At 34.9% G+C, this 71,067-nt stretch overlaps 9 protein-coding genes across 9 annotated transcripts in view; 4 read left to right on the plus strand and 5 right to left on the minus strand.

The window, feature by feature from the left end:
- The first annotated feature begins 11,358 nt into the window (after nt 1-11,358).
- LOC143178754 (28 kDa heat- and acid-stable phosphoprotein) lies at nt 11,359-14,096 on the plus strand. Its single transcript, XM_076377571.1, has 5 exons — nt 11,359-11,520; nt 11,671-11,768; nt 13,165-13,272; nt 13,339-13,469; nt 13,678-14,096. The coding sequence occupies exons 1-5, from the start codon at nt 11,511-11,513 to the stop codon at nt 13,892-13,894; spliced, it is 564 nt and encodes a 187-aa protein (XP_076233686.1). The 5' UTR covers nt 11,359-11,510; the 3' UTR covers nt 13,895-14,096.
- Nucleotides 14,097-14,387: 291 nt separating this feature from the next.
- Frj (membrane bound O-acyltransferase domain containing farjavit) lies at nt 14,388-18,009 on the plus strand. The gene is made up of 6 exons (XM_076377570.1): nt 14,388-14,618; nt 15,594-15,865; nt 15,957-16,108; nt 16,182-16,390; nt 17,008-17,332; nt 17,400-18,009. Exons 1-6 carry the CDS (start codon nt 14,410-14,412, stop codon nt 17,619-17,621), a joined length of 1,389 nt encoding a protein of 462 aa, XP_076233685.1. The 5' UTR covers nt 14,388-14,409; the 3' UTR covers nt 17,622-18,009.
- Nucleotides 18,007-22,472, minus strand: Sc35 (SR family splicing factor SC35). The gene is made up of 5 exons (XM_076377572.1): nt 22,185-22,472; nt 21,842-21,985; nt 21,005-21,202; nt 20,836-20,925; nt 18,007-19,022 (listed from the first exon to the last, which is right to left on the minus strand). Exons 1-4 carry the CDS (start codon nt 22,364-22,366, stop codon nt 20,919-20,921), a joined length of 531 nt encoding a protein of 176 aa, XP_076233687.1. The 5' UTR covers nt 22,367-22,472; the 3' UTR covers nt 18,007-19,022; nt 20,836-20,918.
- A 407-nt stretch (nt 22,473-22,879) lies between these two features.
- Nucleotides 22,880-36,156, minus strand: LOC143179766 (uncharacterized). Its single transcript, XM_076379115.1, has 8 exons — nt 35,637-36,156; nt 34,465-34,620; nt 32,787-33,238; nt 32,156-32,402; nt 31,071-31,256; nt 30,730-30,979; nt 30,454-30,653; nt 22,880-30,325 (listed from the first exon to the last, which is right to left on the minus strand). Exons 1-8 carry the CDS (start codon nt 35,772-35,774, stop codon nt 30,185-30,187), a joined length of 1,770 nt encoding a protein of 589 aa, XP_076235230.1. The 5' UTR covers nt 35,775-36,156; the 3' UTR covers nt 22,880-30,184.
- A 1,459-nt stretch (nt 36,157-37,615) lies between these two features.
- Nucleotides 37,616-43,139, minus strand: LOC143179765 (thioredoxin domain-containing protein 11). Its single transcript, XM_076379114.1, has 11 exons — nt 43,110-43,139; nt 42,738-42,966; nt 42,286-42,496; nt 41,930-42,160; nt 41,423-41,629; nt 41,110-41,307; nt 40,600-41,045; nt 40,213-40,522; nt 39,915-40,145; nt 39,630-39,823; nt 37,616-39,565 (listed from the first exon to the last, which is right to left on the minus strand). The coding sequence occupies exons 2-11, from the start codon at nt 42,950-42,952 to the stop codon at nt 39,067-39,069; spliced, it is 2,742 nt and encodes a 913-aa protein (XP_076235229.1). The 5' UTR covers nt 42,953-42,966; nt 43,110-43,139; the 3' UTR covers nt 37,616-39,066.
- On the plus strand, nt 42,954-48,072 carry LOC143179612 (uncharacterized). The gene is made up of 9 exons (XM_076378926.1): nt 42,954-44,416; nt 44,493-44,773; nt 44,834-45,026; nt 45,093-45,207; nt 45,456-45,643; nt 46,674-46,767; nt 46,938-47,199; nt 47,267-47,444; nt 47,534-48,072. Exons 1-9 carry the CDS (start codon nt 43,625-43,627, stop codon nt 47,807-47,809), a joined length of 2,379 nt encoding a protein of 792 aa, XP_076235041.1. The 5' UTR covers nt 42,954-43,624; the 3' UTR covers nt 47,810-48,072.
- LOC143179768 (uncharacterized) lies at nt 45,625-46,643 on the minus strand. Its single transcript, XM_076379116.1, has 2 exons — nt 46,214-46,643; nt 45,625-46,069 (listed from the first exon to the last, which is right to left on the minus strand). Exons 1-2 carry the CDS (start codon nt 46,276-46,278, stop codon nt 45,718-45,720), a joined length of 417 nt encoding a protein of 138 aa, XP_076235231.1. The 5' UTR covers nt 46,279-46,643; the 3' UTR covers nt 45,625-45,717.
- A 12-nt stretch (nt 48,073-48,084) lies between the features above and the next one.
- LOC143179769 (thioredoxin, mitochondrial) lies at nt 48,085-49,011 on the minus strand. Its single transcript, XM_076379117.1, has 3 exons — nt 48,693-49,011; nt 48,501-48,624; nt 48,085-48,419 (listed from the first exon to the last, which is right to left on the minus strand). The coding sequence occupies exons 1-3, from the start codon at nt 48,863-48,865 to the stop codon at nt 48,306-48,308; spliced, it is 411 nt and encodes a 136-aa protein (XP_076235232.1). The 5' UTR covers nt 48,866-49,011; the 3' UTR covers nt 48,085-48,305.
- Nucleotides 49,012-70,493: 21,482 nt separating this feature from the next.
- LOC143178769 (dopaminechrome tautomerase) overlaps nt 70,494-71,067 on the plus strand; it is a 4,577-nt gene continuing 4,003 nt past the window's right edge. Inside the window, exon 1 of the mRNA XM_076377597.1 lies at nt 70,494-71,067. This exon is cut by the window's right edge and continues 4,003 nt beyond it. Within this exon, the coding sequence (XP_076233712.1) occupies nt 70,833-71,067 (235 nt within the window). The 5' untranslated portion in view covers nt 70,494-70,832.

Below are 71,067 nucleotides of genomic sequence, written 5' to 3' on the forward strand. Positions count from 1 at the left end.
CAGCGAATCCAATTCCCATCTGCGCCTCTATAGACCCAGTAAGGTCTGTTTCCTCAATGAAACAGTTCGACAAACACGCTGACCAAGGAACGCTCGGAATCGTCATCAAATTTCCGGGCGGATCGATGGTCGGCTGGTGGAGTTGTTTACAGAGCAAAAGCTATCTGGCGGACCCTTTACTCGGTCACAAGGCGCTTCGCGATCGAGAAGCGCAACACACGAAATGGGTTCTGTCGACCGCGAGAGCATCGCTCGAGATGCAGAGCCAGCGGATAATCTTCCCGCCCTTCCTGCCCTTCCTGCATATCTCTCCCCCTCCTCGTCGGTAATGCACCCGCCGAGGTGGGGACAAAAAAGGGTCAGGCTGTCGCTGCAACTCGCGAAACTGCAGAGCTACGATTTTTGGCAATAGGAAACTCTCACAGAGAAGATTGAGGGAACTTGTACCGCATCGAGCTGTGTCGTTCACCGTGATCGTTCCTCGCTCTTCGCCCTATTGCACCGCCTTTTTTACGACCAAACGTTTCGTTCTCTTTTGCTTCCTTTTTTAACACGTTCTCTGACACGTGTACCGTTTACTGTGCACGCTGAAATTCATTTTGATGCCAAGTGGTATTTTTGCCGTGGATAGATACAGAAATATTTGCGCAGATATTTGCGGGAATTGTTTCGTAAAATCAGTTTGGGAAGTAATTCTAGCTGTGGGATATTTAAACAAGAATAAAATCTTTCTGAACAGGAAGATTACTTCAAAGTTAAAGCTTTGCGCATTTTCTTATATCTTTTCACGAAATTGTTACTAATGTATGTAGTGAAAATAGTTATGGTTATTATTTTACTAAAAATATCTATTTTTCACGTATTATTCTTCGTTCGATTAATTTCGTACTTATTTCACTGGTTTCCTCTCTTTCCTCTCTTTTCACTTGATCAACAAAATGAACAGAAAATTCTGTCACTTACTCAAACTTTTTCACACCACTCAAATTTTCGAATATAACATTTTCAATAGTCTCAAATATTTTCGAATTCATTAAACTACTTGATATCTTTTCCACTTGAACTCTTTTAAGTTACTCGCTCGTATTGCACAGTCTACGATCTTCACAGCTGATCGATTCTTTTTTTCCAAGTTATAAATTCATCCACATCATTTCCCTGTCAACTGAGGGATTCCTTTGACCGTCCTATTTGTTTAACGAAACGAGCCCGCGCCCCTTCAAATTCGTTCGCAAAAAGAGTTCACAGAGGGCTTTAATTGGTCGTTCGATTATGCTCCAACGCTCTCTCGAAGCCATGTTCGAGTAAAAAGTAATTAGCGAAAAACTGTTCGAACACTTCGCGAGCCTCCGTCTAAAGTCGATCGTTTATTGTTAATTGTAACATGACCATGTTTGTATGCGTTCGCTTATTTGAATGAGCAAATGAAATATTAAACGAAATGTAAATAAAATATTCTTTTATTTTATTTGATATTTTATGTTTGATATTTTCCTAAACCTAATTTCTCAAATAATTTTTCATTCTATTATTATGTACTGTTAACTTTATCAGAAATACAGATTTTTTCCTAGTATTTCACGTGCAGAAGTTCAATCACATACATATTATCTAATAGTAAAGATAACATTACGTAAATAGATCAACCATGGAGATTATTTTAGATGTTTTGATAAAGCTCGATAAAAGATCTGTGAAACGATTGTATTTGTTTGTTACAATGCCAGATTTAGATACCCTGTTAATTACAATTATAATCTCAATAATGAGACTACTACCTACTGTTTTATTTTTGAATGAATTAACTCAAATAGAAAAGCTAAGTATTAAAAAATTATTTAGTTGATATAACACAAAATACAGATATTTTATCAAAATACTATTAAAATGATTCATTAATTGAAAATGTTATTTTTCGTTATTAATCCCTAAACAAAATGAATCATTTCATCAAGGAAAATAACTGGCACAAGTTCACACGAGCTGCAGCTCTAAATACAACTCGTCTCCAGCTGTATTTTAAAAATGGGTTTATTTCCTCAAGGTGGGGCAACTTTCTCACGAGTCACGCCACGTATTTTGGGCTGACAAGTAAATACACAGAGATATATAAAATAAAATATACTTTGGACACCACGATGTTACTAACACTGTTTAATCCCTTGGAAAACGTGATATTCCTTTTCAAAACAGTTGAAGACAGTGCTCCTACCATGCAGGAAGTCCAACTGCAAGAACTAATGTTTCAAGTCCATTTTCTAATTGTCATAATATGTTTACCATTCAGGCTACTTTCTATACAAATTTATAAAAAAAAATTTACAGTATATCTTATTATTACCATGCTACATATTCAAAATTTAACCCAAAATTTTCCACTTAGTTTAGCACAACACTGTCAAGTTAAATAATTCCATCACATTTAACGCAATCAGGATCGCGGGACGGTGTCTACAAGCAATAATTAAATTAACGCGAAGAAGAAACCAATGCGTTGAGAAACGTACCTCAAACATGTGTCGAGATATCGGTTTGCCCCGCGAGTTTCAAGAAAGCTATCTCGAGCGAAATAAACAACCCGAGGCGCAGGGCCTTTATCGTGCCTAATCTAATCGCGATATCGCTATCGCGTTCTACGCGAGATATCGCCTTACTCTGGAACCTTCGCGATAATTACGTCCAAACGATTTCTCAATTAATCTACATTCACGTTTCTGCGATCTGTATTATCGATTCCCGAGCCTCGCCAAATTGCTTTTCTGCAATTTACAGCATTGTAAATTTTCATCAAATAATAACGTCATATTATACTATCCTGCTCTCTCCTGTCATTTAAAAATAAATTATCATTTTTGTCGATGTACATGTCATACATTGAGTGTGTACCAATTATTGGTGAATTAGTACATGTAATTATACATCTCAAGTAAAAACTTTAGAAGTATTAAGATTATTTGTGATACTTGCTTAATCGTAATTAAATATCAGAAGAAAGTTATGAACCCATTAGGAAACTTTACTAAATTTATTTCACTATAATATTCTATTTTAAAGTATATTTCAATAAATATACTGTGAACTTATGAAAGAAGGGATTTAATATTGATAATTGATATTGTAATGCGGAAGTTCATTGGAAATGGCTCAGCCAAATTTCCAGAATTATGTTCAAAAATCCACTGTGCTATAAACAAGAAATGCAGTTGCATTTTTCAAATGCATCAATCCCCTAAATACATGACTAGCTGACTAAAACGTCATACAGTATTTTCTCAGTGAAAACACGATTATCGTGTCGCGATGAGTGATCAGGATTATGTGCTCATCTTTATGTAACGTGAATGTTAATTATTCACCATTGATTAAAAATAAACACGAGTTGCAAACCAGATTAAACACATGAATAAAAAACCACCAACGAATAACTGGATCACAAAAATGGTATCCATATCACGATTTGGTATCATCGTTGATACCAAATTGCAAGTATTCTGAAAGAAAATATACTCTCAGTCTAATGCAAACCCTCTTAAGTCAAATTTTCGTATATTAAACCTTCCTTACTCGAAAACTTCGATAACTTGAAGCCTCTATAACTTGAAGATTTTAGCTCTTCCCTTGAGAATCGAGTTATCAAGATTCGACTGTATATACACAGTATTGAGCAGTCTTTATTCACTCCATTCATCCCATGAACAATCTTTACTCTCTACTATAGTACTATGTTACTACTATGTTACTATTATGTTACTATTATGTTACTACTATGTTACTACTATGTTACTACTATGTTACTACTATGTTACTATTATGTTACTACTATGTTACTACTATGTTACTACTATGTTACTACTATGTTACTACTATGTTACTACTATGTTACTACTATGTTACCATTATAGTACTATGTTACTACTATGTTACTATAACGTAACATTACCATCCGAAAACTGGGTGTGCAAATACTTTTTCAGCTCCCTGGAAGTGTGTCGCAACGCTTGCAACCGACAGTATCGCGGAAGGGTCGCCGAATGGTATTTTCATCGCTACGATAGAACGGTAAAACTCAGTCTTCGACGTCTGTTACCCGGATTCCAGCAATTTCTACCGCGAGAGATCACTTTCGTCTGGAAACGGGCGAGCTGTTGGGTATCGAGGCTCGATTATAATCGCCACGTGCGCCCGTGGTAACGGCATTCTTGAGTGCCGTTCTCCCGCGAAAGCAGCTCGTTACGATGCCCGCCGAGGAGGCTAGACGATCGAATACGACGCTTCCAGCACGACGCCCGCGAGATTTCGGCGTAGGAGCACGAGCAGCGAACGATTCTGTTTCCACAGCTGCCAGATGCTATGCAGAGCCGCGATTGAGACGACATTCGGTATTTTCATTTGATGAATTTTTAGGAATCTTAGAAGCTGATTTCTTTTAAGTAAAAGGGACATTTTTGCGAAAGCTATACTTTTCTTGTTTGTTGAAAACTGAGGTACTGTGAGCAACAACGGACTAATCACACTATTAAAATATGTATAGGGTTTGTTTGTTACAAATTAATGCTACTAACACAATTTCAGAAAAAATATGGCTTTAGGTAAATTTGGACTTTTCACTTTGGATGGTCATTGCGGATGGATCATCTACATTAAAAAGGGACACTATTTTTCACTGGGGATAAATTATCCACAATGGCCACCTAAAGTGAAAAATTAAATTCATTCAGTTTTGCATTTAATGTTTCAATTGTAAGCTGCATTGGAAATGATTTGTTTTGATTTTTTGTGTTTCAAAAGATAGTTCAGAACCACATATTACTACATTTAATTTTGTGGTATTAAGTGGCACTTTTTGGTACTTTTCTTTTTAAATGGTACCTTCTAAAGAACAAAAGTACAAACTAATATATTTTTTTATCTCTGCTCGGAAAATTACAGATACACTGCACCTTATATTTGTAAAACCCACATTGAAGTATTAAAATATTTCAATATTATTTACTCTAATTTTATTTCAATCTCAAGAATTCAAATTTCTAGAGTGGTTGTATAGTTGAGCCATTCACAGGCCAAAGTGATTAACTCCACTTTTCGAATTTTTTAAAATTTGAGTGCCAAAGCACTTGATGCTCTACTTTTTATATTCAAAATAAATGTAAATATTTTTGTTCTATAGAATTAATCAATTTGGCAAATGAGTGGTTCAGTTACGAAACACAGTGTACCTATATGTAGGTATCTGTACAGTTCCAAAGTTTTTGCATATTTGATTGCCTCCCCTCTGAAGTTTGAAAACTGTGGCTTGCGCTCTAGCTATGAGAGTCCAAAAATATTAATAATACGAATTTATGCTTCTCTAATATGCGCTACACATATTCCACACGCTTACATCCTTTTAACACGACTTCATAGCCAAGGCCTCTGGAAATTATAAAACAACTAAAATCTAAAAGGTTCCCTGTCCCACGAATTATAAATTACTTCAGACGTTAATTCCCTCCTTATCTTCTTCAAGCTTCCCCGCGAAGAGTAATTTCGAACTAGCGATATTCGTAAAAGATAAAATGCAAAATGTGGTGCACGCGCTGCTAATGTTTAAAAGCGTGATTAAATTGGTCGTTCGTCAATGCTGCATAGGGGAAGGTGTGCTCGTTACATTTATGAGGACAATTAAGGGCGGATTGGAACGTCCAAGCAATTAACGCGACGCGACGCTATACGCGTATGCAAATGCATCGATACGGTGCCACCGATCAAAACAGCGAGGATTCGACGCAACGCTGCTGCCTAATGCCTTTGAAATAAACCAATCGCTACCATCGATCTTTCCACAAAGATGTGAAATTAATGTAACACAGAAATAATACAGGTCAGTCCACAACACAAAAACGTCCATATCCCCATATGTTTCAGCGTCCCATGACTTACGTGTACATCAGAAGCAGATTTGGTTTAAGTTTACGTCGAGCCAGGTTTAGACCCGAGGCAGATCTATGGTAAACATACCACTATAGATTTATGACTGACGCCAGAAAGACATTCACGCTTTTATTATAGATAAGCTCTCCAAACAAATCCTTCGTCTACGATAATGGAAAGCGTCCCAAGGAATACCTGAAACGTTTCATGTCGCCCAATATAACCTTCCTACGACCTTTTTAGCAGCGTCTCATCTCAGGGAGTGTCTCATCTGTTACTTTGCGAATTTTCGTTTTACGATACTTTTTGTATTTTCTCGCCTCTATTACCCAGTCAGGTTTATATTTACTTATATAGTTCTGAAACGCGTCCTCTATGAACACAAGAAACACTACGCTGTGTGTACACAAGGAGATGCGACAGACCGGCGCGTTTATAGAACAGTTGAATATTTATAAAGCGTGGCAATGACTCCAACCAGAATGCTAAATGCGCTCAGAGTGCATTTAGTGCATAGGTATGTACCTCTGAAGTGGCCCTATCGTAAACGAAGTTAAATATCACGTTTGAAAAACTTGACAATTTTTCCCTCCCTCCGTGGAAAAAATTCAAGCAAGAATTTTGGATTTAATCCTTACTCAGACACGTATTTATGCTAAATCAATTTTCAATATTTGATATGAAGAAAAAGTAGTATATTTTCTGCATAGTATTCATATTTTTTATCTTAAAATCCTAGGAATTTTAATGTCTTGTGGTATTATATTAATATCACATTAGCTGAACATTAAAAATGTCATAAATGTGATTGATAGGCTTGTATGAATAGGGGATTCATAAACTTTTGTACCACATTGCGTACAAATCTTCATTGGAATAAGATAAGACCTGCTATTCTCTTATCATACGTGGTATACCATTATCCTATTTAGAGCAGTGACGAGCAACCCGCATTCTACCAATTAAACACATATTTACTTGTGGTCTGCCGAAGTTGTTGTGTGACCCAATTCAATCAACTAAAGTGAAATATTTTAGCGCTACACAAACTGCAAAAACCAGTTACTCATCACTGATTTAGAGCATTAGGTCTGGGCTAAACCTATGCTTAGACCACTGCTACGTCGTCACAATTAAATATAGATTATGCCTAAAATGGACCTGGAGTCAAATTTAATTTAGAATTAACCTCTCGTTTCATAAAAAATCACAGTCGAATAATTCCACACTTTTCGAAGCAACATTTCAAATGTTGCTAACACTTGAATATGTCAGTCTTTAAGAAAGATTTTAGAAAAGATTTTTCAAAATTATATTTCGAATAATGAAGCAGACTTTGTCAAATTAGTGAACTTAAAAGAACGAAAGAAAAAATTGTAAAATCTTTCATGTGATAATTCACCTACCAATTAGTTAATGTATAAATTTTCCTTTTACATAAACTCCAATAAACCTCGTCAACCCTTCAAGAACAAAAAATTTCTAGAATTCTCTCAAATTTCTTCAAAAAAAGTTTCCAGATAAATATTAAGATAGGTAACAATTAATTTACTAATATATTGCAGCGAATTTTCAGGAATTAGGTTTTGATCAGCAACTAGATCCTCAGCAGTACGCGATTTAACCCTCTATGTGCCCGTGTAACTTCCAGGTCACATGTTAACGTATCAACATTTCATCAAATAATTTTAGTTTTTTTCTGTAATTCTATAATTTCTTCGAGACAACCAATACCAATATTCATGACAGTTGCTAGAACCAAAATAAAGAAAAACAAAAACAGAAGGCTATGCAAACTGCCTATATTGAAAACAAAAATTCGGTTCATAGAGGGTTAACGACAATACAAAAACAAATGCGAGTCCATAAAGCCAAACTACAAGTACAGTATGCAGACACTGTCCTCAGAGCCAACGTTTCCTCGAACCAAGAAACACGAAGTCCACTGTCCGATCGGAGCCGCGTCTATGTAAATACAAACTCGACAGAGCGTCCGAAGCGCACAGCGCAGAGTCTGTGCGCGTAATTTTCTATGGGGCGCAGCATCCGATGGTATTTCCACCGCTTCTGCGTCGATTAAAGGGCAAAGAGAACAGGTACCCATTCATAAGGCACGTAAGGCGAGGGGAACGTAATAACCTTGATTGCTCCACGAAGCTGTCACATCGGCGCGCAGCTCGGCCAGAGATTCATTCACACGCGATCTCAACCGTGCGACCCCGCCGACGAACAATGGACCGTGATACATCGACACGCGCATTTCGTTGGTCGCAGGGCCAACGAAAATATAATCTCAAACGTTCCCTCCACCCTCCTACCCCATCGACGCTTACTTTCCACGTATTACATAATTCTCGATTTTTTTTTTCTTTTTTTCCCACTCTCCCCAAACAGAAAAAGATCGATCCTTCGACTCACCATTTTTCGGGCCGATATCGTAATCCAATGCTCCAGGAGGCAGCCGCAGCGACGTTGACTATGGACGCACAGAAAACACGTTACATCGGCTTTGACACACTTCTCGCGACGCTCCGACGACCGATCGGAGAGTATCGTTTCCAGGACAGATGGTTCTGGCGGTGCTCAGCGTTCGATTGCCGCGCACAGTCGCGGAACGAGCACGCTCGATGATGGGGTGCGTTTAACTGAATGACACAACACAACAAAACAATCGTACGCCGGTTGACGTTCACGAGCACGACCTCGCCACGTCCGACCACCCCAAGCACCCGAGACAGACTGGCTGGCTGGCCCTCGGTGGCTCGGCTGCGCGAAGGTTTTCTGCGGCGTCGCTAGATGGCGGGGAGAGTCAATGGTCGAGCGCCAATGGGAAGAGCCCCCCTACGGCGCGTTCTCCAATCAGAGCGGGCGACCTACGTGCCGAAATTCGCTTTGAAATACTATGGGGTGTCCGAGAACTCTGACCGCGGGGATATCTTGGGGAATATTGATTGCGGGAGAAATCATCGTGTTGTCTGGAGCGAATCGTAAGCTTTGTTTCGGATTAGTCGAGTTACTGGGATTCGAGTAGCTTGAGTGGAAGTGATTCGAGGCAATTTTACTAGTCTGCACTTGTTGTTTTGCTTGATTTGAACATCCCTTCAAGTTTCTATTTCGTTTAGGCATGTTCAGATTAGTTCAGTTAGTTGAATTCAAGTGGATTGGGTACAAGTATTTGGGACGGTTTGACCAATGTGAATATGGTGTTTTATTTGACTTGGAATTGGAATTATGGGACTCTCAAGTCACATAAAAGTAGTAGAGTTTTAAATGTCTTTTTAAGATCTCGGATTGCATACGGTGTCTTGAAAATATTTATTTTATGTCCATATTATTCTTGAACGTTTTATGACATAACTTGGGTGTCTTAAAAACAACCGACAGCGTACGTCTGAAAGACTTCTGAATTTTATGTTCATAAGACGTCTGCAGGACACACTACATGGACGTCTTAAAGAATTGCACTTTTGGATGTCTTATCTGAACGTCTTATAGACGTAATTTACACATCTATAAGATGTTTTATGAACAAAGACGTCTCTTGACATCTTTAAAACATTTTTAAGACGTCTCTGTATTATATGGGATCGCGTTCGGCACAATTTGAAGCTTTATTCGTAAATTACGCAAACATTATAAGTCTGAAGAAAGAAAAGCTATATAAAGCGGCTCATTTCCAAAATCGATTAAAACGCATAGGACAAAAATATTCACATTTATTTTAAATATAAAAAGTTGAGTATCAATTAAGTGCTTTGGCACTAAAATAACAAAAAATTCCAATATTGAAGTTAATTGCTTTAGCCTGTAAACGGCTCATTTGACACATGCAGAGTGAAACGAATCACACTGTATAACGTCCCTGAGTTTATGGGCCGTCGGTGTCTCGAGATTGGCCCCCCTTAAGAAACAGCCGACCGTCCAAGTCAATTGTTCTTAAATAATATAAATTGGTGAGTAAGAACGTAGTTCAACGGAGAGTGGGCTCGAACAAACAATTCGTCTTTCGCTCATGCGATTGAGTGTAACACAATGGCACGAAGAAAGGAAGAAAGTGAACGCCCAGTCCGATCCAGCAAATAATTTATTATACGCCTTCGAGACTCTGCCCTTATTCATTGGATTGTGGGACCCCGTCGTCGGTTCAATCGCGAACTGGACTCCAGTTTCGATATCGTATCAATTGAAGCGCTGGAAAGTAGTGTAAATGCCAGAACTGAAAAATTTGGTTCTTTTGTTGAAAAGCTGTTGTATGTGCTACGTAAAAGAATTTTTCAATTTGGCACTTACTCTACTTTTCACAAGAACGCTTTAATTTATTAAGTTAATAATTTTGTATGTACATATTTCCTATATATGAAATATATATTGCAATAATGTAATAAATCGTTTTGACAATAATTCAATGATTTAACTTTGCACAGTTTGGCAATTTTAAAAAAAGAAAGAACAAAATGAATTCTAAGAGTAAAGATTCTTGCAAATTAATTGAATTGTAAATAAAGTTTCAGTATTAGGAAAAATACTGCATGAAAATATAGTTATTAGCATATTGTGTGTAAAAATTATGCAATGAACGTCGACTAATGTTTCTCAAGCATACATCTATATTTAGTTCTTATTCCGTCATCCATTAGTCAATTGATTTTTGAAAAGTATGCAAGTTTCATGGTAATCAAACTACTGCAAAACAAAAATGTACGTAACATACCTAGTAATAAAAACAGTAAACGAGTTTTCGAAATTGATTTATTTTCTTAACTTAAGTCTCGTAATTATAGAAATTTAATTCTTCAATCTGGACATACAAAGAATTTCTACTCAAAAGAACATCGCTTTTCAAATTGATCAAATCTTAAAGAGCGCCTTACCATAAGAAAATTTTCCTAATAAAAATTTAATTCTAATAATATAAATGAATATAAAATTACTATTTTCATAGTTACTTTTCATACGAGGTATCTCATTAAATACAAGTTTCTTATTAATTAATGTTAACAGAACATATGGTATCGAAAGTATCAATAAATTGTTCTAGAACATAAACTACAGTATACAAGATAGGAAAACGCATGACCAAGGATCTGAAATTTCAGATAAAATTTCTCTGAGATGGCAGAATCGAAGTTGAATCGAAATGTATGAGAATTGCTTGCTAAAGATTTTAATGAAAATCAAGTACTCTCAAACATATTAATATTTATTCACTCGTTAATATTAATACTAGCACCTATGTCAACACATCGCGGAAAAATATGGCAGTTTTAAACATTGTGAATAAAAGCTATGTACCTATTCATCAGAGCTCTTAAAAAAAACATACTGTTCGCAATTTTCAACAAAATCGTGTCAGAATCGATCATGCTTTATCCACGAAACATTATCTTAAAATGATGCAAGACTACTAACCACATTGGCGAATAATTCTATGAAATAGTCTTGTGCCGCTAGAGCTCGTGGTTGACGTCGAAATCAGCATCAGCGCAGTGTTGATCTGACATCGAACGAAATTACTGTTTGGTGGCGAGAAAGGGACCTTTCTCACGGCAAATTTCTGTAGAACAATTCTTTAGGTTGCCACAAGCTCCCTCGCCGAAAAAATGCCGCGCGGTAAGCGCATAAAATTATAATTTTTGCTAAAACAGATAAAATTGTTGTTCACTTGTCCCCACCATGTTTCACTGACTGAAAAAAACACGTAGTATTTGCACATTTTGACCTCGAGATTTGGAGCTCGGATTAAAGATGATTTTTCTTTAGGTAAATGCGTCAGTCACAAAGGGAGGAATCGTCACTTCACCAACCCCGAGGAGTTGGAGGAGCAGCGACGCCAGGAGGAAAAAAAACTCCAGTGGAGAGTCAGTATTTTTAGGTTAACGATAGCACAACGGCATAGATATTATTGTTAAGTACGTAAGGTCGAATTGTCCTTTCACGATTGAACATGATTGCGTGCGCCGCATGCCCCAATTACCTTGGAGCATGATATTCCACATTGGTGCAAGTCTCATTCTCAAGACAAAGAGTAAACTTTCAGAAATTCTTGAGAAACAAAAGCAATGGGTAGAGCATAAGATGATACATTTTGTGTGCCCTTTCCTTCTGTGCTTGCTCCTTTGAAAGTGTTGCATAAATACTGTTATTTAGATACTGGTAAATAGTAATATACAGAGTGGGTCGCCTGATATTATCATCTTGATTTACGTCAGTGTTATTATCCATGGCGAAAAATTTATCTTAATTTTTTTGTAAGTAGATGTCTAAAGGACACGTGAAGGTCAAGTTTATTTTGTTTTTAATGATATCATAGGTTTCTTACTGCATTAGTCAATAGAGCTTGATATTCCGTATGCAAAAGTATTAACTCATTTATGTTGCAAAATAATTAATTTAGAAGATATTTTATTTTCTATATAAGAAACCCATCCATTTCTTACTAATAGCGATGGAATCAAGTTCAATGCATACTTATTATTCTGAAACAAATCCAGCACCCAATTTCACATGGTTTAAGTGCTACTCATAAAATATAATGGTCTATTCATTGTACTTGCAAGTTTCACAGAATTATTTACAAATACTTTAATATTAAAATAAATCAACCTTCTTCTAAGTAGTAGTTGAATCACAATGATCAGGGAGTTATGTAACTTTATATGCTAAATCAAGTTAGTAGTGCGCTTATTATATTTCAATTTTTATTATGTACACTGCACTCCATTTAAAAATTTTCAGACCCATAATAATTTTGCCAAACCCATAAATATTTAGGCATATTTGCTATTTTTGATCATATATATTAGAATACTTGCTCCAAAGCCGATATGCAAATAGAAATAGAAATTATATTTTAGCGCATAGTTAAAAATAAACTTAATTATGACAGATATACTACTATTTTCTTTAAATACATGAAAATATTCAATGTTTCTAGGAAAACTAAAAACTATTACTAGTACTATAAATAACACTGGGAGATACTATTCCACAATTAATAAATTTGTCAATTATTAATATACAATTAAATAATACATCAAGGTTACAGTAGTTGATTTGTAAGATAGCCAAGAAAAATGATTTTAACCAACTGAGGAATTTGTGGTAACTTTTATCAGAACTTTTATTAAAAACATTTTCCACTATGAATAATGACATTGACATGAATCAAGATATTGACATCAGGTGACCCACCTTGTATTTACATAGATTGAATATTTTATACTTACAAATCCTAATGAAATTGTTCTTTTGCAGAAAAATAAAGGTATTGAAAGTTCCAGTGAAGAGGAAGATGAACCTAAAGCGGAGGGTACATCAGGAACAGATAGTGAAAGCGAGTCAGACTCTGAATCTGAAACAGAGGTATTGTAATAGATGTGAAGTCCTGATACTTGATTAGCATCAAACTTTATCCTCAAAAATTTACAGGGAAAGGCGAAAGGTGTAGAAAACTTAATTGAAGTCGAAAATCCAAATAGAGTACAAAAGAAGTCAAAGAAATTATCACAATTGAACCAGTCATTGGAATCTGCCAAACCAGAATTGTCTAGAAAAGAACGGTAAAATTACTAATTTGAATAAGTCTATGGTTCTATGGTAAAACGACGTATGTTATATATCCAAAGAAATTAAGTTTATATTTTAATGAAAATCTACAAAAAATCATCTGTATCTTACCTTGTTTTGCCTTACAACCACAGAATTCTAAACTTGAATAAATTTACATATTTTGAATTCTAATTCATTACGAATTAACTTATTTTTCAGAGAACAACTAGAAAAGCAAAGAGCTTACGCGAATTACCAAAAGCTACACGCAGCAGGTAAAACTGAAGAAGCTCGCGCAGATCTAGCACGATTAGCCATAATTAAACAACAACGGGAAGCAGCAGCAAAAAAACGAGAAGCTGAGAAACAAGAGAAGGCACTTTCTGAGTTAAGGAAAGTGGAACTTACACGGAAAGCACTCAATAAAAAATGCTAGAATGTTTGAACTTAAGTCAATTACAATTATGTCATTGATACTATTATATTATAATTATATTAAAATTCTGAACAGTTCAAACCCTTCTTTGATATCAATACTATTTGACTAAATCCACGCATTTACAATCGTGCGTTTGATGAGAATGTCCTTGTTTGTATAAATACAATTATTATAGTAATTAAATCGACTGTTTATTCAATCCTTATACTTAACTATTCATTTCCTGCTTCGTCAGCCGTAGAAAACACGTTTCTATCATTTATAATTTCATCAGAAAAAAAATCCTATAAAAAATTATTTCCACTAGTTGAATTGAAATTTTAACGAATATATGAAATTATTTGACACGAACTATGTGATTAACATTAATATGATTTAATCAATTCACTCGAGACAATGAGCGTTAATCGGTCGAGTTCAAAGGTTTTATATTAGCTATAGCTTTGCTGCATCGCGAATGAAAGCAAATGGGATAGCAGACACAGTAGAGCTTCTGCATTCAAACCGACAAGATGTGGACGGATGTTGTTTACGTTATAATACTATTCTTATGTGTGATTATCGGGTTTTCTTATCGAAAAATCGACGACCCATACGTAAAACAATGGGCATGTACAATTATCGGCTTAATTATAACTGTACTCGTCTCTGGGAGGCATATGGTTCATCCTTTTGTTATGACTCTGATCAACGCGATTATCATAACCAAGCTCTCGCCAAGGTATGACAAAATGATAAGTCATCATTTTTTATCAGTCCAAACATGCAGACGTCTGTAACATTTTCATTAATGCAACTTTTATCTTATCATTGGAGTGCTGCATCGCATTACTTAAGATAATGTTCGATTCATACATAGAATCTCTGCAGCGATTGATCATTAAAAGTGCAATATATTGAACGATACATGTTTTATATCTAACATTAATCTCGCCTAGGGCATAAAAGGCGTTATTAATTTAAACAAGAATTATGCAACGCCAGTTAAAGATCGTTTTACGAAAAATTAGTCTTTCAACTATCAAATTACCGACGGTATCACTTTCAAACGTCAAATACCAATATACAAGAAAGTACTCTAGTGTCCCAATTTAAAGATTTGAAATATTATTAATAGACTGCAGATGTTTATGAAAATTCAAATTTCTATAAGTACTACTAGAAATAAATATTACAGTAGAAATTAACAAAAAATTTGTTTTAGTCTCCAAATATAATGTATTATACTTTTGATGTCTTTTATATTGTATATTGTGTACTTTGCATTTCTTTGTACACTTGAATTTTTCATAAATGCATAAAGATTATAGTAGACAAATCCATTTGCTAGTCTTTTCTTAACAAACTGATTAAAATATGAACTACATATTGACTATTAAAATCTGTAGACTGATAATAATCAAGATTTTCTATGCTAAAACAGAAATGTTTACAATAAAAACATATAAATGAATGTACATAAATTTTTTGTATTTGTTTCTAAAAAGTATTTATGAAAAAGTAAAATTCACTTTCAATATACAACTTAAAAAAATGATGCATTTAATTATGTAATAGATGAACAAAAACATTTTAAAAAAATATCCCTGGAATGTCTTTTGAGGAATACATTTTATACATAAATCCATTTCTTGACTGATTTTCCAAAGAAATATTTAATCATTAATGCCATATTTAAATTATATTTAATTTACAGAAAATGTCACCTGGCTAGTTTTTTCTTCTCATTCTTCTATCTGCTTGTTATATTGCGGATTGAAGAATATCTTGGTTTATCACAATCGCCAGCTTACACAAACCTCATTATCATGATATTGACCTTGAAATTGTCCGGATTAGCTTTTGAAGTAAATGCAGCTTCAAGTTCACCACCCAATGATCCAGAAGGAGTGAATACCGAAGCTATAAGAAATGTTGGAATTGTGGATGTATTTCATTATGCCTTTAGTTATATGGGATTATTGACTGGTAAGCTAATAGAACAATCATGAGTAATTTCTCTGATCATTATATTACTGTATCAAACTAGATACTATTTGTAATATATTTTCATTTACAGGTCCATATTATCGTTACAGAACGTACTGGGATCACTTGCATAAACCATTCTCTAAATATGTAGATCCCACACCACTTACAATCTACAAACTTAAACAAACTGCATGCTACATCGTCTTATTTCTCGTTATGAGTCATTTGTACCCCCTGAAAGTAATATCAACCCTTTTTAGTGGCAAATATGGATAAAGTCGTTAATTTTCAAGTATATGTTTCTATATTTCAGTACATCCTGACAGAGGAATATGCACAACGGTCTTTTCTTTACAGACACATTTACATGTACCCTGCATTCGTTGTTTTCAAACTACGAATGTATGTTGGTATGACTCTTGCTGAATGTGCTTGCCAAATGGCCGGACTTGGAGTATACCCTGCAAGATGTAATCCCATACAAGGACTAGGACCAAAGGATTACAAAACTACTGAGGCTTTGTGAGAACATCTTTTTTTTTCATATCACGAGACTGAAGATATTTTTGTGGCTAGAAGACAAAGCGACATAAATCATATTTTAGAGATAAGCATATCAAAGTAAAGGAATTTATTTCTTTCAAAAAGTAAATATGGTAAAATGTAAGGTCAGAATACAAATTCAAAACTTCAAGCATACCTCGGAAATAGGCTTATCGATTTCTGTCGTTTTGTCTTATAACTACGAATTTATCTAGGTCAAATATACTTCAATATATAAGGCATATGCAAATATGCTAAAACTATATAGGGTGTGTACTCTGTCTCTCTAACACTTTTGTAAATGTATCATTCAAAACTTTTGTAATTTTTTATAGCGAATCGTAATTAGGATTTTTTTTGTACGATATTTTAATTTCTCTTTAATTTTCTCTCCAAAAATACTAAATTTTTCATTTTCAGTAATTATTAAAAGGTAGTTAAAGTTTTCTCATACTGATAAGGATAGTATATCTGTTCATTCGTAATTTGTGCAAAATGTGCAAGTCATGTTATATAAAAAATATGTATCCACAAAAATATTCGCATTCTACTTATCATTTCTAAACGTGAAACATTTATGTGATTATGTTTTATAGAACTTCTGCTGAACCAGAAAAATTAAAGGAAGAAGAATTCAATTACACTACTATACATAATATGAATATTTGGAAGCTAGAAACATCAATTTCAACAAGAGCAGCTATGAAAGCATGGAATGGTTGTATTCAATATTGGATGGGTGTTTACATTTATAAAAGATTTCCGTACAAAAGTTTGCGAACTATTGCGACCTTGGCATTATCAGCTATTTGGCATGGTTGGGCCCCTGGTTACTTCTTTTGCATTTGCCAGATTCCTCTGTTCTTGATGAGCGAGGATATATTTTTGAAAGTTTACAATCAGATGAAAGAAGATAGCCTTGTAAGTAATGATGTTTTATCTTCAATTGAAATCATTTGATAATTATAATTAAATTTTCTCTTTTCAGATTAAGAAAGCATTATGGCTGCTTCTGTGGTATGAAAGATCTACCTCAATGGCATATTTAGGAATGCCATTTTTATTATTAGATTTTCATGATATAGTGACTTATTATAAGCTCGTATATTGCTCTGGACACATTATAGCATTTGCACTGTATGCAATTGCTCGTTGTGTACAACCTCATGCTTCAAAAGAACGCACAGAAATTAAAGATAAGGATAAGTAGTCTGAATATTTATGCAAATTATCTAAAATTGTATGCAAATTACGAGTTTCATCATTCAAAGCAATTAACGCATTTTCAAAAAAACGAATCAGTCTTCTGAAGTAGTTTTAAGTAGTTTTTTCTAAAATATCAAATTTTTACAAGTTGCAATAGCACGAATAGACCTTATGTCAATAATACAATTAAAGTAGTTGTAAAGAAAAAAGTATAACGTACTTTACATTATGGACTAGTCAATATAATAAAAAAAAATAATCTGTTTCAATCACTTTCATAGAGGTTACCTAAGAAATGAAATGAAAAGAAAATTGCTCTCACATGATTTAGGGGATTTTCACTCTTCCATTTGTAAGTAAGAAATAATAAAAATTTTATTTATTGAAGATAATCTTTATTGATCATATCCCCCAAGTGTCTACAATGATTCATTCCTTTCCTTTATAAAAAAAGAAATTAACCATCTCTTATATATTCCATCACCATTTTATTTCTAAAAAGAATACTTACTCTACTGATGTTCGATGATACCTGAAAAAGAAACACAGGAAAAGCGAAAGGTTCCCCAATTCCCACCCACAAGTCTTCCCAAATGATTCCAATGTGGCGGCAAGTGTTTCAAGCGATGATAATAGGAATTAGATCTTAACAAACTCTATCCGGGAACGATACACGGTGGAAAATTTTTCGCGGAAATTTCAAATAGTTAATATGAAAAAATTATTTATCTCGAAGTTATTAAAACAAACAAACAAACAAAAAGTTAAATAAAACTTTGAAAATAGAAATAATTTCTTTAGACTTATCAACCATTACTGCATCCTAGAGGCAAATTCAAGAAAAAAAAAAAATTGAAACAGATATTAAATTGAAATGATAATTATATCAAAAGAGTATCCGTTAAAAAGATCGACTTTAAATTCGTGCAACTTACGAATTGAACCTACACGGCTGGAAACAAAATACGTGCTTGTCTAACGAACCCACACTGCTGGAACTGATCTCTTTCTCGTCAAGAAACACGCGACGTAACTGGCAGACGTAACAGTTGAAATGTGAGTCGTTGCTCGCGAGGTCTGGTGATGCTCTCTCACGATGCTACCTGCAAACCGGACGGTGGCCGAGACCAGCAACCGCGATGACATTGGTTGTGCTCTCTGCTCATTTCTCTGCGCTCGACCGTACCCTCTGCGATTTTCGGCACGCCGACCCCCCAGAGAGACAGCTTTCGCTCACACACTTTCTCTCTTTTTCTCGCCCTGATCGACTCGCGAACCTGCTTTCACCAGACCACCAACCGCTCGCTACTGCAAACTGCTTACAGCCCTGCTACTCTCGGCTTACTGCTTACTCTCAGCTACCCCATCATCGGCTACACTCGCCACGCCACCGCCTTTCCACCGCCTGTGGCACCATAAAATTACAACTTAGTTATAACGAATAAACATGTCACATCCGTGTGTGAGGATATTGATATCTTTTTCTTTCTTTCTTTTTTTTTTTTTTTTTTTTTTTTTGTTGGAAGATATTAATCCTATTTTGATCTTACATGAAAATTTTACATGAGTAAAAGAAAGTTTACATGAATGGAAATATGTCAATATTAAACTATACTAATTACTTGAACTTGTTTAAATACAATGTAATGCTTAATTGTACTAGTGATCAGTTGCTGAAAATATTACATTACATACAATTTTGTAGAATTTAATGAAGTTGGTAGTTTTGAGTTACGGTATGTCTATAACTGAGATACCGAATGCTTCTAAATTGAAATAAATTCAATCTACCACCGGGTCTCGATTCAAACTTTTATCATACAGAATCACTCACGATCGTTTGTTCACATTATTTGCGAACTTTACAATCTTTTTATTTTCATTATGTGAAATATTCGAAATTAATCATTACACTACATATATGTTAAAAAACTTTGGATTATAAATATTAAGAACGTAAATATCTTCGAATGAGATACAGATAAGTTTGCGAACGTTAAAAGAGAGCAAATTTATATTTACGTATTTCACGCTATACTGAATCATGATTTGAATAGACAATTGTGCAGAATAAGTTTTAGACAAGAATTTCAAAATTAATACACACGATTTATCAATTTTCTGGCTGCATTATCTACAGCTATACACTTAGCATTTAATTCATTGTCTAAAACTATGCGAATAGTTCCGTCTTCTGCATTTTAATACACTTTATTATAAATGGCAAACTTACATAAATAAACCTGTATGCTATTACAGAAACGCAGAACTTATTTCTACAATTCGTACGTATCACAACTTCTCTCTTTCTCTATTTTGAACTAATTAAGACTGATCGAGATTTAGTCGTAAATACTAGAAAATTTAAGGGAACTATTGAGATTTAGAAATTTCGATTAAAATTTGTACAGAAGCCGGACTCTGTCCACCACATACGCTTTACATTACCTGCTGAATACCATTACACATCAACACCCTGACGTATTTTCCACGAATATCTAAATCTAAATTCATCTTCATTGGTTTAAATAATATCGTAATGATAAAAAGCAATCTCATAATGAACATTTTCAGCTAAATAGATGCTTTCCTATTGTTACATACGCCATATGGCTTAAAATAGTTGAACAGAATTCAAGAAATTGGAAGAAAAGGACAGGCTTCTGTTATTCATAATTCACTTATACCAACAAGTACTAGAAGTTGTGCACACTATATTTTAACATAAAATAAAAATGTTGTACGATCAAACAACAATTTCTTATTTATTCATAGAGTGCAAACTCGAGTATTCCCTGCTTTATTTTCAAAATCTGTATTGTTCTTTAAGAGCAGAAAGAGTATCAGTTACATAGTGCTACTGCACATTTTAACACTTTATAGAGGACACGACTTGTATTTAATGATCAGGACAAGCTGTTTCATTTATGAGGATAGTTTCGTTATTTGTACAAAAAAAAAACTTTACTATTCTCTGATCAAAACAAACACTGCTCGTGACAATGTCACTCAAAGGGATAAAGAACAATCATGAAAACTTGAATCTTCGAAAAAATCTTCGCGAGTCCGTTAAACTCACAGTCTAGATGCATTACATTAAAATTAATTTGGGTTTTGTTTCAACCCAAACAAGTGCGTCATCATAATTAATATGTAAGTGATAGAAGAAATGTGAACGTGCGACAGTGTTGCTCTAGGTATAGAGGGTAATAGAATACCTTTTCATTCTCAAGAAATGATTATTCTGCACTCGTGTCACGTGCATCTGTTCACAGTCGTAGTCGCATGTGGTTCAATTACTTCAGTCCCTACGTAAAAAGAGAAAATATTGACAAAAGTAGAATTATATACCGCAGATTATTTGTAATTAGGATGCAGCAGACTTACCTTGACTTGGAACGGCTATCTTTTTGTCTGTCTGGAGACTTGCTGCGAGAACGGGACTTCCCACGCGAACTCTTACTGTCAGAACGGGAGCGGCTACGGCTTCGACTGTAAGACCTCCTACGATCCCTATCTCGGCTCCTAGATCTGCTACGAGACCTGGAGCGCGAGCGTCTTCTGTCCCTGCTTCTACTACGTGATCTACAAGAGAAGTAACGAAACAATTTACAGTTCTATAAGATCAGAACATTTTTCCAAGTGACATCAGTGACCGATCCAGATGAAACTGGGTAAGTTTCATAGGGATAAATGCTGAACCTGAAATGTGAAATCTCAACTTCAGCGAATCATGTGTTCAGATTAATTTCCTTCAAATTTCAGTTATCTTTTTTCTTAACAAAATCTGTTCTTTCTTTTCGAATGATTGTGCAAGTTTTGAATTTTTAGCAGTCTTTATTCTGTTACTAAGAAACCTGTGATCTGTGTGATCGGTTTTTCTTTTGTTTAACGGAAGAGATACTTACGAAAATGGAAAACAATCCAAATTGTATCACTGTGCATGCGTATGTATTTATTCATTGATTTATAGATCAGGATTAGATTTGAAATATAGCGCAAGAAATACAGAATGCAGCATTTAGTAAAATCAACGATCTGTAATATATGAGGACTTGCATCTATAAAACGCATAAATTGTGGAAGCTGAAATTTCATATTTCGTGTCCCTATATAATCCAAGTTATATTCCGATCGGCCATCGGTCCCATTTGGATGTATCGCCAAAGTAACCAATACATATAAAATTCTATAAAATATAATAAAAAATCCTTCAATAATTACCGCCCACGACGACGGCTGCCACGACTTCGATGTGGCGAAGTCGGTCGTCCATATCGTGCCATCTGAACTCTCAGCTCCCTACCGTCTAACAGTCTTCCATCCATTGCATCTAACGCATCTTCAGCATCTCGTTTATCGTAAAATCTACAAATTTAAGTAAATACATAAATGGAATTTATTTGATCATTGATAATTTATAATATAGCATAACAGAGAGGACAAAGAAAATTGCTTGCGTCGGTATGCGCAACACATACATACACAGATAGTAAAACGGAGTGATAATGCTGCTCTTATATTTTCGAATCTGTTAGATCTCGCATGAAAGTTACTTTCTGCTTACCTGACGAATGCAAATCCACGACTTTCTCGAGTAAAACGATCTCTGGGTATATAAATGTCGCCGACTTCGCCACATCTTTCGAACACGCGTCTTAGATCTTCCGGCGTCGTTCTGTAGGTGAGATTGTCCACTTTCAAGGACACCATTCCATCGATGCGAGGTGGCGGCCTGCCGTAACTCATTTTTCCGTATTTTTCGTACTCCTGCGAGGAGATGAAACCAACACTCGAGCCGGAAAAATCAGTCCTCGAGGAAGTAGCACACGTCCACGTACGTCAAAGACAAAATGGCGAGTAACGGAAGAGTGAGTTCAACGCGCAGCGTAATAGGAAATGACGTAAATCAAGCTTCAGACTGTTCGGACTGCTTGGGACTACGCGACTCAAATTTCTTCTCTTGCCAAACTCAGCTCCGTTTCGTGAAGCAAATTATATTATTTACATACCTTTATATTATTTAAATACTCTTTAAATGTTGCACCTATTGAGGTGAAAAATCGATGTTTAATTTTTTGCACGATTTCAGTTCAAATTAAATACTGGAAATTTCAACGAATTCGGCATTTATCTGTCAGAGCTGTATATAAATGCATAAACAATGTTTCGTCTTTTAAGTCTACTTAAAATATTAAATATTACGTGAATATAGAGCTTCTTGTTTTTTTTTTATTGTAAATAACTTGGTTCTGCGGAAAATAGAATGTATTTTTGATTCTATTTTTGTTTCATATGGGGCGTGAATTGACTCATGTTATCCACTTCCGGTTAAATTGAAATTTGAAGTTGTAGGAGACTTATGGCAATAACGAATTACACTATGCTCATTTTTCCATGGAACAAAGAGGAAAAAACATCCGATTATAATACTATTACTACTATTATTGCTATTATTACTACTACTAATAATAATAAAATACTACGGTGGATAACCTGATAAATGAAGAAATCGAATTTTTTCGGGCTTTCATATCCGAATTGATTTTATATATAAAATTAAATATATACAATATTCGACGCATCGTTAATGGTAGTAAACATTGATCGCACAACGAATCGTTAACGCATTATTTTTTCTTTTTTATTTAAGTTTCAATGAAGCTGCATCTGTGGTATCACAACAATGCCCTTACATAAGATGCCCCCCGAAAAAAATACTCTGTCAACATCGTTTAAAACTCCTCGGACTCTCAGATACATGTTTACAGCTTCGATCATTTTTATTACATGTTATATATAAAAAAAAAAGAAAAACGAATCGGTGTCAACCGTAGAAAGGGCAAATGTAATTGTTGTACATTTTGGTCCTTTGCCCGCCGATCGCCTGTGTCGATCATCTTTTTGCGAGAAAGAAAAAAACGATTTATTTCTCACGCATCGATATCGATCCGAATATCAAGAAAGGCAAACGCGCCAACAACAAACACAGTTCGCGCTGAATACTTTTTGACTTAGGTAGGCGGTAGGCGCAAATGAGAATAAGAGACGTCGAGTGATCACAAATTTCTCTTTCTCTCTCTCTCTCTTTCCTCTTACTTTTTTCAGTTGCCAACTGATTGCAGTTTATTTAACCACTGCACAAATGTTTGTAGAGATTCTTTCTGGCGCCATAAATTAATAAAAACTTGAATACGGTTCAAAATAAGAGACTATAAAAACAGAGACGTAGAGGACAGAGAGAGAAAAATGTGATTAAAAACGAAATTTGACGATTTCTTGTTAGACCCGCAAAGCTAATCAAATATAACTGTTACAAGAATTCATTTTCAGTAAAAATGTGCTTTAGTTATTTATAAATTAAACTGTTCTATCAATTCTGCACATGAGACTTGTTATAATACCATAGTAAAATATATATATAATTTATTTATAATATATATACGTGTATACAGGGTGTCCCGAAATTCGTGGTAAAATGTATAAAAAAGAAGATAAGTCCTTATTCAAAACAAGTAAAAAATGTGGAATAGAATTTTTCCATACAAGATTATATTCTTGTAAAAAATTCATTGTTCATTGGAGCACGTACGTACTTGACATAAGATACTTCAAATGAAAATTTGTTTATTGCTTACAGGAAAGTTTCATTCTACGTTGTAGACTTATATTTCAATAAGAAATTCCTTCTTCCTCATATAGAGTGTAAAAAAGTATTGCTTACGATTTTCACTTGTATAAGAGTCGCTGGAAATTTGCTAAAATAGTCCATACCATGTTCTGAAATTCAAGATCTATTTTTTCTTTGATTTCTACACAATCTATTCGAGAAATGAATGAAAAGTTTAAAAAGAATGAAACATTTCTTTTAGAGGGAGGGGTATTACTCCTTCTCTCTTCTTGCAACATGAAGTCACATATTGGCTAAGATTTCAACAATCTTTTGCAAGAAAACTGTCTCCAAAATACAATTTCCTGCAAACTTTTTATTCTTTTGTCGAGTGGAATATGTAAACAAAAAAGAATTCGATCTCTCGTTTCACAATTCAATCTAATATTTCAATATGGCTTTTTAACAAATCTCCATGAAAGCTGTGGCAGTTACTTTTTCGCACCTTATACCACGAATGTCGAGACACTCGGTAAAAAAAACAGAGACAAAGTAAGTCAGCAGGTCGATCGTACGGGGCAAACGTTTATCGTCATGACGGGATGAAGAAGTTTGATATTTCTGAATACTTGAGACCGAACTTGGACGACGCGACGTCTCTTGGTTGTCCATGGGCGGGGGACGTCGCCCCGTTCAAGCCACCGCTTACACACTATTTACTATTCAACAATTCAAAATACTTATAATGATACACACAACCTTGAATAATCTCAACAGCTGCTGGCCTTTAGCCCGAACTAACTTATCGCAGATCGTGGATACAAAAGTAATTTTCTCTCCGCTATTGCTACGACGCGTCTTCTTTTCCTCATATGTATATTGTGTTAAGTTAGTTTCCGGCCGATCAAAGCTCTTCGCGAAACACCCCACGAGATAACTCTCGCGTTACAATCCATTTATTTACGATAATTACTATCTCTCCTTTTGTCGCATCTCGTTTCTTCCTCTTCATTCTTTTTTTTTCCCCCGCTTTTCTCTGCCTTTTTCTGCCTTTTTCTTTCGCTCAAACTCCCTCAAACTCCTACTTGTTGTATACAAAATATGTGATCACCAGGGCACTCGCAATCATCAGTCGCGGCGAGTTCCTTCTCCCCTTTCTGTTAATGCCATACGAAGAGGGGAAGGAACGCGTCATCACCGCTGCTTCACAATAAATTCATATCGACGTCGCATACGATAACCGTCGTTCCGCCTTTAATTTATCCATTATTAAATATTACGCTCGATATAAAAATAATACTCAGTCGATTAGTACAGATTTAATACTCAGTGTAGAACTGGGGAAGGGGTCTTAGCGCTTTTCCGGTTGCACGTGTAGCCTGTAACGCTTCTACCTCTTTTATATATTATTGTTTCTCGTATGACTTAAGCGCGTAATTAAGTTACGATACGATTGTGACTTAGGATCTCCACCGAATGGACCCGATGGAATCGGAGAACGTCCACGGTCAAGCAGACGGACGGAACAGTGCTGCGAGTTTATTCACGAGCAGGGTGTCGACGATGACCCTCCTCCTTTTCGATCGTTTCGCAAAAACCCCTTCTCTCTGTCGTGTTACAATTATGCGTTGTTCTCTTTTCTTTTCTTTTTCTTTAGATTCTTGTCCTTGAGGCTTTCGTATACATTCGTTCGCTAAATGGACACCCTTCGGACAGTATCGTACGAGATGCTTCGTAGCCACGACTACTTTTATAAACAGGCTCTAGAATATTATTTTCTTACGAACTTCGTGGTGGCGAAGCACCTCGAGCCGATCTAATCCACTTTCAACCCTTCGTTTCGTCTTCCTGTTATCGACGAGCTTGCGGCAATTAATTTTGTACTCGAGAATCGACTGCCTATGTACATACGTCGTAAAATGAGAGTTAAATGTTAATGTGGTAGTGGGAGGCACGCTTTGGAAGGTGAATAAGAGGCGAATCGATGGGCTAAAAGTAGACATTTGGATCGAACAGCAATCGTGAACGTTTCAATAAAACTGTTCACGCGAATCGATTAACACGAAGCATTATTGTATTGAACATTTTTCTATTCAACGAAATCTCCAGGTGAAGGCACCTAAAGCATTGACCGTCCGCATCTCGTGCCGCACTAAGATTGAGTGTCTCGTGATAAAACAAAAAAAAAAAAAAAAACAAAAAAAAAGAAAGAAAGGAGGAAATGACCATACGCGCCGATGTCTGATCCTGCGTAAATTAATTTTTTTCACGAGAGAAGAAAAAAAATGAAAAGGAGAGAAAAAAGAAGAGAGTGAGATTCATATAAAGTACAATGTAGAAACAATAAATTAAGCCAGTCGCTGCCAAATGTCTTACGCAAACGTCGGTGCAAAAAACAGTGAATACAATAAATTATAGTTTAAATAATGTTTAGAGATAGGGTCGCTTATGTAAAAATAGACGTACAAAAACAAGGATGGGAAGGACGGGGTGAGGGGTTCTGGGGGGAGGGTAAAAGGATGGGGAAGATAACTAAATAATTTAATAATTAAGTAAGAGAAATCTCGCCGTTGGGGATCCTTTTAAGTAGTGTTGGTTAAAACTCTTAAAAGCTAAAGTCAAACGCGTAGAATACTGATACATAAAAAAAAATCTATAAGAAGCCTCAGCTTATTTCCATTTTTTTTATCATTTGTGTTAAAACAAACCGTTCGAGTGGCGGTCTTGCAACTATAATAAATCTTATTTAAAAAAAAAAAAGGATCATTACCGTTAACGTGTAATCCATCGGTATTCGATAATATAATTAGCAATACTCGATCCTTCGAACCTAATAATTATAAAAAATATCCTCTAACTTCAGAATTAGTAGAGAGCTCAAATCTATTCTACTTACGCGCCTATGTTGGTAATAATTAATAATAATAATAAAAATATAATAATAATAGTTATGTTTTCTGGTTGTTTAACAAACTACCGCGAGCCAAAATATAACTGAGAAGAAAAAATGCCTAACGAAATAACTGTCCATTTCATTTCCAGCTATCGGTGTTATTCATAAATAAGTTCGTTCTTTTCGCGTATGGTACACTTAAAATGGTATGTTACACAATGTTCTGTCAACGAAATTTAAAACTGGCGGTCAAGGGCTGATGAAAAGATCTGGCCCTACATACTTTGATAAATTACTGATTATCTTCGACTTCACTTTCTATCGAGGAGACGTTATAGCTATAACGGTACATATATTTTAAATAAGTGTCACACTTGATAAAATAATAAGATTCTTAAGGCGTTTTACAATAAAAAACTTTGAAAAATGAGTGTCATAATTTAAAAAACCATTACGTTCTTTTACAACAATAAAAATAGCACAATGATTAAAATTCCAGTATACAGGAAGTAAAATCAATTTTTATCCGTTTCAGAAGTCAATTTTAAAGAAACAGATTGATATAAAATTAATATAAAAAATGTGTCTTGAAGACTTATTTAAAAGATATGATACTCCTCAACTTATTTGTGAACCAGGAAAGATACTGTATATGTACTAAATGGAGGGATCATTTCGACATATGAGAGAAAATCATAGCAATCTGACGTTCTGATCGCGTTAGCACGAAATCTCATCATCATTTATGTCTTTTCCTCCAATACTCGTGTTATTAATGTCGAGATACCACGTTCTCAGTGCCATTTTTATGTAAAAAATATAAATTCCAATATACTTGAAATGCAATGTTATTTTTTATATATTAAAGCGCAAACTTCAGTAAATAGAAATGATAAAAAAACAATTATAAATTATTATATTGTACAATTCATCAGTAAAAAGAAAAGCTGCTCTATTAGCGAGAGAAAGAAAGGGCACTGGTTTATGGTATCTTTCATACTCGTGTAATAATATAGAATACTATATTTGTATATGCATATATATATATATAATATATATATCTATACGAGTGTGTTCATAAGGCTCCTTTGATAATGACTAACACTAAGTTGCTCCACGAGTTACTGTAAACAAATTTGAAGACTCTACAAAGCAACATTAAGAGATATCACTGACAAGAAGACTCGTAAGAGGGGAAAACGAAGGAGAAACATGTAAATGTTGTGCATGATGTTGTGACAGAGAAAGATAAAAAGATTAATTTTTATCATATGCCCTTAACTATACTCTATGTTACAATAGACTAAATCTATTTTTGGCAAAGTTGTTTAGGTATACAATGTTAGATATAACGATACATGAGTAGATGCACTGGCCATTGTATTATGTGCTATTTAGGATTGCTTAATACTTGTTCATTAACGCATGATCTGTACATTCTGGGAGAAAAATAGATCAGTGATAGCCCTTAGGGAAACAACGGGGCGATCTGTTAACTGTCACATGACAGTTTCACTCTATGTATTGTTCAATAATGAATAATTTTGTTTCTCTACTCTAAATAGAAGTGTTAAATAAAATTAAACGAACAGGGATGAAAAAAGAAAATCAAAAGAAGACTATGAAAAGTTTGCAAATACCTACAGCAACTGTGGAGCAATAAAATTTGTTACTTTTAACGTCCAGCATACAAATGAATGTTATCTAAATATTACTTCCTGAAACTCTTGTATGTTTGTTAACTGCCGTCGAGAGAGCACGCCAACGAGTATTGTATTATTGACGACAATCTATCCTATGTACCATCGCGTTTTTTATTGCTTTCGGAGTCTTAGCTTATATGGTGGTGCGCTGCTTTGCCTATTAAGTACAAATGATCGATGACTGCATCGTCAACAGTCAAGAAGCCTTCCACGAAACGTAGGGAGAAATGGAGAGAAGAGAATACGTAAAACGTAAACACAATAATTAAATATGTTTACATCGGCAGTCTCGTGCTCATACTGAAAAAAAAGAGCTCCTAACATCATCTAAATTAAGATCATATCTGTAAGTAAATAATCTGCACTTACTGCGCGAAATAAAAGCTAAAAAAGGAAGAGAGGAGATAAATCGCTGAAAGGCTACTAGATTATGATGATACTGGCATAGACGTAATTTGGTAAAGCTTAAATTACCAAGTACGTATCGGACATTTTCATAAATATTTGTCACATCGTGTAACCGTTTTCTGTTCCATCATAATTTTTCCTTCAATTCGAGGAACATCTTCCGTTCCTCACTAAAGCCGATTAAAAAATACATATTTCCGCTCACTAGTAAAATTCAGCCGGGTCGGTTTCAGCTTAATATTATTACGCAAGACAACGAGAGTATTATGATTGTTACGTCACTGACAGCTAAAAGCCCGTGGAACAAAACGGTGAAATTTTGTTCACTAATCATTTAGTGACAAATCATCATTTTTACAAGTCCTTCCTTTTTTTTTTATTCTTCTGAGCCTTTTCGAACAGTAAAATCTAGCACCGTTCTAGATACTTTCACTGGTGACTTCATTTTCTTACGTCACTAAGAAAAAACAGACAACGACCACCATTTCGTCGACGCGAGAAAAATACGTGAGACACCGAAAGAACAATTTGCGCGTGTATGTACAACGATCGCCCATCGCTCTCTAGCTGCAAGCGTAGAAAATTTTGTATAAAAATATTCTTCGTAATTCATGTATATATATGTACATATTTCGAATAACCACGTAATTAATACTGCGTATTTAATATCATCGTTCCTTCGTGCGCTCTGCACCACGGGCTTGGTAGCTCGAGGGAAAATATATCCCGATAGTCTACCACCTCAAATTCTCGAGACCATAGGGAAAGGGAGGAAAATAGAGAAAAAGAGAGCTTTAAAAAGGGAGGGAAATGTTGGACGAGAATAGGTGGCAGGAAAGAGGAGAATAATCTCGTCCTCTACACCCTGTGTATCACCGGACAGACTATTCTGTCTAGAGATTCTTTGTTTTACGTATACCTAGTGATGTCGTTCTGAAGCTGGCCAATGTGTTTCAGTGTGTTTCTTCGGATAACGACGTTGCAACTAGGTTCAACGGTACATCCGAAACATTCTCTCCATCTCCTTCTTCTGTTTCTTCTGCCTCCGTAGGTAAATGATATTGTTGTTGTTCTCGTCCTTCTGCCTTTACATGCTGTTAGAAAAGAAAACAATATTATAATACTGTCTTATAGTATCTATAGATCTGTCTAGTATAATATCTATAGATATTGTAGAAATTTTTCTGTATCTATAAATTACTTAATAATATTTGATACTTACGTGCATCATGTAACTGGGCAGGGGAAGGGAATAATTAAGTTGAGCGGCAGGAGGTGGTTGATAGGCACCAGGTATACGTGGTGGCGTTAACGCAGCCATCATTAAATGAGGCTGAATTTGTCGTCGTAATGCCGCTAACATATCCGCACTTTCGGCATCCATTTGTTCTAGCTTAGGTGTCAAACTTGGGTCCCCTTTTTCTGGAAGATATTTACGATAAAAATAAACACATTCGAATATATTAAAAAGTGGAAAAAAAAATAATGTAACTCCTACTTCTGTGCCTTGTTGGTTTTTCGCCTTTAGGTCTACGTCTACGCGTGTGTATCGTATCCCTTCGCATCGTAACTGGACGATTCACTCCATGAAGTTTGTAATAGAGCCCACAGGCATTACACACCATTTCTCCTTTCATATTTCTTCTCCAAATAGTTGTGGTCATGGTGCCGCAATTTGTGCAAGACATGTCAACCTTTTTCGTCATGTTACCAGTATGCTGATCAAATTGTGGTTTCTGATCCTCTACCTATAATAAAGAGAGATAAATACAATATACTATTGCACAAGTTGATGTAATTGTTTTGGAATCACTATTCTCACACAATCACTAGTCGCACCTTTACTTTAATTTTATTCGACCATGTTGTAAAATCTTGTGCCTGTTCCTCAGTAGATTCATGTTGATAATTAACAATGTCTGGACTTAGCGGAGCTTTACTAGGATAACTTTGTTTCCTTCGACCCTTAGTCTCTTTTCGGCCTACACTAGCGGGGCTAGACGGACTACTGTCCACGGAAGTACCCTGAATACAATAAAAAAAGCAAACTCTGTATTAGCTTTTACGGTAGTCAAGTATATATTGTTTCAAAATCCATCTTTGTTTTAACAAGGATTTTTGATCGAATAAAGTTGACTAGAAACACCGGACATTTGTAGGTAGAAAATTTGATTGGTACACAGATACTTTGTCCCGAGGGTTTGGAAAGGTTGCAGTAATTCCCTACAGGTACCTGTTATCAGGACAAAAAGCCAGTAGAATGGAAAGTGGCACAAAGGATACTGGCAGTCCTGTTTCTTATTATAGGAGAAATTGAAGAATTCCTCGCGCGGAACAAAGTACGTTTTAAAATCTATAGAAACCCAACTTATCTGAACATCTGTTAACAGCGGGTTGACATGGTGGGCTTAGCGCTTATGGCCTATCACAAAGAGCTTCTCAGTTATCTATTATCTACAAAGCCTACTTCGTTTCTTACCTGCAGCCAGATGGGACCTGAATAGTCCCAAAGGGATCCCTTGACACCCAAGGGTCACCTGACCTGTCCTTCTTTCTATACCTGCAGATCTCGTCTGGTATTTGCATTGAACAAACTGCAAGGACTTCCCATAGAAAACTTTTATTTGCACAGAGATCAGGGTCAAAAGAGTATGAACAGAAAGGAAAGCTAAGATTTTTCGGTTCTCAATAAATCTCGAAAGTTTGCTCGAATTTGTAACTTTGGAAAAAAGTTAAATTTTACTGCTGTTTATATATGGAATAATTGTGTACTTTAATAATGACTTTAATAATGCTTTACAACTATAAAATAGATTTTGGGAAGACCTAACGAAAGATACAGAAATTTTACGCTCTTTTATCAACATTAATGATGCCACCATGGGAACAAAGTTTAAGAATTGATATTGTCATATTTTACAAACCTTATTGTCTATACTCGAGACATTCGAACGACTGTTGAGTACAGAACAGTCTGGTACGGTACGTTCGATCGTTGTCCCTTGTGTGTCCCTGTAAAACCTAATTTGCGGTGATACTCCGTTAGAATCAACAGCAGTAATACCGATTTGTCTGTTGTTGATCAAAGAACGCAGGAGATTAGTTGCCTCGCCAGTAAACCCGTTATTCAATTTGTCACCATTTGTCCTTGTTATCTCTAAACTCCTGTTGCTATATGAAAAGCAAAAATAAAAGATATGTTTTCCAATTTCACCAGAATACACTAAAGAAAACAGTAAGCAAACATATAAATATGAATAATAACAAATAGGTATCTCTATAGGTAATGTTTTAGTCTAACATCAAATAAGGACAAAGTTATCTTATCTTGGAAGCACCAACACCTGTTATGGGTGTGCCCTTGTAATCTCAAATGCAAATATATGTTAGAAGTACAAAAACCTGTTTGAATATTTTTAATTGGTCACAATTTGAACTTAAATATAACACTCAAATAAATGTTGACACATTAATTTGTAAATGTAAACTTCTACCAATGCAATTAGAGGTAAAACTTCTTGTTATTAAACATAATAAATATATTTTCTTACTCACTTTGCTAATGCTTGCCACAGCTTTGTTGTTTCTTGATCAATATTTGTGTCTGAACAATTGCTTTCTGGTGTGTCCATTCTGTTCACTGGACTGCGATTAGGGGTACTTGATTTTGATTCCTCATAATTAGTATCAACTTTCATTCTCTTGTTAATGGTCATATCATAACCATTCTCTTCCCCCTCTGTATCCTGGTCATCCCGATCCTCTATTTCTAGTCTGTCTGGATCAGAACTGTTCGAACATGTGTCATCTTCTGGTTCGCACTTAATGTTATCATGGTCAGGCATATCATTGGTGCGCAGCTCCAAATGATGCGTTTGCGTCTGAGGTATAACGTTTTGATTAATGCTGGCCGGAGAGTTAGGCTCCTCATTGAACAATGTTTTATTCAATTGGAGAAATGACTGTAGAGGGCTTAAGCCTGCTACTTTGGCAGTGGAGAAAGACGTCTGAAACAGAACAAATCACTATTGTTTGTCTAATATGTACCTTTACTAAACTATAATTGGTATAAATTAATATAAGTAAAAAGAATGAAAGATGTTAGAATGTGTATGATAAACACAGTAATTAATATTAATGAGTCAACGCTGCATACAAAAATATGTGTACAATTAGTTATAAAATATACCTATAAACAATTTTACGGAAGTATTGATAAGCATATTCATGGTTTACAACATACATATTGTATGTACATTTTTTGTAAGATTTACTTATGTTTTTATACTGTGTAAATAGTTCTAGACTGTTTCTTTATGCTGTACAAATCCAGCAAGTTTATAAATTTGTTGAAAATAATATTTTTGTTTATTGTAAAAACCTGAATCCAGTACTTTCTGTGTACAAATATTGTATATCCATGTAGGACTTTTTTTTTCCTTTATAAAAATATATAAAAAATGTTTAAAAGTTCATTATTCTAACATATATTATTTATTATAGTATTTCCTTCTTTATATTGTGCATGCCCAACTTCTAAATATTGCTAATAAATTATTATAATTTTAGAGGTTCCAGGTCATATTACTAGCTATGTAAATATCTTAAATTATGCTTGTATTAGATATGTAAGATAATAAATACAAGGTCAAATTTATTTAATTATAAAGCATTATTTAGTAATAAATATATAATATGCCTACTGTAGACCATCAATATGTTTGTGATGAGCAATCAATGTTATGAAAATTTTCACCTCAATGCTTTTTGATTGAAAATTACATTCTGACATTTGTACTTTGCACTTGTTCAGGAGTAATTCATAAGAAAATAATTGACTATACATAGCCTCTTTTTATAACAACACACTCACTATCAAACTGATAAGGTTAAAGTTGACCGCATTAATGGAAACCTTGAAATGTCTTACATAATTATTGATATATCAGAGCACAAACGCAAACAAATAATACCTTGCATGTATTATAGACACAACTCAAACACACGGAATATGCTCGTGTCACACAACATTCTTATCTACAATCACATGTTGTACATTCATAGTTGCATCATTACTTGGAACAGAATGACTACTGCCACTATTTTCTTGCAAAGCTAGTTTTAATTTCTTGATCAATGAATGATTTTAATCCCTTAATGACTCATGTTAATACCATCACTAATGGCCATACGCATTTTATTTACTGATGAACAAAAACTATTCAACAAATACCTGTTCATCTTGTGAAGATAACTGCTTGGCATAATCCAGGTACTGTTTGAGTATGACATCAGATTTGTGTGATACTTCACGGAAGTTGTGTAGTACATCCAACTTGTAAACACACCGGTGACAGATTATTGGTGGCAAAGAATCCCCATCTTTCACCTGAATGAAAGTGTAACCATAAAATTGACTTTACAATTAAAGTAATATTTTCTGACATCTCAAGAATTCAGTGAATTACAATCTAAAGGACACCAAAATTTATCATACTGTCAAAACAAATAGGAACAATCTTTTTATAACAACTTTAACATAACGGAATTATCTTAAACATGCCTCACAGGAGAATTTACCTAAAACTACAACTGTACCTAAAACTGCAAAGCCAAAGCAGAACGAAATACGATACTAACATTCTCATGGATATTGTTTACGTTCAGAAACGACGATATTTCAACGATCTTTAAAACACAACTGACGTTACAGAAAGAAAGGGTAAAAAGAGGTTCGATGTAAATCAGTTTCTTACATTTCACGTAGACATACGGGAGCCGATCCGCGATATCCGTGATCCGAAGATTCACGATAGAAACCGCAGCGACGAATAGGCAAGATTTTTTGTTAAAGTAGGTTGGACGGAAGCGGAGCTTTCCTCCAGCGCAGGAAGAAGCCAGAACCGTGTGTATCGTCGGATCACGGATGGAAAAAGAGCAAGATACGTAGGGAGCGAACGTGAAATGTGACAGCGACTCGTGGAATCCGCGTGTGAAACCTGATAACAGGCCGTCTAAATAAGGAGCTGCCTCCCCTCTCCGCGAGGGATCTGCACGAGCGAGGAGCAGAGCTTATCACTGCCATTTTAAATGCTCCCGTGAGTAGTCGGCTTATCTCGCGGACACATCTCTTGCCAAACTTTCTCCCGTGGCACGCGCACACGTACACACGCAAGGCACACATAAACATTATACGCGCGCGCGCGCACCCTTGAGAGACAGTCGGTGAGAGAAAGAGGGCGAACGAGGATCGAGAGAGAGCGAGGAGGGAAGACGAAGCGAGAGGCATAGGAGCACGCACGGGAGAGAGGGAGACGCATCGTGATAATGCGAGCACAGATGGTCGCGTCTTGATTTATCGTCGCCTCCGCACGAGGACCCGGTGGAAACTGCGACGAGACTCACCGTGATCGAGAGGCACGTCAATATCTTGTCGGCGAAGTTCCGCTGGGCGCCCTCCTCCTCGAATATGGACAATTTAACACCGTCCGACGATAAACAAAGGCGACACAGCTCGTAGAACTTGGGCGGTACATCGAACATAATTGTGGGCTCCGGCTACGTTGCGCCTTGCGTAAAGCGCGAGTCATCAAGAGGTAGACTCTTTTCTTGGCCGACGTACTATCTTTCTCCACTGCCACTACGCGTTTAGCGACGAGGAAGGGTACGCGATCACTTATCACAGTCACCGCCGCGGCTCATTGTCAGCGGCACAGTACACATAATCATGCGTTTACGGCTTCCACATAGATGGCCAACTGACGAGTCGGGCATGCTCCCTTTCGTCACGTTTTACGAATCGTCTTGCCGTTCGATGGCGCTGCCGATCACGATTCGGCCGAAGAATAAATATGGCGAGAGGCAGCACCTGGGGCGGCATGTTTGAAGTCCTTCGTTGATCTTGGTCCTTTAAATTGTTTGGGAGGGAGCGGGTTGTTTGAAGCAATTTAATTTAATAACTTTCTCTTGCTAGAATGATGTTACAACTAACTATTCGTTTGATATACTATTTTCTTATATTTCAATGACATATGCGTTTTGATTAATGGTGCTTGAAATACTATTTTTTTGTGTAACTGTTATTTCAATGATAATTTTATTTACAATATCGTGGATTAGTTTAAGAAATAATATTTGTTTGTAATACTTCAAGTATGAACTTTGAGCAACGTGACATAAACGCTTTTGATATTTTTAACAATAAATTCAAAATTTCACAATATGCGTTCATTCAAGTTAAATTAATTGAAATAAGCTAACTGAATTCAAGTTTTATACTTGACGAATTTAAACGAGACATTAGAGAAAGGCGAAGCTCTCATGCCAGTTTAAAGGTCCATTCGGTAATGATCGGTAAACTTCGGTAATGATAAGCAAACGAAAGTAAAAGGCGGCATATTTGAAATTCTTAGAGCGTAAGTCCCTGTGGTAAGATTTTAACAGTCAATGCTTTTGATATATAATTAATAATCGAATTACATTACGGGAGACTATATAAAAAAATTACTACAACAAATGTATGAGTGAGCAAACTGACTGGGATTGCCATTTGTTGTAAAGCCACTACGGGTAGAATCGAACAAAATCGTTTCATTTGATTTATAGATTTCGATATTAAAACTAAGATGGACTCAAATTTTTTAATAATGTTACTCATATCGTTTTACCTTACAATTACAGTTTCAAAATATCTATAAACATTTTGAAAACCAGAGAATACTTTCGTATATCGAATACTTTCGTTTGCAAAAAGTACTAAGACAGTATAGAAACAATGCTGTAAGCGTTTTGTCTTACAATGAGACTTTTATCCAACTTTTATTGCTTTCGAATTCTCGAAGATGTCTGATTATATCTCGCGCCACTTTTTTCTTTACTATTTTTTCAAACCGTATGATTTTCCCGATACAGTTGTTATGTAATCAAACTCGTGAAAGGTGCGAAATATTTTTACAACCATAGAACTTAAAAAATAAAATAAAGAATTTCATTATTTACATTCATTATTCAATTGAATCTATCATATTACCCGAAAATGTCTCGATTCTTTTATTCTCGAAAGCCAATAATATGTTCCAGTTCGCTCATTACGTCGTTTAACTTATTTATATTCGCGTGTAACAGATGTTTCTATGCACGTTAAACGTAACTGTACTTTCGTACATCGTGAATTATGAATTCGGAGTAGAGAGAATCGTCTGAACAGCATAGCGACTAAAAATCTATCACTGGGACGATAAAATAAAACTTCTTAAATGACCTTATTGCAATTTAAATTATTGTGCATAAAAAAAAGATTGGAAAACATCTATAATTCTTAACCATAATGTAATGATATATGCATACACTAGTAACGTTAGTAAATTATTAGTCACTCAGGAGCTACATAAATTAGCGATACTTAATCGAGTTAATATATTTATGTTTTATCACGAAAATCGTTAAAAAATCATTTAACAATTTATTATGTGAAGGTCAGAGATCGGTAAAGAGATCGATAGAAGAAACAGGTTTCTTATCACGCGTCATTTTACTAGGAATTTCATTACATCGAATAAGTAGCCCAACCCATAAATAAATCAGACAAACGGGGGGAATGACTAACGCGAGATTACGCGACCCATCGGCCACTTTCGGCCCACGCTATTTTATCACACGTTTAATCCGATCTTCACGCGTATAAGGTTATGATACGATAGTCCACGACTTTCAAATCGTATTATAATTTCTGCCTCATGAGTTACTACTTCTTCATGCTAGATTGAAGAATAATACTTCCTTATATATTGTATAGTTATTTCTCAATTATCGCCTTTCTTCCATCTGCTCATTCTTAGTGCCTGAGATATAGTATGCAATGCATTTAAGTTTCAAATGTTCTTTATATATCAACATATAGTTTTTATTATTTTTGTGTATAACAATATTTACACAAATATACAAGTGACACACATTTTAGTAAATGCATGCTTCAATTACACAGCGTACCACAAAAAATAGGATATAAAGAATTTAGATCATACATCTTTCTTTTAGAGAGCTAAAAGGTTGTTAATGACTTTCAAATTGTTCACTTTAAAAACCAAGTTATGGGAATTGGAACCTGTTGCATATGCCAATTCATACATTACTTTATGTGTCCATTGAGTCTCATTTCTCTGTTCTAACATTAAACATCATGAATATTAATCAATGATGAGTAATTCAAATGCATATACACTCCCTCCATGGAATTATGATGCACTGTGAAAAATAGTTTTATCAATGAGTTACTATCTTTAGAGGAATAGTAACTGTAAATATCTTCTTTTTACAAACCTTAAAAATTGTTAAAATAAGAGTTATACTCTAAGTCACACTTACATATTTTTTTTTTACCAGAAAAACAAGTACTACAATTTATCAAGTATTTAAATTATTTTATAAATTAAATTTATCCATTTTTAACTTTCAATCATTCAAATGCTACAAATGCAATAACAAGAAATTAAAATCACTTCAGTTAATTGAGCATAATGTACTAGAGTAGTTTATGTTTCATCGTGAAATATTTAAGATCTTTAGACTTCTGAATTTGATTTCAAGGTAATGTATTGTAATAAAATCATAAAAAACTGTGTCTCTCTTGTAATATATGCGATCAAACAAAAGCAACAAAGAATCATCTAAATATATACTCATCATATCCATCTTCACGAGACATAGAGTTTAATCGAGCATTTTTTATTTTTACAAAATAAAATATTTCGTGAGGTATGTACTGTACACATGGTGTGAGGTCATAAAAGAACTTAAATATAACACTTATCGAAGTATATCTACCATTAAATCGATATCACAATTCGCTTTTAACTGTTTCTCTTTTGAAAACATTTTGTTGTAGAATAGTATTTTCTGTTCGAGTACTATTCATTTTGCTATCTAATTGAGATAAACTAATATTTTTATAATATTTTCTATACTTCTGTCTGATAAGTTTCACTTTGTGCTGATCTTCTTTGAGATCAGTTGTAGTGCCTAATATTAAATGTACATCTTTAATGTGTGCCAATTTTAGTAGAATGAGTTTTCTCTTATTCCTTGCGACTTTTCTTCCTAATAAACTTATATGTCTCATTAATCTTCGATAATCTCGAAGTAATTGTTGAATGATATCTAGGCACAGCCATCGTGTTCGGGCAATACAGGTATCTGGTAATTCACCAGTCCCAGATTGACAAATATTTACAAGCGCTTCGACATGCGAATCTCCATCCAAATTCGCCAAAACGAAGTTAACGAGATTAGGAATGGTAATTGGCAAAGAAAACGGATATACTGTGCTATCCTCTTTTCTGTAATAATAGAAGCAATAAAGTTGTTGTAGAGTATGATCATAATTGGCTTGACTTTAATTACCTTTTGGCAGGAAAAAAGAGAATAGATGGGAATCGATTCATATTATATTCCCAAGGCAAATCATTGTTATCACCATCAACCCTTACAAATAAAAGATGATCCATTTCACGTAAATAATGAGCCACTGTCAAGTATACATAAGATATTGCACTACAAAATGCACAATAAGGAGAATAGTACATTACAACCACATCCTGTGAAAATACCATTATAAGTAATATATTCTTTAGCTAAACTTTTATATTTCGATGCATCACGATATGTTAATTGTTTCTTTTAACTCACCTGTGTCGGATCTAGAATAGTATTTAAGAAAGTCTCAGTCGTTAATTCTGGTATACATATGTTCCGTGTATCCTTTGTTTCGCACTTAAGTTTAGTCTTAAACTTTTGCGTAAAACGCCGCGAATTATTAGAACGCAGCGAACGTTGTAAAAAGCCGTGAGTATAATTATTGATAAATTGAATAAGTGTATACCGATTGAAATCTTCCTGCATAACATATTGACTCTCATGCTAAAATAAAAAATTATACATTAATATATGTAACAACATAGAAACAAAACAAAATGTTGAAACTTACAGCAGCGTCTAATATAATAACAGCAGTTTTGTCCTTCTTTTTGAAGATGTCTATTCCAAGGCTTTCCGCAAAATGGAAATAATGTAAACTATCGATTGCTATTAACGCTAATGTTTTATTAATTTTGCACACTGACTCTGTTAAATTTATATTCGGAAGTTCGACTGAGTCGTGTGGAAATATGGGTTGCTGATATTTGTTTCCAGTTAACCACTTTTTACAATCTTGTTTTATGTACGCTTGTTTTACAGCGTTTGAAGATCGAGAATCATTTTCATCCACCATGAATGATGATGTTTTGTACTTTTGACTGAAGAAAAAAAGAAGCGTTGTTGTGTTTAAAAATTATAAGTATTACAGCATAACTCTAAATAAACCATTTTATACCTTTCATGTTTGAATTCTTCTTGTAATTTGATCGTTACATGATCTTTGTTACAACAAACTTCATACCTCCCTTGTGCATCTTCTATACTAGAAACTTTGAAAATATCTATTTCTTTACACACATGGTTAAGTTTAAATTTATCAGAGGCTAGCTTACAAATGGACGCCTCCTTTTCTGCATTACTTAATACACTTTTTTCACATAAAGAACATTTATTCATTACAATATTAGCACAGCAACTATCGTTAATCCATCGTTGAATAGAAACACTTATAGATGGTTCATTTAATTGTTTTTTTTTCTCCTTTAAGAGTTTAATACATTGCTGACTTTTCTCAGAATGTCTAGCAACAGCTGTACGACGATTAAAATTCAGTTGTTTAATTATGTCTGTAGTCAGAATATTATCTCTACAGTTATAATACTGTAATCCAATTTCTCTGATCTAAAATCGATATTATTTTTAAATGTCCTTTGTATAGTATATTTATACTTATGCTATAACCCACCAGATTGTAATTGTAATTTTCAGGATGCAGAGGATTACGAGGTGTGAAGAGAAAAAGTACAGGCCCTTCCTTCAAATATGGTGCTAATGTTAATGCTTTTACACCAGGAGGCTGCAGCCATAATGCTGGTTGATGAATAGAGCTGCTAATCCAATTTAACATGTTTTCGGAAGTCCATTCAGAGTCTTCTGGATACCTCTACACATTTGAATTCTCACTCATTTAATCGTGCTATATATGCAAATGTTTCTGCTTTATGTATCCCATGTATTTAGAGAACTGTATAAGTATGAAAATATTTTCATGTACTTACTAGAGATTCATTCCACATGAGTAAATTTGCAGATGGAAATTTATAAATGCTGTGTTCCATTTCACTGGACAATGCATTGGTAACAATAGCAAAAACCAACTCTCTGTTGGGATCTCTTTCTAGTGAACGGATAGCAGCCTTATAGAATTCTTTATAGCCAGGAGTTCTATCCAATCGAGTAAAATTAAAATAACCTACCACCACAGCCTACAATATTTTGAAAAATTACTTATCCATCCTATTAAAAAAAAATGTCAAATTGTAAATTATATATTTAAGTTGTCTTGCAATGAATGCTACAACTGAGAGAGTTAATTCTGCATATAAGCATATACTAAAAACTTCAAATAAAATTCAATAGAATTATATTCTACATCTCAAGTTTGTAATTTAAATTTATCATGTTTCATCATGCTTTTAAATTCATTATGTCACTTGTGCATGATATTTCATCATACTTTTACATTCATTATATCACTTGTGGCAAGACACCCTGTATTGACTCACATCATAATTCACAAGTAATTCCATTAGGTGCTCTGTATGAGTTATTCGAACAATTGGATTCATAACTGCATGGAGAAAACGAATCATGTATGGAAAAGTACGAATACCCCTATATTGTATACCAGAATCCCTTGATGGATACAGCATTAATACTGGATAACTTTGAATCTTATTGTACTGAGCTCTACATTCTGAGCTTGGGTGCCAACAATTGATAGCAGCAAAAAAAATCTGGAAAACATAGTTCAAACTAGTTATACTAAAATAACAAATATACAAATTTTCAATTCCTTAATGTTTTGAAAATTATTACTATATCTTATCATAATCATATATGATAGGAGTAAATTATTTACCTGTGTATGATAATACTGGGCTACTTTCTCAAATTCTTGCCGCACAGCTTGACTCTCTGCGTCCCATGGTGCATAATACATAACAAAACTGAAATCTGCTTCTGTAACTCTTTCTATCATAGCTCCTAAATGACCCTTATAAAAATCCAAGACAATCGAACTCTGGTTAAAGAATGGTTTTGCTATCGGAGGCTTTGATACTTTTGGTGGTCTGCAATGAAAATAATTTAACTAACACATATAGCATATTAAAAGAACAAAAAAAAAAAAAAAAACAAAGTATGATATACCAAAGATAAAAACAGTGTCAAATCACTGCAATACTTCCAAATCATGAAACATCTGTTAAACAGTGTCAAAAACTTGGAAGTCATGTTGCTTACAACGTAAAACCGACACGTTAAACGTCAATCAATTTTTAATCAGAAAATCGACATAACCTAAAAACTTACGAGCCATGTAGTGCAGCCAGGGTTGTAAAAGTGATAGCTAGGAGAAAACAGATTATTTCTCTGGCATAAGAGAACATTTTGTTGGCCAGTCTCTCTTCTATCGCGAGCCTCTGATTCGACTCCTTGGCCACGTCGTTACTTCCTGAGTCCGGTGCAATCGTGTACGAGTTATCAGCATTTCTTGGCGTGCTTGCTTCAAACTCTTCCTTCAACATTATCCGCGTAACAGCTAAGAGAAAATTAAAAACGAGAAACCACGGCGTGTTAGAGCTTCATCACACGTCCCTTCTTTAGTCCGATTCGTCAGTTCAACTACTACTTATTTAATTAGAAACAATTAGCCGGGTTTTTCGTGGATCTCTGTTGAGCTACCTGTATTTTCATAGACCGGAAACAGCTGACCGCTTGTCAACATATCGTTGATACACGACACGAAAGAATAATTATTGGATTGGGGCTACCTTTCAAGCGTGGAAGACCCAAGTGAACCCAAGCAAGAACCATTGTGAAGTAATATCTGAAGCGCAGATCAGGAGATTGTTAATCGAAAGTCAAATTTGACAAAAAATAAAGTTTGTTCGCATAATTACAAATGTTTTCTAAATTTAAATTTAGTACTACAAAAAGTTATTTCTCATGTTTTTGTTATGGTTTCATGCTCATTTAATTGCAATGCAGTTCTTTAATACACCATAGGTACACCACTACATAGCTATATATCTATGAATCCTGTGTAAAAATTAAGGATGCAATAACTACTATATGGTTGTAATATTTTTCCTGTAATATGATTACAGTTTCAGAATGTTATAAAATATGTTTAATATACAGTTGAAAGTTCTGAAAGACTCACAAATCAAATAACAGTTTACCTGAAGGTAGCTATAATGAAGAATCTGCTAATCTTTATACCGGACAGTCTTTACAAAGAAAAGCCTGGATATGTGTTTGGTAAAGTCATATATGATGGCAACAAAGGAGTTAACAAATTTTATATTATTGGAATAAGTAAAGTAGATAATTTAGACATGATAAAATGCAATAGTAACATAATTGGATATTATTCTGGAACAGAGCACAAACGTGGATATGTAGATAAAAAATATTTGGATTGGATTAATATAAGTTTGCAACCAAATATTTCCTCTAAAGAAATCAATTATGATTATAACATAAAAGCCATTATAGTTAATAACAAAAGAGTTTCTACACTACATTGTCATACAGTTATTACGATATATGATCAGGTGGCTCTGAGTAGAACAGAGTTGTTTCATCAAACATTTGGCAATTACTTTTATGAATTAATGAAAATAGTACAAAGCAAGCAAATAGAAGGAGAGTTAAAAAAAAAAGGAAAATTTACATATATAAAAGAAACTTTACTTGTCTATCACATGCTCTTATATTTTTATCCAGTTCTCTTCCTGAATAAAGTAACAAACAAATTATTGCCAATTTTAAAATATTCCTTTCTTGGAGTACATGTTAACGGTTGGCTGGAAAATGTGAAATGGATGCTAATTACAATAATAAAAAATAAGAGATTTACATTAAAAACTGGGAATTATGCTTTTGCATTGATAATAGACATGTTATTGGGAATATTTATTCTGCAGTTATTACTACATTACTTTGAATATACATCTCCATCTCAAATACTATTAAATAATGCAGAGGCAAGTTACAAATCTAATAACATTAAAATAATTATAACATTATGTTTGGTTTTTTACATGAATATATGTTTTACAGAAAGTTGTAGCACTTTTAAGGGATTTGATAAATTGGCTAATGGGAGCTCCAGCTGGTTTAAAATTGAACCATGTCCTAAACAATATGCTTGGAAAATTTTTCTTATATCATATACACTTATGGTGGACATTTTTAATATTTATGAAACCTGTAATGGATTTTGCTTTCGAAATATTAGTATTATTTGGAAAACTAGGCATAACATTTCAAATAGCAATAGCAGCTGATCTTCTAGCTGTTGTTAGTTTCCATGCATATTGCATTTATGTTTATGCAGCAAGGTATAAAACTCCATCCTATAAAATATACAATGAAAACATTAATTCACGTTTTTCTACTAGGTTATTTAATATCCAATTAAAAGGCATTACCGCTTTATTCAGACTATTTTTGGGCAAGAAAAAAAATCCATTGAGAGAAAGAGTAGATTCATGTCAATATCAACCTGACCAACTGTTTGTAGGGACTCTATTATTCACAATTCTGTTGTTTCTCATGCCCACAACATGGGTCTATTATGCAGTATTTACTACGGTACATTAAAAATGATACATTTAAATTTTACGTCTATATTCAATAGATAATAGTTCCTTTTTACAGCTTAGACTAGCACTAATTGGTTTTGGAGGTTTCTTGACCAGAATGAAATTTTACCTTCAAATTATACCTTTATATACATTTTTTAAATGGTTATTTCATTCTTACAATACTCGCAGTAAGTAAACTATTCATATATGCATAGTAGGATCTCGATTAGGTTTAACCTGGATAGGTCAATGCTAATTTTTGTTAGTAAAAAAAGAAACACCAGATAATTGGGACCCCAGTTGTTTGAGATTAAGAACAATCCTGAACCAGTTAATCGAGGTTCTATTTATTTTTGACTACATATAATTAGATTGATTATAAATTTCTAATGATATAGTATTTATTATTGACTTATTTCTACTTTGTATATTGTAGGTATTGTTAATATTAAAATACATTCACATCAATCAGAAGGACCAATAATATTAATAATGACAATGGTAATAGCACCATGGCATTATACGTGGGATAAATGTATACCAGATACAGTTGTTAAGCATCCTCCAATTGAATGGAATAAGATAATAAGGAATATAATATGGGGTGAATTGTTATATCCATTATAAATATTTATTCATAATTTTCTATAACTAAAAACCTTTTTTACACTACATAATTGTAATAAAATAATATTTATTTAAGACATAGGGCCTTTTATTTGCTTCCTACTCTCTGCAGCTTTAACTCCATATAAATATTCTTGCACTTGTGGATGGACTTCTTGTGAAAGTTTTTCATCAATATCATTTTCTTCCCTAAGTACACCAAAATAAATAAAAAAAGCAGCTAGAGATGCTGATACAACAAGTCCCTGATACCATGGTTGTGTGTCAGCTCTTGTACGTGTATGCTCAGCAGGAGCTGTTGCAGCTGCAGTTTTTGAAAACTGTATGGGTTTATCAAATTCATCTCCTTCGTACGGGTTTGCAGCATACCTTTTTGAACTGGTATTATATTTTGATGTAGAACATGTTTGAAGAACAGTATTTCTAAAAAATATTAATTTCTTTATTGTTATTATTATACTACCAAAAATACTTATTATGTATTACACATAACCTCCCTCACATAAATGTTTTGAAACCATAATAGAAAAAAAAAACATTGCGTACTTTTCTTATATTTTAATGTACCTTGTTAATAAAGCTGTTTCATTCTTAATTTGTGATACGATGTAGATCAATTTTATACGCATCATATTTACGAGTTAAATGTACACTGATATCAACTTATGCACGCATTCTCTAAAGTTTACTATAGTTCGACAATTCTTTCGTTGTAAATGCCTACAGATCACTTAATAATTAACCAAACTACTTTGTTATACATTCGTTTTATGGTGAAATAAAAGTCAATTATTATGAGTGAAATACTTGTAATAGTTTCTTGTCTTTTCGATGTTCTTATTCCTATTTCTTAATCACTATAAACAGACCTCTCCACATGTGCGGCGGCAATCAATTTTAAAAGTGGTTACTATTTTTTTATATTATTTTATATTTGTTATTCAATTTTTATCTAAGAATAACGGCAAGAAGGTTATTTTAACTTGATAAATTACACGTCATTTCTTTGTGTAAAGTAGTTGAGTAGTTTTCTATTACTATGGGCTCCGATAGCACGTCAAAATTTGAGGTTAAGGATTCAAAATCCCGAAAACGAACGAAGAAAAAAGATAAATCGAAAGGTGAACACACGATAATTCTTGTTTATATTTGATAATTCTATTTTTATGACACTATATTGATGACACGAATATTTTTGCTAATTAAGTCATAAGACAAGTCTCTTTAAGGATCTATACTATGTAATGTATGTTTACTGATGGAGTAAATGATTTTAGACAATCTCTTACAGATTTTATGAATGAAACAAGTAGTAATGCAAATGCACTGGAAGACAACAGCAATCATATAAAAGAAACTGACAAACAGAATAGAATACGCAAAAAGAAAAAGCAAACAAAGCAGAAAACAAGTAATGGTAGCAACTTTGACAATATTTGTAACGAGACAGTAGAAAGCGATAAACAGGATAATAATCATGTTGACATGGAGGAAAGTAAAAATGAAGAAGAATCGGACACTGAAGTAACTTCTTCAAAAAGACAAAAAATCAAGTAAATAATTAAATTTTTTCTTGTAGTCGTCTAATATATTAAACTAAACTGATTTTTGTTGTTTCAGAATTTCAAATACAGACAGCAGTCTTGAAGACAAAGACAATAGTAAAAGTGATACTAAAAAGCCAAAGCAACCTTCTAAAAGACAACTAAAAAGAGAAAAGGCTGAAAAAAAAGAGAATGAAAAGAGAGAGGCCAATAGATTAGAAGCAATGAAAAAAGGATTAAGTTATGTTTCAAAGGTATTTCAAAGATTTTACTATAAAGCAATTTTAAACAAGAGCGTATCTTAACAAAACCTACCTTTCAACTTACACAATCTTATTTTCAGTGGAAACATGCACGAAGTGAATGGAAATTTGAAAAATTAAGACAAATTTGGTTAATAGATAACTTACTAGATGAGACTTCCATTCCAAATGATATTTTTCCCACTGTTTTAGAATATTTTGAAGGATGTAAAGGAATGGCAAGAGAACAACTGTTAAAAAAGAGTATGGATTTCATAAAAAAGGTAGAGGAGAATGAAGAAGATAAAAATGAAACAGAATCTATTGCTTACCAAAGGGCAAGAAAACTTTTGCAAGCTTTACCTACTGAAACCTAATTTGAGATAGTATTTAAAAAAGGCAACAGATTGTTTTATGTTTTGGTGTTGAAACTGTACTAATCAGTAAGCATAACTATTGGAACATTAAATACCCATTTAAATTTGAATACTCTTTGGATATTATGCTTAGAAATTTTTCATGTTACTTTCTTTGTGACACTGAAAAGATACTATTCAAATTATTGCATGTAATATTACATGTTAGCATCACTTATAAATATTGATAAGCATGTGTATGTAACTATATTAAATGTTTGTAAATAATTAAACAATAAAATTTATCTGTTTATTACATGAAAAGGATTTATTTAACAATTGAATAATTTCCTCTAAATTAACAGTTTACAAAATCAAGGACTATACATAATTAAAAAGTTGCACCTTGTACATTATGCTTATTACTGTAAAAAAGCATCTTCATACAGAATATTATACAAGTATCCCATTTACTACGGGACCATTTCAAGGCAAATCTCAATTAAAAGAAATTAAATTACTCTGTATACTTATCTACAAACTGTCTAAGTTTATCTTCATCTTGAAGGCCAACAATTCTGTCTAAAACCTTTCCATCCTTCATTGCTATTAACACTGGGATAGATCCAATCTATGCACAAAGATATTCGTTTTTCACTTTGAGGAAAAATGTACAATATAATCATACATACAGTAACTCAAACATTCAAACCTCGTAGTCCAAAGCTAGATCACTATTCTCGTCTATGTCAACTTTTGCCAACAAAACCTTTCCCTGTTTCTCTGCAATAACTGACTCTATACGAGGAGTGAGCATGCGACAAGGATTACACCACCTATGGGATGAATTACATTATGTACAATTTTTTATTTAACCAATTCCTAGTTGATTATTATTACGTACGTTGCAAAGAAATCAACAATTACAGGCACTTTGGATTTTTTCACACGGTCGTCGAAGTCTTTTGGGTCTTGGATTTTAAAGGCAGTTGATATTGCTTGTTCTTGAGCTGGTGCATTTGCAAAACTTTTGCTCCCTAGAGCGTTACGCACGGTTCGAACGCTGACTCGAAACATATTTGAATATCACGTCGATATACAATGATTACAATAAGTGATTCGAAATGACAACGTCCTAGTAAGTGCAAACAAATCTTGAAACGCAATACTACATACACGACTCGTTTGATCCTAACCTATACGTTTGTTTCAAGGTTATCCGCTACCGCAAAGGTTGTATTATTACATGCTGGTCAACATTATAGAATGAAAATCGAATTTTTAAAATTCCTTCCCAGGGACATGCGTACACTTAATTTTCGTGAGATCAACTAAGAAACTTTTGTTAATAAAATCGTATCTATTGAAGAAAATACATTAGACTACATATTTCTCGTCTTTTAGTAAAGTTAATGAAAAAAAAACAGAAGCGCATTTTACCCTATGATTTTACCCCTGTTCTATTTTCTATTAAATATATTTAATTAATACCTACACTCCGAACTTTTCAATTTCAATTAGTGATTTCAAAATATTAATTCTCAGATATTTCCACAAAAGTTATATTTATTATATTACATGAAATAGACTTTGAGATACTACTTAAATGTTTAGTTCTACATAATTCTAATTTGATAATAATATGCGTTGAACACTGCAGGAATCTGTATTCTCGACGGAGCACTAGTATGAAGAGTTCCTTTCAACACTTCAGAGATGGGCACTATTTATATCGATAACAAATTATTTAAATAACTATTCGAATAAAAGATATGTTTTATCTTCTATTTAAACTTCAAAATGTTTATCTGGATAAAATTTTGTTCATTCCTACCCCAGAGTGGTCCCAAAATTATCACCAACTGTTCCAGAGTTGTCTCAAAGTGCTCAGACCCAAATAGCACACGACGTCTTGCAGACGTTTATTTTATATTTACTTTATACCTGAACGTCTTATGACATAATTTGAACGTCTTTAAGAAGTCTTACTTAGACGTCCTAAAGACATACTCATTTGTAGCTTCGGACATCTCAAAGTTGTCCTTTGGACATTTTTAGGACATTTGAACTTTGAACATTTGAACTTACAAAGTTCATAAATTATGCATTATACTGGCAAAATGTTATTTTCTTTTACTAAATCGTTTAAGATTTAGATATAGATTAAATTTAGATTATTCATTTAACATTTAATCATCGACATTGAAGGTTCATTTTTGTGGATAATGCGTGAAAAATTAAAAAAAGAATGCTGTGATTAATCATAGAGCGATTGAGTAAAGTGCATTTCTAGAATTCATGGAAACTTCTAAATAAAAAATTGTTGTGACTAATTGTAAGATAGACCACGTTGCAAAAGGATGTGACTAACAATGCGTAACGAGACTCATTTCCCCGAGCACAGCCACCGCATTTACCTTTCCACGAACATCGGAGAAGTCGATTCCCCCCTGGTTTGCATTATTCTTTCCCGTGGAACTATACAATGCAGACCTATCACGTGGCGATTGTTGGCGACGAATTACTATGTACTTCGTCGTATCGACTGCTTTTAGTCTATCGACTACCCAACAATGCTAAACGCAGTCCATTCATTATCGTCTATTATTGGATCTGCGACTAATGATGTAACATGATGATAGAGTGAACCTGGGGATATTGTGTATACTCTCACTTGGCGAATTGTATAGCGGCTTAATTACTAAATTGAATCATTTGCATGGTAGCAGTTTCGCGCCTACACTGATGCATCGAGCAAGTATTCTTGCTAGCCCTTTAATCGCTCCAATTTAGTGTTCGGAAAAATTTCACGCGAATATATTGCACTGATTGAGGGAACGCTAGAAACATTCAATGTATTAAAAGACTCAGACACTATTACAATTACATCACCTCTATTGCATGACTTATTCAAGCGACACATTAAATCTTTTAAATTTTTTAACGAATTCTTGGCGTAGTCAATCTCTAAATTTTTTGAATTCCTTTGAGAATCCTCTACTTGAAACGTCAATCCCATGCTTAACATCGCTACGACGTTATATAAAAAGAAAATACGTAACAGTTTCTTTCGTCGTAGAGCATGAGAAGACTCTTGCAAATTACCGGTTAAATTATGAGAAATTTTTAGTCCTATACTGATGAAAATTATCTTCTACGATTAAACCAAAAAGAGGATTTATTAGCTGAAAGATTAAACGAATTTTACAAAATAGTTGCACTCAAAGATAACAATGAATACAAATTAATAATAAGCTTTTTGACTTTAAGGAAAGTATAATTCATGAATCTTTGTAACTTAATTTACCGCAACGTTACGTGAAACGAATATCTGTTACATAATCAGTTTCCCAGTCCTACGGCAGGACGCGTTTATGAAAATAATAGATTTTTTCTGTGAGAAAGCTTCTCTCTGAGAGTCAGAATGCATGACAGAAGGAAGACAGTCGTTCTTCCTTTTTATTTGCACTGAACAAAGTCATGGCATACTTTCAATCACCACGCCACTAAATAAATACAACGTTCTGTGACGGATGATTACAATGCAACGATATTGTGTATGGTAGCGAAATGGAAAGTGAGGTATTCGTTGTATTCATTTCCATTAGTTATTTTTTAATGATTAATAAGGCAGATTAGATAAACAGTTGTGCGCAAACGATTATTATAATTGTTCAACTCATTATACTTCAAGGAAGTATTATTTTGAACATTTATTTAAATGCATTATATTATAAGTTAGAAATACATACCAACGCTGATGTTATTTCAAATATCGATTGACAAAATTGACAAAAAGACTTCCAAAGTTAAGTAGATGTGATTAAAATGGATGGGATTGTGCAAGAGTATCATGAAGCATCGCATGACGTGGTCGTGGCATTGCATTCAAGACAGACGGTTACTTTTAAAGAACCAAGTTGCGTTTGGTCCTCCAAGGTCTTCGTTACCTTGGTTAGTGGACCTTTTCCTCGCGGTACGCGAATCATACTCACAATCCTAGGAATGTTTCCACAAACAATCCTGCTGGTATTATCTTGGGAAGGTGTAACAAGCACGTTTGAGGACTTTAATGCGTGCCCAAGCATTACGTAAAACCTGCCGCTATTTCCTTATACGAGCACAGGCTGCCGTAATAAAAATGTATGACTGAAACGACCTGCTTCAAAGTAAACTCACGTAGACCGAGGTTATAGAGCGATCTTGCTTCTCACTCTTTCTAAGCTGGAAACGTCACGACTCTTAAATTTTGCTTGTTTCAGGATTTTATATTCAGTCACAAATTCGCGTTGAAGACTTTTCAAGGAGGTGGTATTCATGAAAATTTGTATGGTCTCAGGGTTTGAGATTTGCAACTCGTAGCATCACGATTCAAGATTCAAGTTCTTTCAAATTGGAGGTAGTTTCCAAGGCATTCACACTGTAATTTTTTGAATCTGTTCCAAATTTAGAATCTTATTCTACTCTCCTTATTTCAGCGGAATCACAACTGTTTCCAGATATTATGATCAAGCAAAAATGACCTAATACTTTGAAATGAAGGTGTACACATTCTTCACAAAGAAGAAAATTACAGTTTTTAATCATCGAGACTATGAGAAACATAAAAAGGTTTGCGTGACTATAAAGTCACTGTAAAATGCGATATCACTATAAAAAATTGCCATATAAATTGAACGACGATGATGAATCACACGAAACACTTTAAAAGATTGTAGCAAGGTTTATTTTGGTCGTATTCTACTAGCTGAGGCTTAACAGGGTTCTTCCGAGAACGAAATCGCTCGCGAGCATAGATAGAAATATTATTATCGGTTAACGAATTGGCGTTACGATTCTCTGTTCTCCCTGGATGAAATCTGTCCGTGAGTTGTCCCGAACAGGCGGTACACGATAGAAAAGCCCTCTAAAAAAATAGAACGTTGGGGGTTGTGAATGGAGTTGCTGGGCCTGTAATCGGTCGGAAGCGAAGGGACAGGGTGTTTTTGCAGGGAACGGTATCGCGCGCCCGACACTATGGGGTAGGAAAATAATAAAGGGAGAACCGTTGGTCGTTATGGTAACCGTTGATCTAGGATTTCACCTGGCCGACATCACGCTGACTAGAATAGGTGACCCAGTGTTCTCGAGGAAACGCATTTCTAGCTTGTATGTGGAGTCCCTAGCGAGTATACTATTCTCTTCTTTAATGAACTTAATATACGGGATGGTTCGCATGGATACCTTTCATTGAACTATATGACGTATAAATTGCTGAAAGGAGGAGGAGAATTGTTTACTGCAAGGGAAATTATTCATTGCAATACCTATGGTAGTTGAAAAAAAGTAGTCGTTCTTATAAACCGATAGAACTATCAATGATTGATCTATTTTTATCGAAGTGGTGACAATTTGAGAAAATATGTATATGAGATAAATATTTCTTATTTTTTGTATTTAGTGCCAGTTAGAAGTAAACGTAATATTTTTGATTGATTAAATTTATTTAATGAGATATTGAAGGTTTAGCGATTTATGCGGTTCAATAGAAGCCAAAACAATACGAAATGAAATTTTATTCAAAACTAAAGTTGCTCCACTTGCATAATAAATGGCTCAAATTGTATCCGTCACGTTGGTCGCTTTAACAGTTTTAATATTAAAATGAAATTAAAAGTAACTCTAACAAAGCTTACGGAAATTGAATAAATTTCATAAAATATAGGAAAGTAATTGTCACAGACATGCTGTTGCGAAAATGTATTGTACATGTAGATGATCCATTTTAATCTACTTCACTAAATGTTTTACGATAGTAATTCAACGTTAATTTCATTTCCTTCACCGGAAGCAAAGTTCAGTAACGAAATTTCAGTAATGAAACGTAAATGAAAACGTCATTCACTTAGACAGAAGCGATATTTGAATTAAGGGAAATTCTAAATTCGTTTGCCCCATTATTGATAACACAAGGGGGGGTCCTTCGGAATATTTTTCGGATGTCACGCGTGGTCTTCCGTGAAACATCGTTCAATTTGATTAAACCGACTGCGTCCCTCGTCGAAGCGTGAAAATCCTGTGGAAGCCTCGAATCCTTCGCTTTGGGCTTCGAAGCGGTAATGATTCAATCGCAGAGTGAACGTGCTAAACGTTCGTAAACTCGTGCTCGTCTGGCCCGTATTATCGTTAGCAAGCTTGTCATATGCTGTTTAAACTTTACATTAAACCATTGAAAACGAAGTTCGCTAGATGAGTGTCTATTGAAATATCGATTTTGCACTTCCCAATGTACAGGCTTTTAAAACGTATCGAATTTTGAACGAATATTTTAAGCTTACTGTTTCAAGCACCTTTTTATAAAAGTTCTTTTTTTCTCTATAAGATTTTTTACAGTATTTATTATAAACTTTTTCCATTCAAGATCGATGAGGTTTAAATTTAATACTTTATTTTGCTGCGCGTTTTATTTCGTTCGTATGACAAAAACTATTTTCTAGACTTAAATATTTAATAAAGATTCGCGAGAAGAGTCTATCAATATTCTATCTAAATTTCAAAAGTCTATCTAAATTTAATATTTTTAGAACTGACAAGGAAAGCACCTGAAGTGATAACTTCCGGCTTTCAGTTTATAGAGTGCATACAATTTTTAGTAATTAAATGACAACAACAGTCTGTACAAGCATTTATCACTTCCACTTGATTCCCATTAAATTTCATTCACCTTGCACCGTAAGTACCTTACCCTTGTTCTTCACACGCAATAAGCATTCACTGCAAGAATTTCCGTAATGCATCGACACAATCACCTATCATAAGGTTAATTGAATGCGAAATAAGTTGGATTGTAATCGTGACCCAACTGTGGAGGGCATCGTTCGTCCTAGTTTCATTTCCCTCTTCTTTCCTCGTTTTAGTACGATGCACCCTTTATGGCCCGTGGCACGAAAACGCCAATCGGCGATCAAGAGTACCGCGAAAATTCCTTATCACGTGATGTTCCGTGTATCAGCCTCCTCGTGCAAACTCTCTCGAATAAGCGCGCCGTGTTAACGTTTTGTTAACAGCATTATGACGAGGCCACTGTTTCTCTCTCCCTCCCTTTTTCTCTCTCTGATTCTATCCTTGTGTTTCTTTCCACGATGCGTGACGCAACGACCTTAATTGGATTTCTACAGGGCGTGCAGAATATTCAACAAACATTCGCGAAAAATTCTCACTGGAGTGTTCTGCAAAATGTCAAGGAGTGGGAGAGAGAGCGATTTTGCATAGAAATTAAATTAAAAATGTGATATATCTTGTGTTGGTCATAAAGTGAAGGATTAATGATGACAAAAGGAGCTGGTAAAAGGAGACTTGTTTCTGAAATCGATTCAGGTGCTGCTGAAGTGTCTCGTCTTGTTAAAGTCGGAGTATATAAAAGGAAATTAATATAATACAAATTAGTATAATATTTCTTGATTTTAGATTTCATGTTTGAGCAATATGATTGTGATTTTTGTGGATTGAAATCAGTGCAAGTATCAAGATTGACACAACTATCGATTGTATAGACAATTTTTAAAATGAAATCTGTGCGCTTACTTACAAAATTGCGACATAATTGTAAAATTTCTAATTTTAACTATATTATATAAAATCGTTCATATAGTTAAAGTTTTACTATACTTTATTTATTCTTCTGATTAAATATCCCCGATTTCCGACTTATTCTTGTTGGACTTCAACAAACGTGTGTGTATGAATTGTTCTTCTGGGGACTCTATCCAAACATATTGAGGGTCAAGCCAATTTATGTAACTGAATCATTCAGATAATAGGAGCTCGCCCAATCTCTCCATCGTTCATAATTTTCCATTCAAATAATTATAGTAATCAATTGATTGACCATATGTAGCACTGTTACTTGCTCGTTCATTTGTTTATTAAATATTTGAAATATTTTATACTCACTACAACCTTTCGACTCGCTACTAGCAACGAGCTTACAGAGTGTAACATATATTTCTGGCTCAATTAATGGGCTCATCGGCTCATGGCTCATGTTTATCTTGTTAGAAGTGAAGTTGAAGAAAACTGAAACCGTAACTCTAAGAAATGGGTAGATACAACGGCATACTTATAGAGACTAAATACCACATTTGTATTGCATTATTGTCTGAATTTTAATGGTTATATTAATATACAGGATGAGCATAAAGTCTTTAACTGATTATTAACAAAACTTAAATAAAGTTTCATTTTACGTCCTAATTTTAAAATAAAAATCTTAAAATAATTAATACGCGTCATTCCATGGCGCGTAGAAAATTTCATTTGCGAAACTTCTCATAAGAGGACGGCACAGCTTTTACAAATCGCGTGTCTCACGTGATATACGAAGTGCTTAACGTTGCCTATGCTTTCATTACTTTAAATCTCCTTTGCTCCGCATCCACTTTTGCGTCCAAAGGCTCGTGCCTGTTACCTTCCTAGGGATAATGAGATTACGCAGCCGCGATAAAGAGTAAAGTTGACACGAACTCTGAACATGTTCGCGGGCTTTTTTTGCACTTGAGACGTTCGGCAAGCTCAGTGGCTCGAAAGACCGGAAGTGCAATTTTACCGCGTTACTTTCGAGCCACTAAAAATCGTTCACTGGCCAAGATTAGTTCACGGTTCCAGAGTGCTCAGAGTCAAAGGTAATCTGGTGTGGCTGAGAGACGAAATTTTATTATAATTTCAGAGCCATTTTGATTCAGTGTGATCTGAAAAAAAATTCATTACTACGTAGATAGCTTTTTATGGTTTTGCACTGATAGGTTGTTTAGGAACGAAGAGAATAGTAAATAGTTGAAGTTTTACGATAAGATGTTTGTAAATCAATTTCTGCTTTGTGTATTATTTATTACCTTCATTTTTTACAGATGGGTGGCCATTTTTTCGAGATGCACATATGCGTCATTCAATGCAAAAGGGTTAAATATTCAACCTTTGTCACACTTTCGTGTTGCGTGTAGTGGCTTCAGAAACTTTCTGTGCGTCGAGGTTGACCTCTCTTCATTCAGTAAGAGATTAACAATGTAGATTTAGATAAGGTGTATACTTAATTTATGGAATAATTCTAATTTCATTTTTTTGTACAACTTGGATATGATACTAATTTGCTCGCTTCTATAGATAATAGTTGAGATATTAAATAATGATCTCGCGTGAGATTATACATCTATTACTAAACCAAATTAGTTAGGCTTTTGTGTTTCATATATGTTCTAAATGTGACACAAATCAGATTATTATAAAAATTTTATTAAGTGAAATTCGAAATTGTAGAATGTATGCAAAGAATTCTTTAAATATTAACTACAAAGTAAACTTTAACAAAAATTTTTACTTTTAACCCTATTAGTATTAGATATTTATAAAATTAATATAACGTTAATTTTTTTATGGGAACGAGGTATTACATAAGTACATTTATCAACTTTAATTATAAAATTTTTCATAGTTAGATGAGAGTAATCATAAAAATGTATCACGCAGAGTCTGGTAGACTCCATGTCAACAGTTGAGGGTTAAAAATGTGAAAGGTCCTTTCAAAGCAGTAGTTAATTCCATCTCCCTGATTGCGTTCGTCAAAGGAACAAAGGATGCAGCTTACAAAGCAGCGTCCGTCACACCTTCAATTATTTAAAATCTGGAAATCAAGGACAATCATGACAAACGTTACGTCCTTCGACTACCGAAGTTCCAATCGTACGAAGGGGCACGCGATGCTTCCAATTCGCAATATCCATTAGCGGAAAGCTTGAAAACGATAAGCGAACGACGATTCGTCGTTCATCCAATTTCGATAGAGGATTGGTACTTGCCAGTGGTTCTTAACCTAACTCAGAGCTAGTTCGAACTCTCAAATGGTCTGAGGGTGAATTTCAAGAAGTCCGTAAACTTCAACGGGAAAATATGATATCGTTATTTCTGGAAGCTTAAAGAGTGAAATTAAAAGATATTTGAATCAAAAACATGGGTCAGCTTGCCAATATTTTTGGAATTGTTATAAATTATAAATATCTGCATAGATATAATGAAACACTTATTGTTAGTCTAGTATTTTTTACGTTTTGCATGTTAAAAATTCTTTTATAATAGTCTCATAATAGCTAAGAAGGTAGTTCAATGTAAAGTTTGGATACTACCGAAGATGGTACCACTGAGTCTTAATCTTGCACAAAAAATTGATCATTTTTTATCATTGAAGCGAAGAAAGGTTTATGTTAAGAATCTAATCCCACATGTTTCACTTTATAAATTTCAGATAGCTAAAGAAAGTGAGTATATAGTAGTTTCACCAAATCGATACAAAAAGGAATTACCTTGCTAACTAAGTCAGTCCTCGATTAGAAACGTTTTTAGTTCTTTTCAGATTACGTAGATACAATTTAAAAACGATTGAAGGCAAATAAAAACCCTGCTTCCATAGTAAACATCAATCCATATTAAAATTATGAATGAATCTAATCAATTATGTAAAGCTGAAAACCGTGTACAGTTTTTGCTCATTATAATCTCGGTGCATATTACTACTAGTACGCTGACACTGCGTAAAACACACACCTCAGAGATCAATTACGTAACCCAGAGATTCGTGTTTATTTTGTCAGAAATGAGAGTAATATTATAAGACAAAATGAAAGTAGTTACAAGAAATGGGGAAATTCTTAAAATAGTGCTCAGTTTGTAGCTAATAAATATTGTAGATTTAAAGCCTACAATTGTTCATTAAGTCAAATGTTTAGGAATTGCTTCAATAAAAATAAAAATTCGAAGAAAAGTCAGGGAAAGGTACCATTTTGCTTGTGCTATCAACGTCCAAATTACTTCCAAAGGATTAACACAGTTACAATTTTACGTAAACTAGCGTATCATTAAATTGTACAAAATTTTTGGTTGTAGTAATATACAAAGTTAACATACAACTCAAAGAGTTTCTCTTTTGAATAAGTAGAAATCCACATGTGCACAGTTTGTTGCTCACAACAGTCCAGTCTATACTCGGTCTCTTGCCATATTTTGGTTCACACATTTTGGGTCACAGTTGCCAGATCAGATCTTATCTGTCTCTTAAACGTGTCAACATGGGAAAACAGAATTACCGAGTCATGAAAACGACACGTTGAGTTAACACAACTTTTCACCCCCAGAAACGATTTATTTTTCGCTAGTGTGATTTTTTCATAAATCTCCACACTCACATAAAGGCTCTATGTTCATTCTACATGTTTGTATGGTTGACGGAGACTCAAGAAATGAAGAAAAATTTCTTGACAGCGAATGTGCTAAGAACCACTGATCCAATCGACAACAGTTGCCATCTTACGTCCTTCTCGCCCTGTTTTCCACCTTTTCGTATCTAATCTGCGAAACGCCGCCCAGTAGCTTCCTCCTATTCTTTTTCTTCCTGCTTTGACGGTTCTATTTCCATCGACGTGACGTAGGAGCGTAGATTTTAGTAGGCCAGTGGGAAACGGATGCGCAGGGTGCGGCCTTTGCCTATATGCTAGCTCGTGCATTTATGCTCGTTAAATCAGACTGGCTTATTTCCCGCGCCACATCCCATTTCACCCGTTTATGGCCTGCACGCGAGAACTGTGGCAGAATTAGGTCCAACCAACCGGACGATTCATGGAAAGTTATCGTTTGTCCGTTTCTGCCTTCGAACACTTGCGTCCCCGGGTATTCTTAACGTGGCATTGAATTACCTTCTGTTTTTGGTGTGTAGAACCACGAATACAGCATTGCTCGTAGTAATCGAACTCTGCGGTTTTGCGCGTGCTCGTGCTTCCACGCTTCATTGGAAACCAGAATCCGCGAATAGTTTCGGATTTTGGAATTGGGAATTAGAACGGCAGAGTTGCTTTGCATTTCGAATCATTGGATTACAGTTAGCTTGGAATTAGAATATTGGAGTTACGATTGCTTCGGGATTGTAACGTCGTAATAAACATTAAATTGGAATTTGTTAATTCAAGGTAGATATCGAACGTTTCTATGCAGAACTGCTCAAATGAATTTCAGGTCTACTTGTTACTATTTAAATTGCATTCTTATTTAATACTTACACTTTAACACGAGATAAAGAATCGATCAAATTTCAATTTATAGTGTGTGCACAATTTACAGCGTAACACCAACACAGTATCGAAACTTCGACACTGGAAATTGTTGGAACTCAGTTAAACAAAAACTAACGTGTGCACAGCTGTGTAATCGATTACGAATTGTTGTGCAAATCGTTTGGTTCCATGTCACGCGACATGTAGCGACTCTGAAACACGAAAGCTTTCATAAAAACAACCATTGATGATCCGTTTCATCCAATTTTCCTCTGTACATTCAATCTCTTCCAAAACCAAACTTTTGGCAGGAGCTACATTTTTTTTACGACTTCACTTTTTAATTCCCTAAATAAAGCAGAAACTACACCTATGTCATAGACCCAGACCAAGCCACTGTCCCCAACACATCGATTCCTCGATAAAGCGAATACCGCGTACAGGAAGAGAATTCGTAAAGGTTGTCGGTAAAGAATTACGAGCAGGTCGATACCTCGAAGGCTGATGCAAAGCGAACGATTCGAAAAGCATCGCCTCGACGCATTTTAACCGGAAAACTTTGGTACGATTTACGAGTACGTTCTCGTGACACGACGGTTGAATCGACTTATTTCGAAGCCGTCGAACTCCCTGAGCCCGATGCAAAAGAAAAGTCAGAACACTGTTGAGGGTGCAGATGGAGAAGGATTGATCGAACGGTGGCGAGGAGTGTGAAAAAGAATTGTCCAAATAAATGATTCGCTGTCGATGCTGACAGCAGGTTGCCAGCGGACAGATTCGAATAATTCCTCGTCGATGTTACAGGTCAGCAAAATTTATCTCCATTGTGTTCGAACGGTTGTAATTTTTCGCTTGTTCACGCGGCGCACGCGTTTACGCTTCGACTCATCGACATCTACGCTCTCCACACTCCACGCTCTCGAATTTCTTTGGTAATTTTACCTCGATCGTGTTTCTATGACTCTTCGATTGACCTTATCACGATGTACTAGCGTTGTGAAGTTTTCGACAATTTTATAATATATAAAAATAAGACAAAAATCAGGAATATATCGTTTGTGACAATTGTTGCATCAATAATAGTAACATTCAGTTTATCAACTTCTCAGCAGATTGTATTAATTTCTTTTAGATATTTATAAATAACAAACGAAAGCTCAAGTGTACTTTTGTTATTCTTGATTTTCGTCTTACTTTAACGTCTGGTGTCTTCCTTTAGATCTTCCTCTGTTAAATACTCTGTAGAAATAAATGCTATTTCTGTGAACGACGTACTTTTTTAGAGACATCCGATTTTGACACACCTTTAAAAGCAAATATACGTTAACCTTGGCAGTCTAGTGTTAATCTCACCAGCTTTCAACTCCCACAACAGGGAAACGCCTCGAACTTCCTCCGTTCGCTTAATTCTCATTGTTCCGAAGAAACAATAAATTCTTGGGCGTCAATTGTCCCACCGAAGGAATATAAAGTGAAAGCTTCCTCGGCGAAGGTTAAAGTCGATTGTGACTCGAATTGCGCGCGTACTCGCGAGCGGATGAGCAAAGAGGAAGCGGGCAATGAGCAAGTGGAATTAACGAATGTTATACATGACCGTGCTTTTCGATGGAAAGGCAAAGGCAACCGGACGAATTAACATTGATGCAAACGAACCGGAGGGAAAAAACTGTGCCATGACACGGAATTTTCAGTTGGAAACGAGCGTCCATAGAGGATGTGAGTCTGCGTCGACGTAAAAGCACGACAAGGCCGCCCGATCGTTTTCAAGCCTACGTATATTTATTCATGACTACGCTCGTACGTGGTTAATTAGTCGAGTCAATTCGCGATATTGCGCAACAATCAAGTTTATTAGTATGTACGGGGAGTTCTGCTGCTCCGAGTAGGAGTCTCATACTGCGTGACAGGTCGGGTCGAAAAATGTGAAAAAATTCGTTAAGTACGTGTGTGCTGTCGGCGATGGCTCGTGTCGACTGATTTCGCTGTAAATTATTCATTCATACGCATGTATATACTGTACTCGACAGGCAGGTGATGAGATAAGCATATTTTTAACTTGGGCGAGCTAGAGTTAATTTGAATAAAAAAAGCTACAGGAGATTATTAACTGTTGCATGATTGGTGATAAAAGAAACTGACATGAGATTTTCATACAATTTTCTAGGTTCCTTTTTTGTTTACCAAATTTGGAATTCATTCAGGTGTTTTTATGAAGAAATATTATATAGTGCTAATTATTTTTTTATTATCTAGATAATAAAGAATATGTATGAGATAGAAGTAACAGTTGTAGAAAACTATAGGTATTGTATAAGAGATACAAAAATTGAGAAGCTTTAACTGTAAGAAATCGATCTTATGTATAATAAATCAAAACTCGTCAATTGTCTTTTACGTATGGTATTGTTTTCTAGACACCTCGTGTACCTACTACTCTACATAACTGTTGGTGATTTTCCAGAGAACACTCTATACTGGAAATATTTATTGTCAAGCAAAAAAGTCCTACAAGGAGATCCATTTATGTACAAGAATCTATTGATGACTGTATCTTGCGATTTCAACGTATAAATGATTATATAATAAATAGTTCTTAAATAGCATAATCGAGCAATCGACGTTCGAATAAGAAAAACTAAAGCAAACCGAGCACTTAATTAAGTAAACTAAATGTAAACACGTATTGAATTAAATTACCTGTCTAATGAGTTAAATTATTAAATGTTAAAAAATTATATTCAAATAAAAAATTAAACATTCCTGAATTTGAAGTAAATCTATTTAAATACTGATCAATTAAACTTTAACCTTATTTCTCCATAAAGGGATAATATATTAATATTCCTTTCGTATTTAGGTAACAATTATTAAGAAAACAACGTGTCCCTATACTTTTGCTCACTACAGACATCTAATAGTTAAAGTGTTAAAGCATCAGAATCGCGATTTGCAACGTTTACACGCGCCAAAGCGTAAGAAGAGTCTCATTATGCACCTGCGTCGCTGCAGGATACTGCATTTGCGTGGTGAACCGCGAATTCGTGACGACTCGACGAAGGATCAATGCAGAGTACGTATTCACGGACGGATCCATTAAGATCTAGGTGCAGAAAAGGAGGATTCGCGGGCGGCTGCGGCTTCAATTTCTCGAAGGTTACCACCGCGTAATATTTGCACCGAGGTGAAGTCGAACGTTGGGAAATACGGAGGTAGGTATGTCGGAAGGAAAACAACGACGAACAAGGACCACTTCTTTTTTGCATTCCACGCGAGTCTCGGGAAATGATTAATTTCGCAACGCAACGCCCGGTGATTCAACTAGCGAAGGAGGAGGAAAATTTTAGCAACTTGAATGACAGAACTGTATTTATAATAAAAACAATGTGGGAAAATTTATGATAATATGAATGTTTTCTCATTGTGCCAACGTTTTGCATATCGTAAAAGGAAGTTTTGTAACGTTTTTATAGATAGTAAATAAGTAATACTTCTGCTACCTTGAACAGATAAAAGGAAATAAATAGTTTATTCACAACGAAAAACTCATTAAGTTGACTCATTAAAACCCAAAATTGTATAAACGCGACATTTCACTAGCTAGTTCTTTTTAGTGAATTTATATCATTGTATTCTCTTTATTCATGTTGTTATGAAAGTAGGTCTCCAAGACTAGCTTAATATTCCTTTTGTTATTATTTCTTCTTTCTGATTTAGATTTCACAACGTTTTGAAAATTTAAGAATTGGAAGTACTTCTAACGCATCAGTTTTTTGTAAGTCAAACTTTTTTTCGTGAATCTTTTTCATTTAGTATGCATTTATATAGCGTCTATTATTGTAACGTCTTCTCTTTTGTCACGACAAAATAATGTACAGAATGTACATATTTACATTTTTTAATAACGTTGCGTTTACGTAACTTTAGGCCTTAATGGGTTAAGTTAACGTGCTTACATTCCTCCATCCGTAATATTATCGGAATATCCGCAAGTAGTTAGATGTATCTTCGTAATGCTGTCTTCTTTTACTTGTTAATAATAATAAAAATACACATTCTACGTCCTTTCAATAACCGTCGTTCCAATTCTCAATAGTATTGCAACAAACAGAAAAAGAGGATCCTTCTCTAATAATGTACAAGTACGAAGTATATCTTTCGGTATCGTGCACGATGCAATATTCTCCATATTTGTCAAGAAAACCCATTATATCACAGATGAAAACATAGTGTCCTTGCACGTTGCCTAATTAAAAAAGGAGAACTCGATCGCGATGGTTAAGGAGAGAGGAGGAAGGGTGTCAATTAACTCAACATTCTTGCACGTCCGTCAAACGCTTCTAACTGCTGAAAATGGCACAGCATCTACGGGGCAACTGCGACCAATTCGCGCCAGCAATATTAATAAGCCGCCAATTAGCATAAATCTGTAATTCCGGCATGCCTCTGCTGGTCTAGTTCTCTACATGGTAACGTAACAACTTCAACGTCCAACTCCTGCAACATCCTTCACTGATAATCCATCCCGAGCTACGCGAGTTGACGATACTAGTTATAAGCACAAACATTATTCATGGAGCAGATTTTCAGAAAATCAACATTCTTGATATTCGTGAGGAAGGGTTACTTCAGAAAAATCCTTTTGACTAGTAGAATTTTGTATAATGTACTAAAGTGTGATAGAATAAAATCTTCTGTAACTTCAACCTCCTTTGAGATATGGCACCTCATACTCTCATATTTCTCCTCTCGTTTGAGCAAACGAGATGGTTTAGCGATTTGCATTTCTTTACATATGCAAAGCCCACGTTGTGTATCCTTAGCACGTAAAGCGCAAGGAATTTTAAAGAAATTTTTTAAACCAGCTTTCTCTATCGAAGAACAAAAATTCTATAATAGAACAGAGGTTAAAGTTTAAACGAACTTGTAATGGCATCCATAATGCTGATTGCGACAGTAATGTCTTATTGGCTGCGTGCGATCGCGACAAGTATGGCCCAACTGTTGACTCACGGATCATGTGACCTGTAACGTAATGTTATAACAGTAATAAAGTACGTGTACAGCGGTGGTATCTGTAATAGGTGTCGGCCATTTCGACATCACGATCGTCCAGATGCTTCCAGACAGATCGTAGAATCATTCTTATTATTCATCGTAGTTTCCATCTATCATCACTGAAGTCATTCAGCCACGTTCACCGAGAATCCCGCGACGCGACGCCCTTCAGTTTTTGCAATTATTCAGTAACTATAAATCGTTTCTGTCAATTAATTAATACCTATTGTTCGTGTAATGACATTAGTCGGTGATCATAGTATGCTCTTCAAGGTCAAATTCATTTCATTCTTATGCGTGGTCATCATAAGATTCAGTTGTAACGCTTGAAAGATAATTATACATTAATGCTTTCTTACTATATGTATGCGTTTTAATTCCTTCAAGATTGCATCTAGATGCAATAAATACGTCTCACTTTTTCTCCAATGCATAAAATATAAATTATTGTACAACCATTATTGTCTTTTTCACGTGATATCTTATATCACACATTTAATAGGTAATTGTTTGTATGGTATTGTAATTATTACATTCCTAATTTTTTGTGTAAATATAACTGAAGAATTAGGATCTGAATAGAAATTTGTTTTACCTTTTAAATATTGCAACATCTATCCACGTTATTTTGAATATTTTATATATTTTTGCATATTGTGTACATTTCTGCAAACTTAAACTTTCCATAAATGCATAAATGTGACAGTGTAGTCCATAATAACAGTTTCAATTGCCTGAAGGTAATATTCTATATTGTGTGCAGGAAACAACAAAGTGAACGTGACGAAGTAAAATAATTTATTTTCTAGGCTAATTATTGGGAAAAACCAATATGTATGCTTATGCAAAGTACGTTTTTTCTGTTACGTTTGATCGAACGACGACTGGGTATTTGATTATTAACGATGTGGTTCTGATATTAACCAAATAGATAATACGTTAAAAGAGCTGGATTGGTCGACGATATTATTGGCCAACTCGTTATCTCAATAATGCCATGAGTGAACTTCTTTTGATTCATCGTTCACTGATCCAAACTTTAGGTGAAACTACTATTTAATCTGACTCGATAAATATGGAGGCGATTAGGCTCCACTTGAATATTCGGAACTTCTTCAAAGTCTTCTTATACATTCGAGCAGATCTTTTTTTCTGGATTAATTATAGACATCGAACGTTTGAGAAGATCGCAATTTTTATGAGTCTCTTGACTATTTAGATCCTAACAAGATTCTTGCTCGCGGATATAGTTTTTTCATTAAAAATACTTGTAAATGCAAACAGAGCATATCGAGCACCTGCGCAAGTTTTCTTTTTTTCTTATTAATAGAAATTTATTCTGGCTCTTACATAACCTCAGACATTTATTTATAAATTCACGAGCCTGGCATATTTTGCAAAATACGGAAGCGTTTTCCATGGTATTGTACTTTATAACAATTAGCGTCATACTGGGAAGGAGTTCAATGAATATAATACAGTAACAAGTCAGAGTTACGTCTAAAGAGAGTCTTCTACTTGATTTAGCTTTTCCATCGTCTTTTTACAAGCAAGTTAAAAATTTGTTTTCGTGAGCATTTGTGAAGATATTTACTTAGATTTCAGTAATATCCATAAATTTTTTTACAAAAAAGAATCAAACCTGTAGGCAGTGTAACCGTACACGTAATCACTTAACGCCTCCAACTCAATCATTTAGCAGAAATCTTCTAATGGATTTCACGATTTTGTCCATTCTGTTCATTTCAAGCAAAAAAATAAAAAAAATTCATAATTTGAATGAGTTTAGTTGCGACAGACACTAGAATCAATGCCAAGATTAAATAATTAAAAAGATGTCAGTAAATACTATGAAACATGACTTACAAAAAGTAAAAAAAAATATGTCTTTCAATCAACTCGATATTTTACATATCTAACTATTTGTATATGAATCTCTACAAATTTTCTCGCGTCTTTGTAGCAAGATGTAAACGGAAAGAACTGCGCAGAACGTAAAATTAAAACGATGGTTACTTTTATAATTAACTTAAGTAGAAAATTCATTCTACTTGAAATGAAATCGGAGTAGGTCACTCGTGTACATAGTAACATACACCTGTACCTTGGCGGAATATTCCGTCATCCATGACACAGTCCAATCAAAATTGGCGATGCAAATAGATAAACAAGTCGCTCGTTCCAGCGTTCATGATTTCCCTGATCACTTGAAAGGACGCTGTTTGCAAGGTTGCTCCTTACTTTGTATTCCTCGCCAAAAACGATTACAAATGGAGCACAGGTCAAAGAAGCAGACACGCACTACGAACGCCGAGGAACCCCTTCGCGCACGTGAACACGAATTCCCTCTTGTTGGTGAATTTTTATAGATACTTGAACCGTTGCCAAAACGCTATCGTACTCCTTTCACGCGCGCTGCCGTTTCGTCTTCGAAAATACGACGCGCGTCGCTATATCGACTCTGATAGCAGTCAATCAAATGTTGGCTGCAGTCGAAACTATTTTTGCGAACTGTAAAATTATCGATGATGTAATATTATTCTGCTGTGGACAACAGTTCTGTGCGTTTACACAATTATCTAATCGGACGTGCACACTTTACGTGCGCGACCTTCGCGCTTTCTGTACCGTGACGTTCCTCTTCTTGCTACTTCGCTAGTCTTGTAAGGAAATGTTTATTTCAAATAAATAAGTGACATTTGTTTGTAACGGTGACTTCGCTACGCTTAATAAGGGAACTTCAAGCTACCGATATTTTGAGAACATTCAAATATTCATGAAATATCGACAGAATGTTCGATAACATTTCTTCGTCGTCATTAATTTGATATCAAGCTTATAATTCATAATGGAAATAATTAGATTTTGTCAGAATGTCAGAAGTTTTCCACGAAACAAATGGTTTACAATTAAAATTCTGTCGATAACGATTCCATAGTACAGATAAATACATGGAACTCAAAATACGTAATAAATTCAATTAGTCGTATCTTGGATGTAATGTTAACCTACTTTTATAGTTATTCGCAGATATGTATTAAGTATCTATATATCTTACAATATCGATTCTTGCTGCATTGTTATTAATATATGTTGCTCGTTTATTTCGAGAAAAAGTAAAAGAAACCGAATCGGCGATCAATAACGATTGAAATCCGCATTCAGAACCAAGCTGCAGGATTGTATCAACCTCGATTCTATCGAGGATTTTATACGGTAGGCTACAGAAATATAAAATATACATGTATGTATGATTGAAGAAATTATTCTTTTGTTAGGAAAGTATATTGTGCTTTAATGAGAAATAATAGATCACTATATCCAGAAGACATTCCAGATCGTCGCGATTTTCTACAACTAGACCAACAATTTGATGATCAAGAATTAATTTGATATTAACTGTAGGTGATGAAAAGATTGTTCATTCCAATATTGTAATTGTTTTCTAATTTAAAAAATTCTCTTTTCTCAATCGAGACAATTAATCCAGTAATATTGAATAAAATCAAATATCTTTATAATGAAAGATTAATTTTATAAATAACTCATGATAGAGTATTTTGTTAATTAAAATATATAAATACTATTTATCTTCAATAAGTGTTCAGTTAGGCATTATACATATATATATGCTCTACTCGTCAATTACTCCCCAGACTGAACACTTGTTCTCGGCTCTCAAAGAGGGGCTTTATATCGATGGAGAAATATGGAGATAGCGTAGCTCTATTGAGAACCGCCGATGAAGTACACAGGAATTTTAAGAATCGGAGAAAATCTGAATAGAACGAGGTCGTAGACCGCGCGATGGGTATCGATTACGTCTGTCATCCAACGCATTCAACGATCCATTTCACTCGGTTCAGATCAATGGACCACGAAGCAAGGAAACTGATCAGCATGCGGTCGCTTAGCATGACAGCATCGATGAAACATTTCAACGATGGCCGATATCGGTGGCAAACACTTGTTGTGGAAGATCAGTTTGCTTGGGTAAGAGAAATCTAAGACAAATAGGAGCAGATAAGCCCTGGTAACTGTATATTAGACTCCCATTTAGCTACTTGGAGATATAAAAGAGTTTCTTTTTCTTTTTTAAGATAAATATCGTTACCTATACATCATAATCAACTTCAGTGTTTTTATTTTTTCTGGAAATTAGAGTCAGGCTATTTAAGACCATAATTGCTGATAACATTATACACGTAGTGTGATAATAATTTTATAACAATTATATGGCAGGTCCAACGGACTTCTGGACAATTCTACGCAGCAGATTAAAAAGGAGCGGCAGTTGAATTGATTTTTCGGGATCATCTCCCCTAGGGGAAGATAAAGCAAGACGTAACCGTCTTTTCTAAGCCAGTGGCTAGCTACCCCTTTCAAACGTTCTCTATTCAAACGGACCCAGCCTTACAACCTATCTTTTATCCCTTCCGCACGTCGTTTTAGCCTCAACGTCTTTCGTTGAGTATAACAATGAACGTACCGAGAAAAATGTCGTGGAATACTAAGAAGAGTTACTAATCCAATCAGTGGGAATGAAGATTGTTTGAGAATCATGAGTCAATTCTCCTACAATTTATCTGGCGATTGTATCGTCATACAAGTTCAATGTGATTAAATGCATAATCACATGAAGAAAATGGTTGATGCTACTTGATAAAAGATTGTTGATCAGTTGTTTTGGATCAGGTTGTTGATCAGGTTGATCCTTGGCATACTAAGGTGGGATCACTCAAAAACCCCAATCCTATTTCTTCAACACGATTGAATTGAAATTCTCAAATTTCAAATACTTCAAGTCTTCGAATATTCAAATTTGTAATTCACAAATTTCCAAAGTCTTGTTGTACAATCTCTATCAAATTTCGAAATTCCAATTCTTCAGTTTAATAAGGGTTAATACAATTATTCTTGTATCAGTTTTCCTACAAAAACCTCCATAAATCATGAAGTTGATTAGTTTAATTTCTACGATGCTCAGCCTTCGGCTCCAATCTAAAGTTACGTCAAAATAACATCTGAAACAATATTAGCTGTTACTCAGAGCTCGTACTTATATGTCTCTGTTTATACACTAATAAACACAGTTATAAATCAAAATTAGTGAAATATAAGCTGAGCTCGTAAAACGAAACGTAAATCAAACGGATCGCCAAAAAAATGTATAGAAACGAAACTTAAGCAGCGAAGAAAACCCTTTTCTCTAACACTCTATCAACAATACCTCTTATCGGGGTCAAGCCTCCTCCAACTCAATTCCTGAAAGTTACAGACACGCGAGTTCACGGCGCTGAACAGTGATTCGAGTCGGAATGTTAATTTGCATCTCCACGATGCATCATCGGCGCGGTTAATTGCGAGTGTAGCCGCCACGCTCCAACTGGTGGGGATATACGCTGGGTGTTCGTAACGCGTACCCACATGCAACCCCATGTACGCTCGCAGACACGTGTGCAGTGTACACGTGCACGTGGATCGCGTGTGTGGATATACGTTGCGCCGGGTGGGGGGACGACGCCTCTCTAAGCGACGCTCCGCGTCTTCGTCAGTCAAATCGCGATCGTCCCCGCGTGATGGGCCGCTGCTGAGACCGAAAGACGTTCCGAGAAGACGCGGTGGCGAAGGTAGTTGCTCGGTGACACGGGTGTTGAACAAGTCAGTCCGTGGATCAGCTCTCTGTGTAGGCCAACGCATTTGGCACGCACGAATATTCCGTGGAACACGTTACGCCGGTTCGTCGACGAGAATAGACGCTCTCCGCGAACAGGAGAGACCGTCTTCCGGATCCCCAGCTCGCGCTCCCGGTTCCGGATATCAGCTTTCAACTAGACTGCGGATTTGGGCCGACAGTTGTACTCGAGTGACAGTAGAGTGGATTTCGAGTTGACCCCAAGTGCTAAGTTGCCCGCAGAATGAAGAGTCTGACGATTCTTCTCCTCCTCGTGGCCGTGACGATGTGCCACGAGCCCTTCCAGGTGATCTTCCAGTGGAACACCATCGACGTGGTCTGGCCTAGCGACGACGAGCGACAATACGCGGTTAGTCACGGCGACTACATCCCAGCTAACAATTTCATAGCTGGCATCAAGTTCTGGAAGGGCAAAATGTATCTGTCCCTGCCCCGCTGGAAGGACGGGGTGCCCGTCA

The sequence above is a fragment of the Calliopsis andreniformis genome, chromosome 5 (assembly GCF_051401765.1).
Source record: "Calliopsis andreniformis isolate RMS-2024a chromosome 5, iyCalAndr_principal, whole genome shotgun sequence".
NCBI classification, from domain to species: Eukaryota; Metazoa; Arthropoda; class Insecta; order Hymenoptera; family Andrenidae; genus Calliopsis; species Calliopsis andreniformis.

Excerpts from the sequence above, each read along its gene's own strand:
- LOC143178754 (XM_076377571.1), top strand. Across the intron at positions 11,769-13,164 it reads AAAAAAAACTCCAGTGGAGA|AAAAATAAAGGTATTGAAAG; the intron begins GTCAGTATTTTT and ends GTTCTTTTGCAG. Across the intron at positions 13,273-13,338 it reads ACTCTGAATCTGAAACAGAG|GGAAAGGCGAAAGGTGTAGA; the intron begins GTATTGTAATAG and ends AAAAATTTACAG.
- Frj (XM_076377570.1), top strand. The coding sequence starts at position 14,410 with ATGTGGACGGATGTTGTTTACGTTATAATACTATTCTTATGTGTGATT. Across the intron at positions 16,109-16,181 it reads GTCATTTGTACCCCCTGAAA|TACATCCTGACAGAGGAATA; the intron begins GTAATATCAACC and ends TCTATATTTCAG. Across the intron at positions 17,333-17,399 it reads AGATGAAAGAAGATAGCCTT|ATTAAGAAAGCATTATGGCT; the intron begins GTAAGTAATGAT and ends TTCTCTTTTCAG.
- Sc35 (XM_076377572.1), bottom strand. The coding sequence starts at position 22,366 with ATGAGTTACGGCAGGCCGCCACCTCGCATCGATGGAATGGTGTCCTTG. Across the intron at positions 21,986-22,184 it reads CGTGGATTTGCATTCGTCAG|ATTTTACGATAAACGAGATG; the intron begins GTAAGCAGAAAG and ends TTAAATTTGTAG. Across the intron at positions 21,203-21,841 it reads GGCAGCCGTCGTCGTGGGCG|ATCACGTAGTAGAAGCAGGG; the intron begins GTAATTATTGAA and ends CTTCTCTTGTAG.
- LOC143179766 (XM_076379115.1), bottom strand. The coding sequence starts at position 35,774 with ATGTTCGATGTACCGCCCAAGTTCTACGAGCTGTGTCGCCTTTGTTTA. Across the intron at positions 33,239-34,464 it reads TATCTTCACAAGATGAACAG|ACGTCTTTCTCCACTGCCAA; the intron begins GTATTTGTTGAA and ends GTTCTGTTTCAG. Across the intron at positions 30,326-30,453 it reads TGCCCAGTTACATGATGCAC|CATGTAAAGGCAGAAGGACG; the intron begins GTAAGTATCAAA and ends CTTTTCTAACAG.
- LOC143179765 (XM_076379114.1), bottom strand. The coding sequence starts at position 42,952 with ATGTTGAAGGAAGAGTTTGAAGCAAGCACGCCAAGAAATGCTGATAAC. Across the intron at positions 40,146-40,212 it reads TTATTATATTAGACGCTGCT|CATGAGAGTCAATATGTTAT; the intron begins GTAAGTTTCAAC and ends TTTTTATTTTAG. Across the intron at positions 39,566-39,629 it reads CTCTTTTTTCCTGCCAAAAG|AAAAGAGGATAGCACAGTAT; the intron begins GTAATTAAAGTC and ends CTATTATTACAG.
- LOC143179612 (XM_076378926.1), top strand. The coding sequence starts at position 43,625 with ATGAAGAATCTGCTAATCTTTATACCGGACAGTCTTTACAAAGAAAAG. Across the intron at positions 44,417-44,492 it reads TACTATTAAATAATGCAGAG|AAAGTTGTAGCACTTTTAAG; the intron begins GCAAGTTACAAA and ends TATGTTTTACAG. Across the intron at positions 46,768-46,937 it reads GAAAAAAGATAAATCGAAAG|ATTTTATGAATGAAACAAGT; the intron begins GTGAACACACGA and ends AATCTCTTACAG.
- LOC143179768 (XM_076379116.1), bottom strand. The coding sequence starts at position 46,278 with ATGATGCGTATAAAATTGATCTACATCGTATCACAAATTAAGAATGAA. Across the intron at positions 46,070-46,213 it reads GAAACAGCTTTATTAACAAG|AAATACTGTTCTTCAAACAT; the intron begins GTACATTAAAAT and ends AATATTTTTTAG.
- LOC143179769 (XM_076379117.1), bottom strand. The coding sequence starts at position 48,865 with ATGTTTCGAGTCAGCGTTCGAACCGTGCGTAACGCTCTAGGGAGCAAA. Across the intron at positions 48,625-48,692 it reads ATTGTTGATTTCTTTGCAAC|GTGGTGTAATCCTTGTCGCA; the intron begins GTACGTAATAAT and ends TTCATCCCATAG. Across the intron at positions 48,420-48,500 it reads ATCTAGCTTTGGACTACGAG|ATTGGATCTATCCCAGTGTT; the intron begins GTTTGAATGTTT and ends CTTTGTGCATAG.